The sequence below is a fragment of the Larimichthys crocea genome, chromosome III (genome assembly GCF_000972845.2).
Source record: "Larimichthys crocea isolate SSNF chromosome III, L_crocea_2.0, whole genome shotgun sequence".
In the NCBI taxonomy this organism is placed as follows: Eukaryota; Metazoa; Chordata; class Actinopteri; family Sciaenidae; genus Larimichthys; species Larimichthys crocea.
Genome location: NC_040013.1, coordinates 43,704,929 through 43,777,017, shown reverse-complemented (window position 1 = coordinate 43,777,017; position 72,089 = coordinate 43,704,929). Strand labels below are relative to the sequence as shown.

At 40.5% G+C, this 72,089-nt stretch overlaps 1 protein-coding gene and 1 long non-coding RNA gene across 2 annotated transcripts; one reads left to right on the top strand and one right to left on the bottom strand.

Annotated features, from left to right (window-relative positions):
• Positions 1-34,613: 34,613 nt before the first annotated feature.
• Positions 34,614-37,040, top strand: LOC113744483 (uncharacterized). Its single transcript, XR_003461571.1, has 3 exons — positions 34,614-34,715; positions 36,245-36,377; positions 36,666-37,040. It is a non-coding gene; the product is annotated as an uncharacterized LOC113744483 (long non-coding RNA).
• Positions 37,041-44,298: 7,258 nt separating this feature from the next.
• LOC104928967 (phenylalanine-specific permease-like) lies at positions 44,299-51,908 on the bottom strand. The gene is made up of 7 exons (XM_027275149.1): positions 51,796-51,908; positions 50,773-50,884; positions 50,511-50,596; positions 47,863-48,028; positions 47,321-47,457; positions 46,836-47,060; positions 44,299-44,745 (listed from the first exon to the last, which is right to left on the bottom strand). The coding sequence occupies exons 4-7, from the start codon at positions 47,865-47,867 to the stop codon at positions 44,519-44,521; spliced, it is 594 nt and encodes a 197-aa protein (XP_027130950.1). The 5' UTR covers positions 47,868-48,028; positions 50,511-50,596; positions 50,773-50,884; positions 51,796-51,908; the 3' UTR covers positions 44,299-44,518.
• Between the last annotated feature and the right edge of the window lie 20,181 nt (positions 51,909-72,089).

Genomic DNA, 72,089 nt, shown 5'->3' with positions numbered 1-72,089 from the left:
ATGGGCTGACAAATGAGCTATATTTTAATGTCAACGATGATCTGCTCCAGATGCTTTACATGACTAGTTTCTACTTTAATTAATGCTTAAAAATGTCCATATCGCAGCTAAAACAACATTATACTTGTGTTATGTTATAAACCATTAATTAACTGTTCAAACATTGATTATAAATGCTAAATTGGTGGATTAATAAAGCGTGTAAAGTTCGACCTAATTTATGGCATCTAACGTCTGACATAAACAAAACTGCAGGGACTATTTTACTACACACAAGCTCACTTTATACAGAAAATAGATCATAGGTGGCAATAAAATTAATTTAGTAAAATTCAACAGCAGCCAATAAAGACAGATTTATAAACATATCTTTCATCTTAGCAAGTTGAAAAAGGTGAGTAAAATGAGCGAAGGTGCTCCACTCCATCCGTACTTATTAGGCCCTCCATGAGAACATAATGAGCACACTGTAAACATTATGTAACACTCGATAATGCATGATGCTCCACATAATGCTTTAAGTAGAGTGTCACCTTTGTTCTCCATAGGAAGCGTGGTTAGTGGAGCTCAATTGTTGTGAACAACGTGCTGTTTCCCCCTGCAATGGAACAATACAGCTGTCAGCGCGGGCTGTAACAGCGCTGTGTGCGTAGTTCGACAGGAATTCAACACTGCCTGGGAGACCTTGGGCTTTCAAGAAAAGAGACAAACAAAGGCAGGAGTAAGGGTGTGTGTGTGTGTGTGTGTGTGTGTGTGTGTGTGTGTGGTGGGGGGGTGTGCAGTGTCCAATCCAATGATGAGGATCATTCATCCTTGATGCAACAGCAGAGACTAGTGGTGAAAGACTGCAATGTGCTCTGACTTTTCTCCTCTGTTTCCATTTTCCTTTCATTTCTCGTCATCTTTGTTTACCTTTTCCTGTGCTTCTCAATCACTCTCCTGTTGTTTCTTCTTCTTCTTCTTCTTCTTCTTCTTCTTCTTCTTCTTCTTCATTTTTTTTACCCCATCACCCTCCTCCCTTCTCTCATATTCACCTCCCAGACTTGACCTTTTCCTCTGTTTGCAAGATTATTACGGCTACAATTATTACAGATTACGCCAAGGGAAGAGGAGTGTGTGTGTGTGTGTGTGTGAACTTACACACACACACACACACACACACACACACACACACAAAGCAGCTTTTTATTAGATTTGTACAATAGCGCTTATTGACTTCTCATATCAGCTAAAGGGCAACACCCATGAAATAGGGGAATTATATTTCTGTTGTTTTTTTTTACTGTGTATGCATGTGGGAATTGTTTCCCCCTTTTTCAGCTGTGGTTGCTAATTTCATACTCTTTTATAGAAGCTGTTAGTTTTCCCACTTTGACCTCTGATGGGGCCAATTTTTAGAATATTAAACTTGAAACATTTACAAAACAACAGCATGTTTTGGAATAATAAAAAAAAAACCTCCTGATTCATCTCAAACATGCCTTCCCTCTGTATTTCTTTAGTCAGACTTCTCGACGCACTGAAAGAAAACAAAATAGGAAATGGTCGTATTTGACTGTGTGTTTCACAGCATGTTGATGAGCAGAAGCCAAAAAAGACGGGAGGTGGAGTGTTCAGCTGTGTGGAAGAATCTGAGCTTAATCAGAGTGGAGGGCAAGCAGATTAATTACACCACGACTTATACACACGCACACACACAACACCTAAAGTACACACACATGTTCACACACACACACACATGCACAGACACACACGTGAGCAGAAGTAGACACTGGTGGCCCTGGCTAATAAAGACGGCATGCTAATGAGCAAGTGTTAAGGAAGAGAGAGAAAAAAAAAAGAAAAGAAAACAGCCGTGGAGCAAATAATTCATAAAGTCATATTGATCTGTGAGTAGAGACGTTAAGCCTCCATTAAGGGCAACAAAAGGAAAGCATCATGCTTCATCAACAGGAGAAGCTAAAGGGAGAAATGTGAGATCTCAGACAGATTGTCATTAAGGACATGTCATGTGACATCCTCGCACATGCACACACTCGTCATGTTTGCACTCATGCACACATGATCACATTGACAGCAACACATACATACACACAAGTAGGATGTGTGCCGCGCTTACACTGTAACACAGAAGGAGAGGAGGGGAGAGAGTGAGTGAGGAAAAGACAATAATGAAAGATTAAGAGGAGGAGAAGGAGAACAAGAAGGGAGGGCTCGTCTAATAAATCAGGAAAAACATGCAGCTCCCGTTTGTTTGGTGATGGACTCAGGCTGAGCTTTTATGTGCTGCGATCCTGCAGCACGCCACGTGAATACTAAATTGTTACTGTTAAATAGCTCAACATGGTCACCATGACTGGAAGGAACTGAAGCAAGCGTAACTTGGTGTTCATGGATTCAGAGGGAAAGCGTTAGTGGAGTCACAAAGAAAGTTTTTTGATTTTGAGATTTCATTCATTTCTTAAGCTTGACTGTAAGAATAGCTCCCCTTTTTATTACACAGCTTTGCTGAACACCTCCTGATTGGTCAGATACAGTTCTTCTATGGTTTATTATTTTTGAAGAGCAGGCCACAGCAATGAATAAACAAGACCACTGCTATGAACACAGTTCTGCTCAAAGACTCTGCAGAAGAAATTATTCATGATTTATCAAGCAATAATCATTTTATAAAACCACTTCAAAATCAATATTTTGTGTCAAATTATTGATTTCTTTCATGACTTTAACTAGAATAATGTACAGTAAACAGGTCAATGTTTGTGAAATAACCTCCTTTAAGATGAGACCAGCACCACCCTGTCGAGGTATATTTTGCAATAATGATCAGCTCACTGTACATTATAATATAATAATGCCCAGTCATTTTTCACAGAAATTGATTTATTATGTTTGATCTAATCAGTGATATGTTACCTTATGTTCAGATGTCAGACATATCAGAGCTGTACTGTAAAATCAGTTCTCTTTCTCAGGAACACAGATTAAAAGCTACATTTCTCACATGTTCCTCTTAAAAATTCACACAGCACAGTGTCGTCAGTTTTCTTTCATAAAAATGTGCCATTATTTTCATGATGCACTGGATATTCACAAGCATGTATGTGCAGACAACCAAGTTCAATACAAGTGGCATTTATCTACTTGTCTGTGTATCTACTTGTCTGTGTACTTTGTGTGACTGTTTTTTACAGCCTGTAACTGATTTAGTTTTGTTTCATTTCAAATGTGTTAAGTGAAAATGTACTGATAAATCAACTGCACACTACCTGCCCAGCACTGAACAGCCAGACAGATAAAGTTTATTATTATAAAGTGATTAGCTAGTGAACACAGAGCCTGGTTGTTTTCTAAGGAAAGGTTGGAGACCAAACCAGAGCAAAAAAATCAAATAACTATTAGAATGACCACATGTCCACTAGACATGTATTTTATCTCTGTCTTCATGCATTAAAGATGGATGGCCTACACTGTCTGTGCATTGTTCAGAGAAGTCGGATGATGTGCCAATTCGACTGGAAAAAAGTTTGAACCTATTAAATGTGGGATGTAAGTAATGCCATCTAAAAGCCATTCTGTATATGAATACACACCTAATGCAGAAGGTTATAGTATTTACACAAGACTATTTCTCCACTGTCATACATGTATGCACACACAGACACACCTCAGGCTTTGGCCTATCATTGGTGCATCAGGATGATTGAGATTGGTCTGGCAGAGGTCCAAACCTTGTTTTGGGTTAAGCCCATGCTGAGAGAGGATAGCAGAGGCAGAGAGTGATATGCTTCACCCTGACTCTCATTAGGCAACTCAGAGAACACGTCAAACTGCAATTTGTTTCCCTTGCATCCAATAAACAGCTCATTCACTGGTCAATCAGTCACCACAGCGGCTAGTCAGATTAAACCCAGTGGAGGTTGACAGAAAGAAAAGAAAAGCAGAGGGGGAAGAGGTTCAGAGGAGAAACAGGGAGAGGACAGCTGAGACAAAGAAACAAAGACACTCATACTGTACATGTGAAATATTTGGGACTGTTTAGTGGATAAGTGATGAGAACAACACCTGCTGTAGTACATTATGCACTGTAGTGTTTCATATTAACACCATAGGACGTATTATGGTATCATGCTGTTTGTAATAACAGGACACAGCAACATCCGAAAGAGAAACCTTGAAAGTGAATAATATATTGATAAATTTGTCAGTATTTTGTACAAGACTAGAAAATTCAGCAGGATTAGATTTTGTATTAGAAGTAAAAACAGTAGGTGGTCTAGCTAAAAATCAATGTGAAGTGTAATATTTCCTGTATATTTAGTAAAGGCGTAATGGTGTAGTGATCTGCTATCAATACCACCAAAGGTTTTTATATTTTAGACACACGGTCAGTCATCAACCAATCCTTTCATTCAATTTTTCAAAAAAATAAAAATGTCAAGGACAATGAAATCCAAGATGGCGCAGTTCTACAAGGAAGCGTTGAGAGTGTCCTGTCTGAGATGTTTGGCATCCATCTTTCTTATTATTCTATAACTATAACTTCCAGAAAATTCATCGCTTGGAGTTCCCTGGAGTATTTTTCCTGCAGTAACCTAACAACTAGTCATGATGGGGATGGGTTTGACCAATGATAGCAGGCATTGACTGTCATTCACAGTAGCACTCTGAACCCAGTGTTATCATGGAACTATTTGTACAGAGTGGACACAATAGTATAGTTTCTATCAGAACACATTGGCATAAGCACAAACTTTTCAATATCGATTACAGTTCTTTCTGAAGGCATGCGTCACTTTTGGCATGTTTTCCTGACAAAATGTACTTTGAAGAACAGACAGACCTGTCAAAAATCTTGCACTGTGTGACTGACCCTCTGTTGCTGATCAATCATGTAGTGTGCAAACCAAGACCTGAAGTTTCACAAATTACTCAACGGAAAGTTGTGTAGTGTGACCAGTACGATGAAAGTCGTAGAAAACCTTGGTTGTTGTTGTCTGTTAGGTAGACCTCACTAGTAGCATTAGCCTCAGAATGTAGGCTACAGCTAATATAAAAAATGAAAATAAGCAACTAGAGCTAGAGGAACCTATGATGTCTTTAAATCATTTGGAAGTTTCATGTTTCTCAGTAAGTTACAGTGACATTGGACAAAGAATGTGTGCTGATCTGTTGAACTGAAGTTGGGTGTGTTTAACAGAGCCTGTCTTCCCAAGAATAAAAAAAGAATCAGTCATTTTATAAAGTATCCTGAAAGTCCTATAGCGACCATAGCAAAGCAACAAAACATATGGACATTATCACATCCCTTTAGACAAGATACAGCTGTTCATTTCCTGTTTTGAGCCAGTTATTGTTTTTGTAAAAGCAAAGGTCATTACTAAATCATATCCATGGCTTTCTGATTATCATCATGACAATATAGTAAAAGAAAATTCTTATTTGACCCAAAGCACAAGATGGTTTTGTGCCTAAACCTAATTAAATCATAAAACTGAGCTATTTTTCAGCAGTGATTGGTGGGCACAGACAACTGATGTGTCGCTCCAGAGGGCATTAACCACTGACACATTTGCTTGTTTCATTTGGTGACTTTGTGGTTCATTACCAGTTGTGAAGGCATCGCTGTAATTTTTCTTATTGCAGAACTGCAGGCCCACTGTAATGTTCCTTCAATGTGTCAGTCCAAACCTCCTAGAAATGACATTTGCCTGGATTCTTTTCAGTGAGAACATCCTTTGAAACACGACATCCATGTAACTGGATGACAGTTGTACAAAGTCGAAATTTTGCAACAGATGGATGTTCAGGACTGTAGAACACAGTTTTACTGGTAAACATGAAAATAGAGAGTATTTTTCTTGTCTTCAAGAAGGGGCAATCTGGGGCAACTGGACTTGGTTGTAGATCTGTGAAGACGTTTTGCTTCTCATCCAAGAAGCTTCTTCAGTAGGTGGTGTCTGAGGCATCTTCCTCTGCTGAGTGATAGTTTCTCTACTTTTACATAGATAGCCTCCTTCACTCCTCTTTCAAACCACCTGTCTTCCCTGTCTAAGATGCGAACATCATTGTCACTAAAAGAGTGTCCCTTGCCCTTAAGGTGCAAGAAAACTTCATAATCTAGTCCTGATGAGTTGGCCTTCCTGTGTTGAGCCATACACTTGTTGAGTGGCTGATTCGTTTCCCTGATATATAAATCTGTGCACTCCTCGCTGCACTGGACAGCATACACTAGATTGTTTTTCTGGGTGTAAGGTGTGCAGTGTACCAGTTGTATAAGTGTGTCACTGGGTTTGAAGAACACTGGGATTCTGTGCTTAATAAAGATCTTCCTGAGTTTTTCTGATCCGCCAGATACATAGGAAATGACAGCGTTGTTCCATCTATCCTTCATTTCAACAGTCTTGTCCTTCCTGGATCTCGTGGCCACTTTCCTAAAGGTTCACCTAGGTTTACCTAGCTTATGTTAGGTACTGGTGAGAATGGTCCTAGTGGGTGGTGAGAATCGCAGAGCAGGTACTGGTCTGTATGTGTAGATTTCCTGTAAACCCAAAATGTGGAGGCTCCTGTCTTCATTAATGTGTACGTTGTTTGCAACATCCTCTCGTGTGAACTTGATGTTTCTGTTCCTGAATCTTGTATAAGTAGAAACTAGGAAACTGAATGTCAAACACTTAACAAATGTGCTTCACTCATCATTACTGGAGAACTGTTTTTACTTTACAAATGAAATGTCTTTATGACAACAACAAAGCATTATTGACACTGACAACTGATTTTTTTTTTTTTTTGTTGTAGTTGTAGCTGATCATATGTGTTTCAGTGTATCAGTGTTTCAGTGCTGCCATTTTCACATTAAGTCTAATGGCCATTGAGCCAGCATGTATTTTCTACTGAACAACAACCATTCCTCCAAAATGTACAAAACCATGAGCACAAACCACAGACTTTATGTGCACCTCACTCATAATATGTCATTAACACAGGGCCTCAGGATGGCAGCATTTGTCCAACAAACACTCCGATCCAAAGACAGATATTTACTGACTGCTCCACACTATTCTACCAATATAGACTACTGGATACGCACTAGACTTTGTTTATGACATACCTTGTCATGGATCATTTATCTGACTGAATAACTAAGTATCGTGTTCTGGAAACCTGCATGTCTGAAGTATTGGCATTCATGCTGACATGAATTAATAAAATTACCAATACATTTCTCCTCCTGTTGCCACTGTTCACTTTCTGTCCTCATTACTGAAATAAACCACTTTGCCAGACATTAATACAAGTTATAGACACTTGTTTTGCTGCAACCAACACTTTCCCAGGCACACTTCTGTTTAAGTGTTAACAACACGTCAACTTATTCTTTAAAGAAATGACTTAACATCACACAAATATGAGAATAGGATAAACAGTGACTCTTTACTGAGGCTGCTTTTCAGTTATGGTGAGAAGAAGGTATTTTGAGTATGTGAACAGCAACACCAGTGCAGTATGGAGGTCACACGTATGTGTGTCTGGGCATTGGGGTGTTTATCAAGGTGTGTGTGTGTGTGTACAGGTGTGAAGGTACGCATTTCTGATTGTTTGTATGTTTGTATGTGCATAATTCTGTTGTACTGTGTGCGTGTGTGTGTGTGTGTGTGTGTGTGTGTGTGTGTGTGTGTGTGTGTGTGTGTGTGTGTGTGTGACGGCTGTTGTCCTTGTCAGAACACCTGGTGTCTCCTCCCCTCCTCTCTCTCCTCCTTCCTTTCTTCCGACACTTCATCAATTTACACACATGCACACACACACACACACACACACACACACACACACACTATAAAAAGATCCGATACACACTTGAAAAAACAGATACATCTAATTCTGCAACCAGATCAAACATATATGGTATACACACACATGCACAAAGACACACACATACACACACACGCTGCAGGGGACTTCCCTTGTAGTCATATTACTACTGTATAGATTCAGTACACTCCTATAAACCATAAATTATTGTACCCAAAATGAACACACGCTCACACACACAGCAAAAAGCTCCTCTTCTTTATTTTCTATTCTGGTGCCAACTTCTTTCATCCCCATTTCCCTGTTTTTCCACCTTCCGCCTTTCTCCTCCACTCCTGCATCCATCCTTCCATCTCTCTCCCTCCCTCTCTCATTACCTTAATTAGATCCAGCAGATGAACATCGTCTAGTCTGTTGGGGAGGAGGCTAGGCCTCGGTGATGCAATAAGGCTCATTTGCATCGGCAAAGTTAATTGCGGGAGCGAAGCAGGTGTATGGCAATAATGATCATCACACATGACACTCACCTGTGACCGGTGGCGTACGTGACACACACAGAGACACATAGGCACAGACACACATGTAGCCACGTGTTCAGCAACGTGCATATGGGGTTTTAAACATACACACATCAGGAAATAAGAGAAATCTCAACGCAGACATACACATTCACACACACGCACATATGCAATCATCTCTTGTCACCATGTTGTTTTATTTCCGAACTAATCCCCAAATTCCTTCTGGTAATATCTACTGGAAGAAGGCCACAGACATTCTTATTCCAATGACACCCGGTAGGCAAGTAAAATATCAGTAAAATATGAAGAGCACATTCACACGCTATGAAATACTGAATAAAAGTCTGGCATGCTGTGTGTGTGTGTGTGTGTGAGTGTGAGTATGTGTGTGTGTGTGTGTGTGTGTGTGTGTGTGTGGCTGCAGGGACACAAACAAGGTGCTGTTGGACAGAGATCAGAACTGTGGAAGAGACTGTATTTTAAAGAGTACTGTGGTGTTCTCCCAGAGAGCCGGGTGTGTGGCAGGTTAGCATGGATGAAGTTCTCATGAATCACAACCACAACCATTAACTGGAACTGGATGCAGGAAGTTCAGAGTCTAAACTGTCTCATTGGATGGTTGGTAAGCTTAATGATCATGCATCATTAATAGAATATGCAATTGGACAAAATGGAGGTACCAGTAATGTGTCATAATTTTACCAACAGCAATATAAAGATTTTGTTATTTTTTCAGACCATCCATCCGTCCGTCTATCCATCTGTTCTTCTTGATGAAGCCAACAGGCCATGCTGTTTATGTGTAATTGTGTAATTATGTGCAACTTTAATCCTTAATATCATTTGAACAGGTGAGTTCTTACCTACTTGCAATATACTTCTAAAAAGTGACTGGAGACAAATCTAATGACCTTCAGAGGAAAAGCAAGAAATATACACTAATCTGTTACACTGTTATTTATTTTACTGTGTGCTGTTCAGTGTAAACTCAGTCTGTTTTCTGGAAAATTGAAAACTTGCAGGACGCTGCAGGATCCACTGTCATAGATGTATATACTTGCCAGCTGTTAAGATTCTCCTGAGTTTTCCTTTTTTCAGAAGACCCCCATGTCCTCCTGACTCCACATTTCTGTAATGAAATAACTTCATAAATTCACCATAAAACAGTCTCTGACATTAACATAGATACAGATCTCTGGTTTAGGTTAGATTTGGTCCCCTGATTTAGGCTATAATGTTGGTAATTTGGCAAGTATGCTGACCAACCATACTTATTCACCATTGACTATTATTATTGACTTGGTCTTTCATCTATAAATGCTTTAAAATTATGAATTTGACTGCTGACCTCTATAAATCTAAGAGATTAGGTTTGATCACTGAGGTGAATAATGTCACAGAAGACCTGCTTATAAAATGAAATATATGCTACATATGATACAAAATGTCACTCCAAACTACTTCACTTTCACTACAAATACCTGCCAGAGAAAAAAAACATTCAAAGGTGTGTAAATATCTGGAAGTTTAAGTGAATGTCATTTATCTCAGAGAGGAAGTATGAATGGATGTAGAAAGTAATGAGTGCTGTTCTGGTTTTGTCCTCCATTTAAGAGGCTATAGGTACATATTGGTCTGTCCTGTTAATATCCAATGCTTCACTTAGAGCCAGCAATACCGACAAATTCAAGCTCATGTGTTTAACTTTGATTTGCAAATTAGCACAGCTGGCCAATACAAACAGCAATTTAAGAAGTCATTGTAGCGATTTTCCATCACCTTGTTTCATACATAAAAGTACCCAAAGTACCACACCACAGTGAAGCATCGATCTCATACACTTGCAAGGAAATTGATTTACTAGTTGGTAAAAGTGACCATATCCTAACTCCACTCTGCTTACATGAAAACATTTTGACCAGGAAACACATCACACTAGTAGTATACCATGTAACCACACTTAGATACACCACACTATAGATACACTGCTGGCTGCTCAACATCAAGACCTCCTGTCCAGAAAGTAAAAGAAAGAACGAAAGTAAACTTGATGGGTTTGTCATCTCCGTCTGACCTGAATAATTTACAGACCTTGAAGTGAGGATCACACATCTGTGTGCCAGGTTGAGGGCTTGGCGATGTGGCTCACACTTGTGTGTTGCCAGGTTTGGGTGGACAGGGTGGTGGTGATGGTGACGGTTGCACGTACGCCAACAGTGTAAGATGGATTTCTCTGTGCATATTTAACACTACTGGATTCAACACCGTTTCAAGCCATATTTAGATGCACTGAGGTGTGGCATCACACGCACTTAAGAAGCAGAGTTTATTATTCAACAGGAACACGGAGGAGAGAGAACATATGAGCTGTTATCTCCACTGATTATAGTATGTTCGAGGCCACGTCCACACTCGTGTGGTACATTAAAATTGATCGCTCTAACTGCGTTTTGAGAAGAGAGTTCTTGACTGAAAACAGCTTTTCATAAAACTCTTGTCAGTGTGGTTTTCAGGAAGGTTCATGTATGATTGTAAACTTTTACAGATAAGAGCTTCCAGGCAACAGCAATGCTCCAGAAAAAAGTCAACTTTATGTGGCCTCCAACACCCTGTAAGCACTTGTATTGTGTGCCAGAGTCCTTCAGCTTATGTGGTCAGACAACTGAGTGAGTATAAGTGTTTATGATGAAGAGTCTCAATGCGGCAGTCCAGAAACCTTGTCTAGTTTGTGCAGTCGTGTTACAGCAGAAAGCAAAAAGCAAAATCAACATAAATGTGTCAGGCAATACTAATATGCAAAATGAACGGTTACAGAGAACTTTACACTGCTGATGCCCTTGTTTGTCAAGGCGTCCATTCAATGTCAGATGATAACTGAAGAAAAGCGAAAAAGGAAAGCTATGCAGATGCTTTAAAATCTGCATAGCTTTTAATAAAATGATTTTATTAATTATCTTTGGAATTAATTGGAATTAATTGGAAGCAGCATTTGAAAGGAATCCACATTGCTGCAAAATGGTACTAGTTGATCCAGAGAAGACCACAACTGTATCTGTAAGTACTTAATCTTACAGTGTATGCACCGTATCTCACTGTGCTTCATTTCATGTTTAGAGGTTTTGTGTGTCAGATTAAGAGGGCTGAATTTACAGAATATGACAGCAATGTAATATAATATGCATAACTATGTTTTTATTAGTGTATAATTGAAAATAACCTTAGAATGAGCCTTTTATATTTTACATTTACGTTTACTCATTTAGCTGACACTTTTATTTAAAGCGACTTAAAGCGAAATAATCAAGGTACAGTGTGACAAGGACATGTTAGAGCAATAAGTACTACTCACAGAGAATCAAGGTCCAGTTGTAGAGGGGGATAGATGTAGCATGTCCAGTTGTAGGAGGGGAGGTGCTCTCTGAAGAGTTGGGTCTGCAAGGGATTTTTCAAGGTTTAGATTACCTTGAGACTACTTTGAAGTCAGCATTAGGGATTGTAATTTAATGCGAGCTATGACAGGTAGCCAGTGGAGCTTGATAAAACCAGGTTTCGACTGAAAACCAGAAGCACTGTCGTGTTCTAGATCATCTAAAAGGGTTTCGCTGTGCAGGCTGGGAGGCCCGACAGGATGTTACAGTAATCTAGCCTTCAGATGACCACAGCTTGTATCAGGAGTTGGGTAGTATGATGAGTCAGGTAAGGCCTGATTTTTGTGATGTTATGAAGTGCGAAGCGGCATGACCGGATAACCGGTTTACATCTTCTTTAGCGCAGGTCTACTTTTACAGAGTTCACCATGTTTGTACAGTATATCAGAATAGATAAACTTATCACACTAGGAAGGATGTAATCAGTAACTACTATTGTTGCCATAAAATACAACACACTGGTCCTTTAAATGTCCCATGAATTATCCAAAAAGTCTTATAGTTATACTATGTATATTGTATATTTGTATGTAATTGTCTAAATCCTTTGAAAGTAGTCATAAATCTAGTCAACATAAATCAAATCTGATGTCAAACTAAATTCTTACTTTTTACTAAACAGCTTTTTAAAAACGATTCTTTATTTATATTTGAATAGCTGTAGCACTCTTAGTAGTGTGCACTGAATGGGAGCTCCGCATTGATATAGCTTATTCCACACACTGCTGTTACAATGCAACAATGCATCACATCCAATAGAAGCCCAGACTTACTAACATGACATTTCCGTAGTAAGAGGACTTTGGTTGAAGCTCCTTCCATCAATGTTTGCAGTCTTTTATGACAGGAAAGATTATCTGCTCACACAAACATTTATTTCTAGTGTTAACCTTCAGTTACCCTTAAAGCATGAAAAAGATACACAACTGCATACCTGCAAAGTAAAGCAGCGGGCCCATGTTGTGTTGCAGTTGAGGCATTATGGAGGAGAAGCGAGGCAGAGCGGGGCTGTTTCAGCCAGTTGGTTTAAGTGTGAGAATTCGAGGATTGTCAAAGTGAAAATGTGATGATCACGCCAGATGGCGAGTTTTTCCACGTCACTTCAAAGAGGCAGGGACGACGCTTTGTAGGCATTCTGCCGACTGCGTCTCTTTTCATGTGCGGGTCAGAGAGGGTCAGCGATGCTCTGTCTGAGCCTCTTCATTAGACCCTTATTTCATTCATTATAGATTGTGGTTTTAATTGTCTCTGGGTGCTGTACACATATTGCATTTGTGGCGGAGTTGCGTTTTGCTTTGCGTCAACCAAATGGTGGGTTTTATTTGAAAAAGTCTTTGCACGACCAAGGACTTTTCTCACTAGTTGGCGTGGCATCTGGAGAGGTAAACAAACTGACAAAGCGTTCACTTTTTTCAGTGAGAACAATTGACAGCCTGCTGATCGTTACACTAACAGTCCAGTACGGCTGCGTTGGCATTCCTGTCAGATTCTGAACCTTCAGCAATGTCACACTTTCAAATTATTTGTAAAAAGACCACTGCGATACAGACTTACCACTTGTCTAGCATTGTTAGTTTGACAGTGTTGCTTCTGTTGCTGCCTCCTACAATGCACCACTGCATATGTGAAATACAGAGGAGTTGCTGTTGGATATTTATTTTTTTGTTTTTTTTATTTCTTTTTCTACATAAAAGTATAAAAAGAGAAGGAGATTGAAAATGAAGTCTCCTTCTCGCCTGACCCATCAGTCAAACAGAGGAAAATAATTTGCCTGAGAAGGACCACACAAACCACAAGTAAACAAGCTCTTCCTCCTTTTAATGCATTATTTATGGAAAACAGGACGGGAGGAGGAGGAGGGTGTGTGTGTGTGTGTGTGTGTGTGTGTGTGTGTGTGTGTGTGTGTGTGTGTGTGTGCGTGCAGCTGAGTTGAGTGTGCAGTATTGTCTATGATGTCCTTTGTGTTTTATTCATGACTCCTCAACATACTGTATCTCTACATACAAGACTCGCTCAGTGCTGCTGGTCAGTGTCTACTTGGTGAGTAGTCCAGGAGGAATCCAGTCCAGGTCTCCTCACTGTGAGTGTATCGATCAATGCAAATGGAAATATCAAACAGCATTATATTCATCATGTGAAGACTGAGATGAGATGAGACTGGACAATAGAAGTCCATCAGAAATCCCCTCTCATTTATCAGTCTACCTGTATTTTGTGACTGTTCCCTCAAATGTACGTATGTTTGCATACAGCGTACATTTGTGCAATGCAATAGGAGGAGTAAATGTTAATGTAATGTGAAGGCTGGTGAAGATGATTTATCTGTATTTTGTAAACTTATAACTGCATGCAAAATCATTACATATTATGGTGGACTTTGTAAAATGAAGTGGAAAAAAAAAAGAAAGTCAGATATTTAACAATCTGACTGTTTTTTCACCCAAATTCCTCATCAGGGTTATGGTGGGGCTGGAGCCTATCCCATTTGACTTTGGGCGAGATGCAGGGTACACCCTGGACATACATTATTATCATTATAATAAAGTTATGCAGAATTAACAATTTGATTGACTGGTGGGTGCCATTACAGGTGGCTTCATTTAGCCCACTTTAGGTCTGATGATCCATGTCTTTGCGATACTTAGACTAGCCGGGAGGTGGAAGTGTCAGGACAGCTAGCATGGCGATGCATACTTAAAGTTTCAAAACAGCACTATGAAAAATGTCATGCATGTCCTTTCTTTATTGTCATTGATCTGTAGATATGTGGAATACTGTCCTCAGCGCTGTATTTCTCCAAGCCTTTGCTGTTCTGTTCAGGGTTCTAACATCCTCCTCTAAACTGACCGAATGGACTACAGAGTGGAGAAATCCAATCCATTGTACAGTGAACATGGAAGAAAAAGGACCTCTGCCACAGAAAAGTGCAATGGAACAGTCGTTTAAGTCAGAATTCCTAGTCCGAAACGTGGCATACACAGTGAATAGAAAAGTTTTCATCAAATGTATACTATATATAATTATAACACGTTGCATTTCCATTGTCATTCAGTTGATTTGTCTGTGTGGGCATGCAATACTAGCCTACTCCTCCTGTCTCTTTAAAATTTAAAATGTGCCTTTGCCTTCATTCACCTTCCATACAAGATCAGTTTGCTGCAGGTGTCCATGTTCCCCAGATGCATTTAGATCAGAAGCTGGCAATACCAACTTGGAACTATCACTGATCACTGAGCATTATCATTGGGAACTTAGGGTTAGTCCAAAGCAGTCAAACATTTCCATGAGGGCTAGGCAGAGGTCTAAGAAAAAGCTAACATAGAAAAACTAGGCAAGTAGGCTGACTGGCAGGGAAAAAGAGAAAGAAGCAGCACAAAGTAACTGAATATGGACATGGATACTGTATTGTGGGGCTAATAAGGGGCATGTAGGGTCAGATGACTGGTCATGGCAGGGCTTTTTAAGGGCAACTGGTGGACAGATGTGGAATGACAAGAACTGACAGCTTCATGAAATTACAGGGACCGGAGAAAGAGATGGTGTTACTGTGACACTCCTAACTCTACACTGATTGTTAATGGAGTTCCATAGGGTGGGTCTACCTCTTTGACAGGCTCAGAAACTCCCTCAGTCATGGAACACCATGCCAGTTGTGACAATCAGCCAAAATTAGTTTGAAACTGTAAATGCAAACTTCCAGGTGTCACGTTTTTTTCCCAGTCGGACATTGGTCATCCCATTCCTGGACCATGGTTGTTACATTTCATCCCCATGTCCTCTCACTCTACAGCTGGATAAAGGGATCATCAGTGATGATCAAAAATAATAGCATATCTTTAAAGCACCAACGCAGATTAGCACACAAGGAGCAGGTGAGGAGACCAGAGTGACAAAGCACATGAAACAAATGACTTTTACACTTTTACTTTAATATTATCATCTTGTACTGTTTCCACTTCTGCATCTGAGAAGATTAAGTCCAACTCTCCTGGGTCAAAAATGTCACAACCTTTAGATAATGAGATTTGAGGACATACAGTGTGTCATTTGGAAAACTTTAATGTGCTTAAAGCATAACCTCAGAACAATGCTGGGTTCGACATCTGATGTTGTTATCTGTGTTTTGTTGCATGACCTGATATGTAGTCTGAACGCCTCCGGTTAAACCCGCTCAGGTTTAGCCATCTAATCCTCCCTGTGATGCCTGAGTCATTTGGTGGGAGATGGAGGAGGATGTGATTTTTTTTGGAGTTGCATATTGGTTTTGCTTCTGGGTAAAGTCACAGGGGTTCACAGGCTATGTGCTATGATTAGCAGTGTTGCATACTGAGAGGGGAAACAGCAGTAGCAGGCATTAGCTGTGTTTGTACAGCTGTTAAAGTAATGTTACCTCATTCCTCTGCTCCGGAGGCACGGCCTGCAAGCTGCAAGGATGATAACACATTGTCCTCCCTGGGCTCTCATCACTTCAGTCCTCCCACTGTCATGAATTTGAATTTTCTTGTTTGGCTTGCTTTGGCTGTGGCATTCTTCCTCAATCATTTGCTTAAGGACTACTTTTATCCCTCCAACCTTCCTCCTGCTTTTCATCATGCTATCAGCAGTGCTGGACCAGGGAATGACAAAAATGTCAGTCCTCTTGTATTAACAAGCAATGTGTAATGTGAAAGATGCTGCCTGAAGTGATGAACCCACAAAGAATTATTACCCAAGTTAACCTCAGCTCAACAGGTATTGGGCATTTTAGGCTCTTCTAGCTCATTATTTTGTTTTTATGGACTGCAATTTCAGGATGGCTTTGGCTGAGGTGTTGTTGAGCAGGCTGTCTAGTAATCAGAGGGTTCGATTCCTGGCTCCTCTAGTTGAAGTGTCCTTGGGCAAGATACTGAACCTGAAATTGCTCCTGATGGCTGTGCCATGTGTGTGTATGTAGTGAGCTTCATGTCATCATGAGCTCTTCAGACAGGAAGTGCTATATTGCTCCCAATGAGCCTCCGCCATCAGTGTGTGAATGTGACAAGTGTTGTAAAAGTGCTATATAAATACAAATCCATCCATTTACCACATATTGCTATCAACCAAGCCCAGCGACCTGCTACAGTAAGCAACAAACAGCAGACAGTCAGGGTTAGACTGTTCTCAGACTAGATGGTAAACATAGTGCACAGAGCATTTAGCAAGCTAATAAGCAAAGAATGCTTCCGGGAGACCAAGACAGTAGAGAAAATATTGGACATACATTGGTGGCCATCTCCACGCTACTGTTTACTGGGCTGCAAGATTTTAATAGAAACTTTTATTAGCTAACACATTGTTGTTAGTTGCAATTAATACCAAAGGTCATTTGCAAAGCTGTAATCCTTCTATAAAAAATCACCCCTGGGGCAGTCGGTAGCATAGTGGGTTAAGCGGCCGCCCCGTGTGTAGAGGCTTCAGTCCTCGCTGCAGCTGGCGCCGGTTTGAATCCCGCATCGGACGGCCATTTACTGTGTGTCACTCCCCCTCTCTTTGCTTCCTGTCTATCTTCAGCTGTATTATCATTAAAGGAGTAAAAAGGCCAAAAAAAATAATCTTTAAAAAATCACCCTCATTACAGTCATGAACGGGGAAATTAGCAATAGAGCCAAAACAGTTTTTTGTACCAGGCTTCACTCCACAGTCATGGAGTTTGCCGCTTAAGTAGAACTAATACTTGCAGACAACTTAAGCTAACTTGTGTCATAATTGGCTTACCGGGAGGAAGACAACAAATTATGAGATTCAGTAAGATATAGATTTAAATGAAGAAAGGTAATGAATTTTTTCCCCTTTGGTAACTGTAAAATTTGTGAAATTGAAATAGTAAATTACAGAGAAATTATTACAGCAATATATTGTTCAATACGAAGCCAGCTCTGATCCCCTCTATAATTTCCATTGCTCTTTGCATAGATTCCATTTTATAAGCGGATATACCTCACTTATTGGCTTTTTAACTAGTTTTCATCCTGATGTCTGTGACATAGAAGTTGGCTCTGAGCACGCTCTGACACCGTCTGTTTTAGCTAATTTGGCTCTGTACTGACGCACTAATGAGAGATTGGGACATCGACACCGGGTTCAGGGTGTGCAATGACTCATAGAGAAAAATGGCCCATCATGAGCGCCGTTACCGCTCTCATTCCACCTTTGAGCCAGAGAGTTAAGATTATCTCATTAAATGAATAACATTACAGTATTACCCTGTTCATGGGTATTATAAAATCTTATATTTCCCAAAGCTGATGAAATAAAAGACGCTCGCTATCAAATTTTGGTCCTCTCCAACTCATGTTGTAACCAAGAAGGTGACATGGTCAGCCAGGACGAACTGAGATGCACAGGGTAAAAAACAAAAGGCGGATGGAGTAAGGGGGTTGTGATAGAAACAGATCGCTGTGCTACTGCTAATTTCCTCGTGTTCTTCCCCGTTGATGGGGAGATAAACAGGAAGCGTTGTGGTAAATTCTGCCTGAAGAGTGTGATTGGTGACAGGCCTGACCTCTGTGCTCTTGCTATGTTTCCCCATAACTCACAATTAACGCTGACATTAGAGCATCCCGAGAGGCACGTCCGGCTTTATTTCCCTCCCCACCAGAAACCGGGCAGCGGCAGCAAGGGCCCCTGGACCCGAGCCCAGTTCTATGATTTAGCTCGAGAGAGAGAGGGAGAGAGAGTGATAGTGAGAGGAGAGGATGGAGGGAGGTGGTGGAGGAGATGAGGGGGTAGAGGGGTACCCTGAGCACACTTTGGGGGTTTAGGGCTGTTATGGATATGGCTGCGGTAATTACTCAGCGCTTGTTATTGCCCACACTGCCACACCTGCGCCCGGCAAAATGCCGCTACAGCGCCGGAAGGCGTTCGACAACATCTCAAGGATGGCATTAAGCTGGATTAGCCAGAGATATAAACACACATATATAAAGACAATCCTGAAGATTTTTTTTATTTAACTAGGTTGCTTGGTAATCACACAAACCTTAACAGGAGAGGGCTTTACTTTGTCATGCGTTGGTTTGGACAGACGAGTTGTGGCACAGTCCTTTTATTTGGGAAAATAAACGAGCACCTGTTCTTCGACGTGTCAAACTCAATCTCACGGCTCGTTAGCGGGGCCCCTGCCCAATAACCCAGCTTTAGAGCTGCTTTGGCTCCTAATTCCCATTTCTGGGCTGTCACACAGTGTCATCGCCACAGTCATTCATGTTTTTATTAATTTCACATTTCATCATTTATTTATTGCCTAGCAAGGCTGGCACACTAACACTAGGACCTCGGACAGGAGGTATGGAGAGGCTGACAGAAGACAACATTATTTCTCTGGGAAACCCGCTGACCACTGACAGTGAAGGCAGCAGTCTCTGTGGAGAGGCAGCCGAGGGTTTTTCACAGGATTTCTCATTTTAATAAGTAGCCTCCCATAACTGTGAGACCATTCCACCAGACACTGTCAGTGTCCTAGATCAGATTTTATTCCATGGTAATATAAAAATGTGATTTTAGCTTGACTGGTAGCATACTATGAATCTGAACACAAGCTGGAATTGTTACTGAAAAGAAAACTAAGCTGTTAAATCAAATGTTCAAAAAGTGTTTTTCATTTCAGCCAGTTGAGATAAATTTAACAATTTGGTATAATTTAATTCATAACTATTTGTATTCTTTTCCTTAATTCAGAACAGGTGATTGCCTTTAATAAGTGATCGTTAAAATTGGCAGAGTGATATGATGTATGACATGTTGTTGAGTGTTCAGTTGTCCTATTGTTGAGATGGACATTAAGTATACATGTTACATTGAAGAAACGGTCCCCATGAGTTGGCTTGAGCCACAGCCCATAACTAATTAAAGTCAGTTTATCGTTAACGCTAAGAGTAACCAGCATTATACTAATTTAGCTTGTTAGCATGCTAACCTTTTCTAATTAGAACAAATCAAAAAATACTAAAGATGATGGTTTGTCATTGAGTTTTTAGGTATTTAGTATTATATAAAGTATTGGCGAAAATTGACCTGATATACATGAATTCTCAACCATGAACAAATCATCATTACAAAATATTAAAGGCGCAGTGTGTAGGATTTAGTGGCATCTCATGGTGTAGCTGCTGATTGTAATCCTATCGCTTCACCCTCTCCTTCTTAGAATGGTGAAACTAGGTGGCTGGGAAATATGGAAAGCCTGTGAAAGGTCCTATCTGGAGCCAGTGTTAAGTTTGTCCACCAGTCAATGGGATTTTTTCTCAACCTGGCAACCTGCCTTCTTATTTATGACTTCTGAATCTGATCTGAAGTTATAAACCATTCATAAAACTCTATATTACATCTTGTAAACTCTTCATAAAGGTTTCCTTATGAGAAAGTTGGGTTTATTCTCTGGTATTGAAAGTTAACATGCAGAGAGATTATCCAGAGCACTGTCGCCAAACTCAGCCTACAATGTGCTCATATAATTCAAGCATACAGTATGTGTATGTAAGCATATGCTTATATAGTTTTGAATAAATGTGTTCCCAAGTGTCCTTCTCGGCCTGTGTGAAGGTTTATGTTGGATGTCTGAGTGTTAGAAGGAAAGCAGATGCCCTTTACTCCCTCCATGCTCCTCCCCTCCTCCTTCCTCCCACGTTCTACCTCCTACCCAGGTAACAGAGCTGTCACCCTGCTCTTAACCAGATCTGAAAGCATTAACACCCTCGCCCCGCATGCTTTCTCCCATGGGACCTGGGCCACGGACGACAGCAGTGTTGCCCTCTAACCGCCGTGGCCCCCACCATCGCTGGCACATGAGGATCAGTGCAGGCGGCTTGGGCTTGCAAGCGTTGGCAGCCGTGCCCAAAGTCACTCGGCAGGCCCTGGCATGGTGCCAGTCAGTTGAGCCAAGGCCAGAAATAAAAAAGACAGGCAGAGAGGAGGGGAGGGAACAAGGGACGATGAAGAGAGAGAAAAGAAGAGGAGAATTTTCTCTTTCATTTAGCCATCCAACTGTTTTCTCCCTCTTCTTCTAATTGACAGAATAAATGCACCTGCCATTGTGGGGCATCACAGAAATGAGCTCTGGCGCCAGTGGAGACACCAGCGAAGAGAACAAATCATGGGTCAGCTGCTCCAGTGCATCCCGTATTTCTTTCACTTCCATGCCTCTACGACTACAATGCTTTTTTACTCAACAGTGACTGGGACTAACATCTTAAATGCGGTTGTATTTTTGACCTCTGTAATCTGGATATCCGCTGGTCTGAAATGCCCTCAGAGGCTAAATCATCATCAGATGATTACGGGTTCCAAGATTAGCAAGGAAGAAACAAAAAACGAGGGCTATGTGACGTCATGGCCATGACTTTTTTGATATCCACCAGGAGTGTTTCAGAAGTGGAGCATTTGGCCCACAATACTTTCTTAACTTGCTCAGATTTAGTCGTTTTTGGCTACATGAATTAAAAATCGGTGGCTTTGTTGCATCACAGTATGGAATTTAGATGTAAAACTGGCTAGTACAAAAGACTGGGAGAAGAGGGCTGGTATGTACAGGAGTTAAGGAGGCGATGGGGATCAGCTAACTGGGATTGGCAGGAACTCAGTGAGGGCAGGTAGTCAGAAGGATTCTGAAATATCAGGACATATTAGTGACTGAAAAATCAGAACAAAAGTAGCTGCTATGACGTTAATTTCTTGTCTTCTGTTCCTAAAACTGAAGTGCACCTTCTGTAAAAGCAGGTGACTAACTGCTGTTCACGTGATGGTCTTGATGAAAAGCACTCAAACTGCCAACATTTTGCAACATACCAATGTACGCATAGCGACATTTTGCAAAATGACTTTTCATTTCGTCGCTCACGTTAGACTCCATTCTTACATGTTTACTTTTTAATACAGTGAGATTTTAGCTGCCGCCTGAGATGGATTTTCAGTGGAAGTGAAAGTGTATGTGCATGTGTGTGTGCATAAAGCATAGACACACACAGTGTGTCGCTCGGTGTGTATGTGCATGGTGAAAGTGTCTGTGTGTTTGTGATGTAGTCTGTGGGATAGAGGAGTGGGAGGGGGGAGGTGGACTGGACAGATTCCGACGCATAATTTAAATTTAATTGGACCGGGCCTGACTGGCTAGGGTCAAAATGAAGAGAAAATCAGTCACATTAATCAAGATAAAATTATCAGCTGATTAATCAGTGTTCTAATTATGGTGCCGGCGCTTCTCTTCTTTGTTCTGTTTTAATTACTCTGCTTCATTGTCTTTTCCATATGGCCAGCATGTCCCCCTCAAAATGCCCAGTGAGCACACAGACACGCAGACTCTGACACATACGCACTAACACATCAGCACTAACAGCAAAAATAATTAGTGCATGCTCAAATATGTGAATCAGTTTGTGAGGACTCGTCTTAAATCCAGAGTTCCCCATTTTCCACTTCTCTTCTGTCCTATATGAGCGCGAGTTTGTCATGGACTTTGCTTCCAACCAGAATCTCTGGCAAAGGAAATTAAAAAAATGAACATATTCCAACCTGAACCTTTACCACCTCCCAGTTTCTGTTACACATTAAAGTCATAAGTCCAGTGTTGAATCTTAAAACGTAGCTTTTATGAGTCTGCCAATGATATTAGATGTTTTTCCACTTTCTAAGTCACTTGCAGTATAAGATCTTAGTTTCAGTATAAGTTCTTTCATGTTGTCCTCATGGAGACAATCTACAGCAAACATTGCTGAATGCACCTGTAAGGAGAAGGCTATTTAAAGATACAAAGGAAGTATTGGCTGATAAATGCAAAATGAATAGCCTTGAGTACCTATTCTGAAGACAGATGCTGAAAAGAACTTTCATGCCAAGAAAAAAGATAGGACAACACATGCTGTGCCTTTCATGTGTATGTGTGTATAGATGCCAAAAAATACTTCTTTTTCACACTGTCCATCCAACTGTTGGAAAGGTTACAGCTAATATATAAACCTATAGGGTTTATAAAGTCTAATATATAAGATAGAATTTGGACCAAGAATCAAGAATGTGCATCAGCCTAGAGGAAATATGTACTTTGGTTCTTTTCTTCCCAACTTCCATATCTTGTGAAATATCGTTTGACAAAGGTAAATGGATGGAATCTGCATGTGTTGTTCCCACTATGAAACATGGAGCAGGTGGTGTTGTGGTATGGGGATGCTTTATTGTCAAAATTCTAGGCTCACCTAACCAGCATGGCTACCACAGCATTCTACAGTGACATGCTATCCCATCTGGTTTAAGCTTAGTAGGACCATCATTTTGTTTTTTACCAGGACAATGACCCCAAACACAACTCCAGACTATGGAAGGGCTGTTTAACCAAGAAGGAGAGTGATGGAGTGCTGCATCACATCACCTAGCCTACACAAAGCAGCCAACAAGGACATCTAGTATGCTGGTTGAGAATCTTCTGAACCAGCTTTATCAGGCCAATTTGAATTCCATTTTGTGAAGTCTGCTTGTCAGTTATTAGCATTAGCATACCAATTTGTTAGTAGAATATAATTTTAGGTGTAGTTCTGGAACAGCCATCACTTCTATTATTTAACATTTCTTCCGATATATGATTAGCCGTTAACTTATGAAGATGTTCATGCTTGGTACCAGTGTTATCATGTGATGCTAACTGCTAAATATCAGTGAGTGTGGACTGGGATGTAATATATTAGTGAATAAAACATGTTCTGTTGCCACAGGGGCTCCGCGTTAGGCAGGGCAAAGTGGTGATTAGCCGACCCATCAGAATCTGCACTGTAATTCCCATCACCACTTTCTCCATCTTTTCTGTTTCCCCCCCTTTTTTTTTATTTTCTACGTCTTTCCTCCCTTTAAAGTTCTTTGAATTCATTCAATCTTGTTTTTCTTCTCTTTTAAGCATCTCTCCTATAGCTGTTCTTTGGACGATGTCTCAGAATTTCTTTCATGTTGCTCTATAATCTTCATAGTGAGTGTTACACTGCCTACTCAGCATCAGGTTCAGTGCAGTCTTATGATATTTGATAACATTTGTTTGAAACTAAAAATAATACTGTGATACATGTGTACATATGTATTAATGGACAGAGGTCCATTTTTACCCACCAGTTTCTGCACGCGAAAACGACAGGATGACTGTTTTTCTTTTGCTTCATTTCACCATCTTCACTTTTCTCCCTCAGCTAAATACTTTTCATGCCGGCATTTAAATCATTCATTTCATTTCATTCATCAAATAAAATTGCCTTAAAGTGTTTAAGTAGTAAATCTGTGCAAACTTTTGGAGAACTTGACTTGTGAATTAGTGCCATTAAGTGATATTCAGCCGTCTTGACAGTGTTGACCTTTAAGATATAACGTCTTAACTCTGTTGCACCACCCACCTATGTCATTTACATTTTTTAAGTTATATTACTCAGAATATGAAATGCTCCACCAAAGAGACATGGTTTGCAGAGGGGAGTCGATGCAAATATGTCTTCTAAGTAAACTATATCACTCCACCCAACTGCTGTTCACTAAGAAGTTCCACAATGTGATAAAAAGTTTTACATGTCTGTCTTTACATATGTCAGTTTGGGACACTGCTAGTTTGAATGCCAGCCAGCTTGCAGAGATATTGTTACTGGAAGATTTTGGTGGTTGAAAACAATGTAGCAATAAATAAATTACCTTGAGCAATGGACGCTGGCGAGGCTGTTTGTTTTTGTTCTCAGACAATTGCACATCAGATATAACAAAAATCTGCTCTCCCAGTCACATAAGACTTAGATGTAAAGTCATTTACAGTTAAACATAAATCAGTAGCTCGTCAGCTACAGCAGATTGCTGCTAACAACTACTTCTGAGAAAAGTCCCTACTCTGGTCGCTACTGGTTTTTCCATGGACCCAGCTGTATGAAGTCACTGCTGATGGAGAAAGAGCGTTTCCTGCTGCTTCACAGTTAATGTATTCCACTGGTGAACCATGCTTTTATTGTGAAGAAGCTTTAGTGGACATTCATTAGCTCTGTTGTGGTTTGTGACTACAGGTCAACAGTTTAACTTTTCTGCCTTGTGCTGAGTAAAAACACAAGCTATGTTAAGTGTCGTAGTCAAACATGCATGACCCCACTGGCCTCCCTACACACACACACACATTACTATATACATTTATGGAGCCAGTACAATGGATTTATGTCCGCAAACGGGTTGAAACATTGCTGCTTGTGTTTTATTGAGTTGTCAGTTGAATCAGACCACTCACACTAACGCCGGCGACCAAACCTCTCTGAATATGTAATTAGCTGCAGCAGTACAAGTGTCTAATGAATATTCATGATCTTTTTAATTAGGTGGCTCTCTTCACAGCTAGCCGCCACAAAAAGTTACCTCCTCATCACACAGTGTGTGTGTGTGTGTGTGTGTGTGTGTGTGTGTGTGTGTGTGTGTGTGTGTGTGCGTGTGTGTGTGTGTGTGTGTGTGATTGGTGTGTGTGTGACAGCATTTCTCTCTCTCAGTTTATGTCTTCTCAGTCCAGTACAAGTGCTCATGTGGGGGAAGGGGATGGTAGAGGAAAAATGATGAAGAAGGGAAAATGTAACAGCAAGAAGTAAATCTATCTATCTATCTATCTATCTATCTATCTATCTATCTAGTCTATCACATAGACTGTGATAAAAGGCAACATCATCAACAATTACACTCACAAGAATGAGGTCAAAGTGTTAGGACTTGCATTCTTTTTATGATTCTGGTGAAAAGATGGATACTTTCATTTATGTCCATTCAATACACAATAAATCTACTGCCAGCAGCTGATTGGCTTAGCTTAGTATAAAGACTTGTTTGTGCCACATACAAGCTAAGCAGTTAACATGTTGTATCCTGTTTAATTCACACAGAACTGAAGCATAAAAAAACAACATGTTTCATATTTTCGGGGAGTTACACGCCTCAAATCTTCATCAATTTGAGATGACCAACAGAGACTGCAGGAAACTCTAGAAATATCAAACTATTGTATGGAGGTAAGCTCTGTTCGGCCTAGCTTAGCATAAAGAAAGGTGGGAGGAAACAGGTAACCTTTCTGTTCAGTTCAAACAGAACTAGGCCACTAACACCTAAAGCTACGAATGTCTACTGAATTTCATTAACATTATGTATCTCATTTGTTAAACTTGTGAGAATGAAGAAATAAGAAAGTATTTATTCATTCGTCCAGGACTTTGTTTTGTTTTTCAGCAGTTTGGAAAGGTTTTTAATCAAAGTCTCTCACCATGGTACCGGTTTGGTGGCAAGATGATGGGAAGTTGCACACAGTCACTCCACCCAGCTGTTGTTCACCAGGAAATAGTTCCACCATGTAACTCTATAAAAAGCGACAAAGTGACAGTTTTACAGTTTTTTCTGTCATTACAAATTTAATTGGGCCAGATTTTAAAACCAAGAAATGTAGATGTGCCAGACATTATCAGCAACCTGTTTAAAACCTTTCTTCTATTTCCAAAAAGTTTGGAAGCATTTGCCATCAAAGAATAAAGATGTGCAAAAATTGTGTGTTATCAGTTTTGTCAGAAAGGAGAACAGTTTTAATAGCGGATGTCATACTATTATATATATATATATATATATAGATATATATATAGATATATATATATATATATATACACTATATACTACATCCATGACGGCCAGCATGCATTCTTTCACAGTTTCTGAGTCAGTGAATGGATGTTTCCAGGAAACATGAAGCTCCTGTAGCTGTCTTAGCATGACCAGACTCTGCACTTTAGTGTCCTGTGGTCCTTCAGGAAAGTTTAGTGTTTCTCAAAGTGCCTCAGCAGAATATTATATTTTTTAACCTGTCACTGCACTCATTGCAAATTAGCTTCGGTTTGGCATTTGGAAACATTAAAATACTAAAGAACTAAAGTACTTGCCACTCCAGGCAGGGTTAGGCTGCTGGTTTTATTGTCAATTTTACATTTCAGGGTTGACAAAGAGAAATTTTCAATAGAACTCTTCCCTACTTGTGACTGGCAATAGGCAGATCTTTTGAAAGTTTGAAGCGCGGTCTGAACTCATGCGAGAAAACGTTGATTTGTGAAAGATATGATTGCTGGCATGATACATCTTCTAACATCCTTCCCAATCAGTACTGCATATGTGCTACTCTGAACAAAGATGGGAAGTTTACTTATTTTGCCATAACGGACTGTAAGTATGCTGGACAACTTGAGGTGCTTCTGGGCCAAATGTGATCTGTGGACCACCAATAGACCAGGTTTATGCCAAAAAAAGAAAAGCACCGTATATGTTAGTGAGCCTTGGGTATTGTGGTGAGGTGTTGGTAGGCATATTTCACTCTGGAGAAAGCCAGGCTGGTGTATACACCTGTTTCCTGTCATCAAGCTAACCTAAACATGTCCCATGTCCCATGTCCCTGTGCTAAATGCTCAGGCATGAGGCTGGGATCAGTCTTCGCATTTCACTCTTAGAAAGAATTACTCAAAGTTTTCACACGACCGTCTATTTGACTCAAATAACTCTGTAGCCAGCAATATTGTAGTTGAAGAGCTCTCGGGTGAAATATTTACGACACAATGCTTAAAGAGTTTTCATGGAATAAAAAAGGTCACACTGTATAAAATATCTATGCAACAGTTAAGGTTTGCTTATTTACTAAAGTGGCCAGTTGAGATCATGAACACCGAGTCCAGCAGACTGATGGTAGCGTCCTATTACTGTGGCCAAGCTATCATCACATTAAGCATCCCGTGATGGACATGTTTATGACTGTCACATGTAAGAAGTGCTATTAGATATTACCAACATTCAATCTCATAAGTGATCCATGGAGGCAGGAATGATATCAGCATAGTGTTTGGAAAAGTGACTTTTTATAGGCCAAGTTGGTGATGTTGAGTGACACTTCTGTCCACAAAGTAGTGCAGGTTTATTAAGAATTTGTTGTCCCTGCATGAAATGCAAGCAGCTAGATTTATTGAGCATTAAATTATTCTAATGTTTCTTCTAGCGTGACTTTTATATGAAAATCAGGTCCAGTGTTTCAGCGGCGCTGAGGCATTACTTTGAGCTTTTGTTAAGATTTGATCATTTTAGAACATCTGCTACTTTCTAGATTAAAGATGTTTTGTTGGTGGAGATTCGGTGCTCGGGCTCCGCTCATTTGAGGAACGTTAATTGTATATTGATCATCATAACAGGTGAATTATAATTTGATTGCTTCTTTGAATGGGCCAATTTTATTTTATTCTACAATCTTCAATGTGATTAGAAACAGCGAGGGTCCAATTTTAACAGGCTTCTTTTGGCTGGTCTGGCTGGATCAGGCAATTAGACATCACTGAGGTTCTACATTCAAGTAAAGTTTTGTCACTCCACCTGCACGAGGTGCATTTCTTGTTCACAGTCACACCGGTCTCTCTCTCTTTCATACATCTGGAATTAAAACATAGAAGGCACAAACATACACTGACTTGGCGCCTCACTAAAAGGCTCAGTGAGGTACCAGAGTTCCAGTCCAAACGCAGAACAAGAGAGATCTCTTCTGGATGTTTAATGTCATTACAAGCAGCTACAGTACAGGAGAAGGAAGAAGTGGAGCATAGAGAGGCTATAAAATGAGCTAATGAAAATGTCAATAAATGTCAGAGACTGTATCTTATCTATCTCTGAATTCAAGTCTTGATTTGTGGATATTCCTTCTTGATTTGCACTGACTACAATCAAATCAAATGTAAAGTTTAGGTATGATGTGCCAAGTGTTCTGCCTGACACCCATTATGATTAGGAAGAGAGCAGGAAAGACAAAGATGTGGCAATGACAGAAATTGACTGAGAAAGAACTAAAATTGACTGAAAAGATAATAGACATGGAGGATGGAGAAAGTAAAGTGTGTTTTTAGAGCAAAAACAAAAATGATATAATTATAATAAACAGTTGCATCAGTTGCAATGTGCATTAGCTAACTAGCTGCTTATTACATTATATATTATTAAATTGTGGTTGTCTGTTAAAATGAAATGAAATCTTCTATTATTATAATTATGGAGACACAGACTTTTGTCAACATTACGTGGTTGCCAGGCTGTCAACCAGGGTTTAACTTTTTTGTTGCTGCAAGTAAAAATATGCCAATTTTCAGTCACATGTTTTGAATAATTAAGACACCACAGGTATGTGTCAGCTGAATAATGAAAATGTGACATGGAAGAATGTTTAAAAGCTTTATTACAGTAAAAGGTCTTTGTCTGCCTGTTGTGCACACAATATCAGTATAATATCAGTAATGCAACAAACATTAAAAATGTATCCAATTAGAGTGCACATGTTGCTGTTTGCCATCCCTATTATATATATATATATATATATATCTATATGTATATATATATATACCCATATATATATATATTCAATGGTTGTTGCCACTGATGGCAACCAAAGGCCAAGAACTGGTTGCCAACTTGGCAACCTGTCGAGCCCTTACTGACAAGGACCTGGTTGCTATGCGAATAATGACTGGTTGTTGTCAGTCGTGTCAACAAAGTGTGACTTTGAACCAGGATTTCACTTTTTTGCCTCCTATCTCCTAACTGTCAGTGCTGGTTTCTTTTTAACCATGACCACAATGTCTCCCTGCATCCATCCCATCCATCCCTGAATCCAACCACACCTTAACCACCAGTGGCGGCAGGTCACAAGATGGGGTAACACTTTATTTAGATAGTTTGACGGATTTAACACTTCATCAGCTTATTAGATCGAATTCAACAACTGTTTCTGATGTCATCAGAAATTGTGATTCATATGAATCATTATCATCACTTTATTGCAGAGGTATGGACTCGAGTCACTTAGACTTCAGCCTTTTGAGCTGGAAAGACTTGAAATCCTCCAAAGTCATACAAAAAGTAGGCAGCATCATGCTTCATATTCCTGACAACAGATATCCTTTGAATCCATCTGACAAGAGCATCACAGGAAAGGTGTGTTAAGTAATGCAGAAAGATAACAGATGATACTTTGGATTAATACATACCCACAGAAAGGCAAACAGATGGCAACACACCAAACATCCAGCTCATACCTTTTTATTTGCGTCACGGGAATAACACACCATGGTACACACTCCTGATTATCTCGGATTTTATATCGTATAATGTTCCACGGGGGAGAAAGTGCAGTCCTCTGGTGAAGACGCTGTTAGTGGTGTTCGTTTGCATTATTAAAGGCTGCAAATCAATCAGCATGCTCCGGTCCGGTGTGCTGTCATTGTGCGGAGAATCACCCGCGGCACATTGCTAGAAGAGTCACCAAGAAACCTTTTGAACACATTAAAAAGTTTATAAAGCATCCATTATTTCTTCATTATTACTTCATAGCCAGGACTTGCTTTGTCCCACCTCCGGTCAATTGTAATGGCTTTAAAAGACACAGTGACAAACAAGGAAAAGATCTGTTTTTGTTATTGATCTTCTAGCCTTGCAAACTCAGACGCTGAAAAGAATCTAATCGCTTCTCACTATTTAATGGTGTTGATGGGCTTTTTCAGGTGTTTCAGATTTCCATAATGCTTTTATTTTGCAGTTGCAAGAAAAAAAACAGGATGCAAAAAATGTGAGAAGAAAGAGCATCTAGATCATGAACAAATATTTCTGCTTGGTTCCAGTAAAAAAAAAAAGGTTGGTGTATCATTTTAGAGGCTGTCGATAAAGGGGTGTAGTAAACGTACTTTTTGATGATGTTACCTGCTTTAATTTCTTCAATTTAACATAGATGGAGAATAGATGCAGAACTGGTGGAACACTGCAGTCCAACATTATGCTTGTGTCCCCTTCATCGGCCAAAAAAAGAAAAGAAAGAAAAGGTCAAAATCACTCAGACTCAGACTTTAACAAATTACGCTTGTATCCCATTATTTTGCATTAGTGATTCATGAACTGTGGCGGCGTTCATTGCCAATGCAGGTAGTGATGTGAGGCTCATATCACGGGTTGCTCTGTCTCATACGACAGCGTTAACATTTATTACTTAACTTAATCACATTTAAACTCTGAGTGTGTTTTAAATGGGCTACGTTTTATTTTTTTTACTCCACTAGGTTTTCCCACCATTAGTAGTACTTCAGTAAAGTCATTCTACTTCCACTGGAGTCAGATTACTGGCCCCCCTCCCTCCCCCGTCTTTCTGCTGTCTAATCATCTGGCCTCATTAGGCCCCGGCTCCTCCGTTAGGGGCCCGTGCCTTGGCACAAAATGGCCGCCCTCGGGCCCTCCCGCTGCCTGGCGAGGAGCTGCGAAACTGTGAAACTGCTTTGTGATGTCTCCACCGCCCCGGCACATCTATCCATCACCTCACCGTTTATCACACCCGTCTGGTGACAGGCCTATCCATCAGAGCCTAAAGTGTCGGGGCCTGCTGGAAAACTCAGCGGCTCCTGTGGTAAATAAAGAAGAAACACAGCAGGATCACAGAGACAGGAGGAGGGAGAGAGGAGATGGTGGGAGGGAGAAAGCGAGAGGGAAGGGAGGGAAGGGAAAAGGATAGAGCAAAAGGTATGGGAGTAAGAGAGAATTAATGGGGACACTGAAGGGAGGAGAGGTGGGAAAGGTGGACAAATTAGGGAGAACAGTGGAGAGAAGAGGATGAAGAGAAAGGTGAGAAAGAAATGAAAGATAAACTGAAGGAAGAAACAGGGAACAAGTACGGAGGAAGAGAGAAGAGGAAGGAAACTCTTACAACTACCCATGTTTATTTTTTCCTGCCAATCTGAGACAAAGAAATCTGAAAAGCCTCAAAAGATGGAGGTTGGGGTGGATGGGCGGACACCAGGAATCAGTCTGCATTGTCTCTCCTGCTGTAAAAACTCAAGGAAACAAGGAAAAAGTCTTTTTAAGTTTAATCGACATTGGAGCAGGCTGCTTGTTTCAACTCAGTTTAAGAGGTTATACTGCTCTGGTTCATCAAACTCAAAACGACTAGTTCATATCACTTTGTTTTCATTTTTATGTTGTAAACAAAGGTCAAGAACATAAGTACTTTATTGACAAATCTGAATCAAAGTGAACTGACTATGCCAAATCACTATTACTATTATTATTCACTGTTAGTAACTTTCAGCAGTGGAGCATCATTGTCAGCTTAGGTCTGTTTCACATTACGTTACTTCTTCATAAGTAAGCCGCCTAAATTACCATAATGTAAAAGACGTACTGTGGTACTGCTCATCTGCTACCCTCAAGCGCAGTATAATTTGGTACTATACAGAATGTAATCGATTATATGTGCATTCATTTGCCCCGGATGTTGCATCTCAGGCTGTCGTCCATTTTGATTGGTTCTCTGAAGGCAAATTGGTCCCTCTGGGTTGGGAAGGAGCTTAAAATATTTTGGGGTCCTGTGCACAAGTGAGGGTAAAATGGAGGTCAGTGATGTCAGTGACGTTGCTGTGAAGAGGGAACCGACCGGTAATGCGAAGCTTTCAATTTACCAGTCAGTCTGAGTTCCAACACTGACCAATGGTTATGAACTTTGGGGAGTAACCAAAATAGTAAGACTGTGGATTGACATGATCGAAATGACTGAAGATGATCCTCTGCAGGGTGGGCTTAGTCTTAAAGATAGGGTAAGGAGCTCAGAGCTCAAGGGCTCCTTTGCATCGAAAGGAGCCAGTTGAGGTGGTTTATTTTTTAGGAGACTCCAGGGTAGACCCTGGAGGGATTTTGTATCTTATCGTGTTTGGGAACACCTCATGACACACCAGGAGGATCTGGAAAATGTTCCTGAGCATAGGGATCTGGTCTACTTTGTTTGGCCAGCAAAGCAACTGGATAGATTCATATTTTAAAATGACTAGCAGTAATCATTCTGCTTACAAAACAACCCCAAGTAGCTATCTGCTGTCACCCATACTTGGCCGACAGATTTGGAAAAGTTTTGGGTTAGGGTTCTGCTTTGGGCTTTGTGAAGCAAACTGATAGCATCCTAAAGGTTGTTTTTCATACAGGTATAAGTGTGTGTATTATTGTGTGGCACAAATGCTATGAAGCCTTTAGCAGTACTCAACCCATCTTCAGATATGTTTCGATTATTGTGCAGAGTTTTTGCTGTTGGACTTTTCAGTCAACCCAGTAAAGGTGTCCTCCAAGGTCCAAGTAAATCCCCAGTGAAATTTGTGGAGTTTCCAGAGTAGCACAGATGGGCTGTGAGAGGCTTTCTGATCCTGACCCAAATCTAACACCCCTCAAGGTTGGTGTATGTGTGTGTGTGTGTGTGTGTGCCTTGATCAACAGATGTCTCAAGGAACTGTTCTTTACACTCTTCGTTCTTTAAACCATTTGAAAGCACACACTGGTTTTTTCCCTTTCTTTAGTCCAATCTCCATCCCGGTGTCCCCTCAGGGTCAGAGTTCACGACCTCCTGCTGACAGGACAGCAACACTGACCTTTACTGGCGATGGAAGCTGAAGTCCTACTGAAATGTCAACCTGAATGTCAAGGCATGACCTCAGGCCAGGGGTTAACACTTCACCCCCAAGCACTGGATTGTGGCTAAAAAAAGCTGCTTTTGACATTCGTCAGCCGTCGTCTGGAAGACATTCAGTCCATTTTCAGACAGTCAGTCGCCTGCTTTATCAGTGACCACTTTCTACTCGGTTAAAACTACAATATAGAACTCCACCCACCTCCACTGCTTATGTTAGAGCAGCTGCTCTTAATGGAACAGGTTGACATTTTGAAAAATATGCTTATTCGACTTTTTGCCTGAGAGTTAGATGACAGGGTGCCAGGTGGCTATTAGCTTAGCTTAGACTGGAAGCGGGGGGGAAACAGATATCCAGAGTTCCAGAAATAGTTCCAAAATATGCTCATTTTGTGATGTGACAAACTTGTGAAAGCACCAAGGGTTTATGGTGTCCTGTTGTATTTAGTGTTGCTTCTGTCGTAACCTTTAGAAGGTCCGTGTGCGGTGACATTTTGTGTCCTGTCGGACATTCTGAACAAAATAGCCAGTCACTTGTCACTTGGACAGAGTAAAACATTTACAGAAATAAATAATTGGAGAGTGACAATCTACTTTCAGTCATGTATGAGGAGGGGATACACCACTGAGTCAAAAATAGTATGATGTCATCGAGATCGAAAAGGTACAGTTCTTGCTAGAGTTGCACGATACCCACGGTATACACGGTACCCCGAGGTGCCAAATCATAACCGTCGCTACTATACTAGAAATTTTACACGACGGTACTACCGTGGATTACTATACTACCGGTGCCAGTCTCCGCTACATAGCGGCCGCCTCTGCTCTCCTCCCGGCTTCTCACTGCATGCTACTCCTTTGTAAACAAACCAACATGGAACCGCAACCGAACTACACAGCTGCTGAATGATTGGCTGTTTGCCTGTTACTGGTGACGTCCAGGGATATGATAGGCTGTTTCCACACGCTGGGTCCGCCCGTCTGTTAGCTGATTGGCTGTTCGTGTGTTTCTGCCGGCAAGAACGAACTCCGCGAAGACAGCTCCGCTTCGATAGAAACTCGCTTCAAAACAAACAACAAGCTAAAGTTCTGTCTCGCCCAGACACGAGACAACACACTCACCATGGCAGAAGCACCGGGCCCGAGCAGCGAGTCTGCCGTGGCGTCTTCGTCAGTGGCAACACAAATTTTGCTTAAAAAACAAACGTCGTTGTTTCAAACTAACTTGTACAAATACATTGCAGTTTATAAAAATAATAATAATAAAAAAAGGCAGCAGTATCGCGATAATACCTGGAACCGCGATACTTTGTCTGGTATAGTATCGTGGTTACTCATTTTAGTATCGTGACAACTCTAGTTCTTGCTCACAGGGAATCTGACATTTTGTGCAGAGTTGGTGGTGGCAAGAGTCAAAAAACAGGAACAGAGACGAGACTGGGCTGGAATATCCTTAGGCACAGGGGGATCAAGGTATACAAAATTGGTTGATGCAAAGATGCCAAAAGTTGGCCGTAACATTTGTTACCACGATGGAGACTGAATGGCAGACTTTATGAGGTTGGCGGCTTTTTGTACTGCGTGGGTTGATCAGATGATGAGGAACATGTAGTGATAGACAGAAACACAAAGGAAGGGAAGACAACATCCCCTCATTTGATTCCAGCTGTTCTGGTAAGGCAAAATATTAGATTTAAAAACCAACAACTACACAAAACGCAGTATCAACTCAGTATTAACTGTTAAAGTAAAAATCTATATATTGAATCTGCTGGTTAAGATGCATAGCTGCCTGAAGATGTTTGCTGTGCAAACCAGTCTATAACACTGAGAGAAAGAAAACAGAAATATTTCAAGAGGTGCTGGATTATTCACACGATATTATCATGCGTCTATCATTAATATGATATCAAGTGTACCAGCGTATTACAATTTCCTACCACTCTCTGTCCCCTTGTTCTCAGATGTTTCTCAATATAATAAAGAGTAACACTTCACCGTACAGTATACAAAATTGTGAGTAGTTAAGCAGTGTTTTTGTTTCCATTTCACAGTTCAAGTATTGACCAGCAGGCTTTGGTTGTAACAGTCTGTATAGTCTGTAATTCTCTCATATGCAGATATCTGTTTACAGCAGGGGTGTCCAAACTTTTTTAAAAATAGGGCCAGATTTGAAGTGTGAAGATGCCCGGGGGCCAATACTAACATTTAAAAAATGAAAAACAATAAAAGTTACATATAAATGTTCTGTAACAATTTCATATTCACTGTCACAAGTATAATTTTTTTTTAATTACAATGTTACCAAATTGAAGCCACTAGGCGTGAACAAATCTAGAAACCAGTTCTTCCTTTCTTTCACATCTGGAGTCAGATAACAAAGAATAAATTGTATGCAATACATTAAACTAGCATGAAGCTGATAGAAATCTTAATATCATGTTCATTCTACACATGACTTATTATGAGTAATGCAAAGTCTGTTAACATTTAAGTTTAAAACATATCACTCTTTAACAAAATCATTCAGAAAGTAATATTTTGTGTCACATCTACAGATATGTAACACCAGCAGTTATGTCCTTAGAGGTTCAAATGCTTCATTATGTCAACCAAAGAAGCCAAAGCTTAGGGCCACATGAAATCTGACGGCGGGCTGTGATTGGCCCCCGGGCCATACTTTGGACATCCCTGGTTTAAAGAGATTAGCAGATATGTCTCTTTCTCAATATTCTTGCGTAGTTGCAAGTTGTTAATCGGACTGCTGAGGAAGTTTTGGATTGCTAGATATCCGTCATTCATTTTCTTAACTGACACTGAAAGCCCAGATATGTTGGCCACAGAGGTACAATCATTGTCCATTGTCTCAGATGGGTTCTGAAGGTCCTGAATATGCCGACTCTGGGACTCTATACTAGAATAACGATGAGTTCCGAAAGAACAGACTGCAGGATAATACAGTGTTTCTTGTGTCTTCATTTGTTCTATTTTGTTCCTCCAAGACAGAAAACAGCTGCTCAAGGTTACCCTGAAGGTCCCCCACGTTCAGGTCCCTCTCTTTCCCCTGGCGAACGTTCCTCCTGAATAAAGGAGAAGACAGAGAGAAGCAAAGAGAGACAGGAGTAAAAGTCCTGAGTAAGCATCGCCTACTGAGAGAAGTTTTTCCCCACCATCAATCCTCTGTTGGTGTCTGGCTCCTTCGCCTCGTTAGCTAATTGAATAAATGAAAGATTGCTCTCTGCTCCTTGGGCATTGCGTGTCCCTTTAGCTTTGAGTTTTTCTTCCTGATGTTCCTTTCTGTCTTTTCTGTCATCCGCAGCTTATTTTCATGTGATATTCGCATAGAAATAACATTACAGTAATGACACCAGAGGTAATGTGTGTGTGTGTGTGTGTGTGTGTTTATGTGTGTTTATGTGTCAGGTCCTGGAGGGATGGGTGTTTCAAATGACACCTCCAGATGTGCTGATGAAGAGCGGGGAGAGGAAGAAAGGGGAGATGAGGGGCGAAGAGTAGCAAACATGAGGTTATGTTTTAGCAAAGAGAACGAATTAACGCAAGGAATGGGGAGGAAAGAGAGGAGAAAAGATGAGTAGAGGAGGGAGTGAGTGGAGAAGGGAGAGAGCGAAAGAGGAAAAGCAGAAGAAAAAAGAGAAAATTAGGCGACAAGACGGGAAAGGATAATGATAAGAGATGTTAAGAATAAAATTCTTCTTTTATTCGAATTCAAGCCCCCGGGTATCATTATTGAGTGTTCAGTGTGTTTTGAGTGTCTATGTGTGTGTGTGTGTGTGTGTGTGTGTGTGTGTGTGTTGCTTTAATAATGCAGAGAATGCTGCTGTCACCCGGCCCTGTGCTGCTGTCATTAAACGTTGACGTGCAGATGGTGGGAGCCTGTTAAAGCACTCTCACCTCAGTCCTCGACTCCATACTGTTTATGACCAGCCAACATAATGCACCATAATGCACTGCGCCTATTAGTTATAATCAACGTCCTCTCCTATAGAGTCTCTGCACTCTTACTTCACTGACTTCTGTCACTCTATTAGTCTTAGCTCTATTTGTGTTTGTTTTTTTTTAGATGAGCTACCGTTCAAAGAGTTTCCTTCCTGAGCTCTGAGAAATGAGCGCACCTTTAGGACACCTGACACCTTTGTTGTTGTCTAAGCATGTGTTACAGCTGCAGTGGAAGTCATTGTGGAGAAGTGGTACAGTATATCACCAAGTAAAATGCAGGAACAATAATAATAATACAGGTTGCGGGTGTTGGTCTTGAAATTCAAATGGTTGTGCAATGAATTTGGAATGCAAGGAAAAAGAATTTTGAAGGCCAGCGGTTAGGCACTTAATCACATGAGAAAGCACAAACAAGAAAGCACTCTACACATGCCAGATGAAGACCTGAATCCTGACATGGATCACCATCAAAATTCATACATGACAATAAAGTCTGTGGAGGTTCTCAGTCATGCAGGTCATCTTTCTTCAAGACTGGACTGGACCTTTGAGAAAGTGGCCACAAGATCCAGGAAGGACAACACTAGAGGTGATGAAGAAAAGAAAGATAGACATTAGGACATTATATACCATATATCTGGCTTATCTGAACTTCACTGGATCTTTAACAAGCATCAAATCCCAGAAACATTTAAAACCCAGCAACACACTTAGAAACTGGTACACCCTAAAGACTGTACACCTCACACCCAGAAAAGTAATCTGGTGTATGCTGTCCAGTGCAGGGAGGAGTGCACTTATACGGGGAAACCAAACAGCCACTCAACAAATGCACACTGCATACTGTACCTTAATCTGCAACATTTTGTAGACTAATGCTGGTGTGAACAAGTTTTCCGTATCGTCATCAGTAGGCAGGTTGCAGTGGATAATTTTAATTTAAACGATTATCCTTATCGGGGTTGCGGGGGGGCTGAAGCCAATCCCAGCTGACTTTGAGCCTGATGTCGGCAATCTGGACACATAGAGACAAACAACCATTTCCGATCACTTGCATCTTAAATCTTAGAGATACTGATTAACATCTTTGCACTGTTGAAGGAGCCAGAGGACCCAGAAAACCCACACAGACACAAGGAGAACATGCACAGCTCCACACAGAGGGGTTCCAGCCCCATCTACAAACCCCCAACCACAGTGGATAACAACTAAAAACACCTTTGCCCCCTGGCTATATATTATAGATTTTCATACAACACTGTTTAATCAAAAGATAAATGACTATTTGTATGACCGTGTGTGTGTCCAGTCTGCACAGGGTGACATACAGGTGAGGTATATGTGCTGATAAAGTGAATACTAACTCACCATGACACTCCTTCAAGTCACACTGTGTGTGCTCGTGTAATTCACAAAGGTGTGAGTGCACTCTCACTTGCATGATATTGCAATGCCCCCTGCAGGAGAAAGATGAGTACCTCCTCCTGCTCTCCTTAACAACACTGCTTAGATTTTTACCACAGATCCGCTGCATGCAGGCACATGTGTTGAAAAGGAAGAAGACATTTCATTTTTGACATTCAGTATAGACCAGTAAAGCTAAAAAACACAAGTCATAACCATTCATTTGTATCCAGTTATATGCTTACCAAATTATTACAAGAATAATAAGTCATCCTAGTTATAATAACTGACTTTTAAACCTCTGTTATTTTCATTAGGCTCTGTGATGCCGACATCACCCTGATGAGTGATCAGACTTGGTCCATTCCTCCTGTAATACCGCTCCCGTAATTTGCAGCCTCCGAGGAGACATCTTAACCCTTGAAGAGACTTATTAAGACGGATGAGACATAATTTGCTTCAAGGCTTTTACCTTGAGGAAAGAAAAATATATTTTCAAAATAATCCAGTTTCTGCCTCTAAGTGGTGTGAATGAAATGTAAGACCTTTGATTTGCTTAACACGCGGGCCTCCTGCTTTCAAATGATGTACTTGAAGGTACAGAGCGCCTTAATGGTTTTTCAGGAAATGCCACTTTTGTGTCGGAGTGCTGCGAAATCTGTGTGCGTGCGTATGTCTTGTTAAAGGATAACCTTCTCTCCTCGCCTCCCCTCTCCTGTGCATTAGAGGGGGGGTGAGTGTGTGCAGCATATAGGCAGTGCCTGTGTGTCGGGGGAACATGTGGAGTGTGTGTGACCGTGCTCTGATAGCGTGTCAGAGTGAATTAGCCTCCGTGTGGCGTCCGCCTGGCACACACCACCGCCTGCCCTCTGCCCACCACCCCGCATATGTGCCCAAGATTAGAATTAATAACCAGTGCTGCCAATCATGCTTTAATCACAATAACTCTGCATTTAGGGGGCGCGGGGAGGTCACAGTCATCTGGGCCTCAGGATGGCCAATCTGGAGCAGCTAATAAGGCGGGTTTGTACGAGTGTGTGTGTGTCTGTGTGTCCCTGATGGACTCATTTTCAGTGCTGTTGGTGGCAGCTGCTCAGGTGAGCCACAGAGACTGACAGGAGGAGTACAGGATGAAAAAAAAAGTGCAGGACAGCACAGCAACTGCTAGGAAAGACATACGAGATACTCTAGGTTAGTGTGTGTACTTTGTGTGTGTTTGTGTGAATCCTTGGTGAAGGGAAGTCAACGTGCACCATAAATAATGAGTGTAACAGTTGTGTTTGGGCCAGATGTGTCGAGATGCCAGTATAGATCAGCTCATCTCTGAGTTCAGAATATCACTAATCTTTGAAAACAAGTCAGTAATAATATCTCCATGTTATGTTTCTTTATTTAATGTTTTAAAACCTAATCTCCTAATTATACGTCATACTCCAAAGTAGCTTTCATGTTAAGATAAGAGAAAAATTTTACATTTTGTGTCTCAAACACTTATACATCAAGCATACATGAGCGTACAACGTGTAACTAAAGGTGCTGGTTACTATGTGATAAATTATTATTAGGCTTATTATTAGGCAATAAGAAAGCAGTTTCTGTTTTTCTGAGAGTCCACACAATAACAATTAAATGAAATAAAAGCTGCTTCACATCATCAAATTTAAATATTTTTAATGTTCTATTGTTTATTTAGACCCCAAATTCAGTTGCACGTAATGTATTTAGCATCTTTGGAAACCCCTCAAGAATTTAAGATATTCAGATTTGAACTTGGCCATACATGAACAATATATGCACTCATTAGAAAAGCAGTGTGTGTGAAGAGCTTGAACTAAATCAAGTGGACAAAAGATTTGAAATTTGCCAAACCAAAATTAGCACTAGCAGTGACTAAACTACTAAAATATCTAAAAATATAACAACTATTACAAGGCCTGCAACAATACTTGATAGAGATATTCATGGTCCCCGGTGGATGAATCCTACTGACCTTTGTGATTCCAAGTTTTCTTCTAGCGCCACCAGTAGGTCATTTTTTATCCAACAGGTTGATATTTACATGTCATCCTGCATCTCAACATCTACTAGATGGAATGGAACTAAATTTTGTACACTGGACACTGATGGTTCCCAGAGGATTACTTCAGAAATCTCCAGACTTTTTTTTTCTGTAGCACCATCACCATGCTAGATTGTCAGATTATCTAATCTATTATAATCTGTACTTTATGTTTATCGCTAATTAGCAACATACTAACACACTAAACAAAAAAAAATGCACATGGTAAATATCATATCAGCTTACCATTTGTACTGTATTGTAAGCCTGTTAGCCTGGTATCATTCACATTGTGAGTACACCCTCAGTGAGCAGCTAGCTTCACTGTAGACTCTTATTATTGCCGCTAGATGTATTACAGTACTATTTTGTTTGCCTTCTTCTTCACAGTGGCAATAATCTTTACCATTTCGACAAACTTTTTCACAGCCACACAAATCCCCCTTCCCCCCGTCTTCCCTCTGTTGTTCTTTCTTTCTCCAGTAGCACTAAGGTGTGGCCATATTGCAGCAGTCACGTTCCACTGCTTCTTTAATACGCAGACACATCCTCTAATTGCAATCAAAACAACAAAACAACATATGTCAGGCCCTCAGAGACTGGCAGCAGCGTGTCCAGCAGGCTCCACAAATGATGAGTGATGCTTGACAAATGAACACTAGATTGGCTACATAAATTAGCCTCTTTGTATAGTCACCCTGTAACAACTGCAGCCTGGCAATCACAACATCAATCAGAGCTGTGATTGAGGGAGAGCACAGGGGGAAAAAAGAAGGGTGATGGTGTAGATGGTTAAGACAAAAGGGTAGATGGAGAATAGTATATATTAAGAGAACTAGGCAATGAGTGGATGAGAAATGTAGCACAGGAAGAGTGGAGTGACAGAAAGCAGGTAGAACACAGTTCTAAGCAGTCAACATGATAAAAGATTGAGTCCTGAAGCAGCAGAGCTTCATCTAGTTATGAAGATTAGAGGTTTAACTATATAAATGTCTAATGGCAAAGACTGCACAGAACTTAAAGGGCGAATTCACTCAAATTCCAAAATTTCTATTCAAGTGGCATTGGAGAATTTTTGGTGGTCTCAACTACACCATTTGTTACTTGTATTAGTGATTAGTGCTGTTCATTGTTATGTTATATGTAAATTCTAAAGTTAACACAGTAATGATAGACAATCATGTTATTTCACTTACTCTTATTGCCATTTTCATTACACAGTTATGGTTAGTATGGTTAGTTAGTGATGGAGTTCATAAAACTTCTTTTGTCTGTTAGTATCTTACCTGTCAAATGAAACCATTGTGTGAGAAAGGGGCACCCCCAGTGCTGAGCATATTATGTACTCTATAACATCATCAATTCTGTCAGGGGTGATACCATGTTAGAGCTTCACGATAGAGGGGGATAATAATAAATATTTGTTTCATATTTTGTGAAGGTCCCCCAAGAATCACTACCTTAACGTCCTGGTGAGGTTTGCATATCTGAGTGATCCTAGGAGCTGTGTTGTCTGGGGCAATAGCCCCTGGTTGGGTCTTCCAAGGCAAATTGGTTCCAGTGGAGGGATCAAATTAAATGTAATTCACAAAGACCCCCATGAAGATAATCAAAGCAAATTGCAGGACCTCGCCCGGAATAGGGAGACCGTGGTACCCTCCTTGAGCCAGAACGAGAACCAGGAGGGGAGTGGAGAGCTGCTGACCTGGACTGGGGATATTGTTTGGTGGGGGAAGGAACACTTTGAGGAACTCCTGAACCCAACCTACATGTCCTCTGTGGAAGAGGCAGAGCCTGAAGACTCAGGGGAAGCCTCAGCCCCTGGCAGGGGTCACCAAGTCAGTTAGAAAGCTCTTTAGCGGAAAGGCGTGAGGAGTGGATGAGATTTGCCCTGAGATGCTGAAGGCTTTGGACATTGTTGGGCTACCTTGGCTGACATACCTTTTCAATGTTGTAAAGGACAGGTACAGTACCTGTAGAGTGGCAAACCAGGCTGGTGGTCCCCATTTTCAACAAAGGAGACTGAAGGGTGTACTCCAACCAGCGGCATATCACACTGCTCAGCCTCCCTGGGAAAGTTTATTTCAGGGTGCTGGAAATGAAAAAGGCTCCAAATGATTGTTGACTCCTAGTTTTAGGAGGAGCCATGCAGATTCTGTCCTGGCTGTGGAAGAACGGATAAGCTCTCTACCCTTGCAAGGGTGCTGAGAGGTCATGAGGATTTGACCAATTAGTGCTTTGTGTGGCTTACGGCCATGGTTTCTGGGTACTCCTGTGGGGAGTACTGAGGGAGTATGGGGTACCAGGGCCATTGGTACAAGCGATCCAGTCCTTGTATAACCAAAGTGAGAGTTGTATCTGTATTCTTGGCACAAAGTTAGTGGGTGTTGGACTTGGCCAGGGCTGCCTCTTGTCTCTGATCCTGTTTGCAGCCACGTGTGAAGCAGCCGGGATGAAGTTGAGCACCTCCAACTCTTAGGCTATGGTTCTCTGCCGGAAAACAGTGGAATCCTTCCACCAGGAGCGAGTTGCTGCCCCAAGTTTCAATACATCTGGGTCTTGTTCACTCGTGTAGGAAAATGGAGCATGAGATGGACTAACAGTTTGATGCAACATCTGCAGTACTGTGGACATTGTACCGGACCGTCTTGATTTAGTGACAGAAAGAATAAGATCATGGATACAAGTGGACCAAATGAGCATCCTCAGCCTTAGAGAGAGTAAGGAGCTTTGGGGGGGTCTTGTGTAGAGCCACTGCTCATTTGTGTCAAAAGGACTTAATTTGTCTGGTGGGCTAAATGCTCTGCAACGCTCTGGGTGGGGTTTTAAGTCACACAAAGGACAGGCCAAAACAGCATTGTGGCTGCATGGCCTGACAGAGATGTACCCGCTGGGATTTTGGGGTAACCCTTGGTACTCAAACAAGCCATCTCTAACAGCACTACGTGTCAATCAAAGCAGCCTGGTAACTGTAACTTAATATAATTTGAACAGGTGAGTTAAAAAAAAAATAATTCAACCTTAGTACAGTTGTCATGAACAGTGAAATTAGCTATAGAGACTAAAACCGTTTTTTTGGACCAAACCACCATTCGAAGAATTGCAGTTTTTGGCACTTCTGTATTGGCTTCATTTCCCAGGTGTGGAGGTTGGCGCTTGGTAAGAAAAGTCAGTTGCTTTGGGGAATTGGTTATTGCTACAATGTTACTTTCAAAAAGTGTAATGGCAACAGCTGTTTTTCCAGAATTATTCAATTTCTCTCAAAAGCCTACACATGGTACTTTTACCAGAGGGACTTCAACAAAAATTGTTTCCAATATGTTCTATGGATTAGGCGATGGGACATGTGACAAGAAATGCTACTGCATTTTTTTAAACATAAGTTTTAAATGCTTTTAGCAGCACCCACAAAATTTAAACTGTTTACCTCAGGATATACTGGGGCAGAAATTCTTTAGGACACTTGCGCTGATGAATGGGTGGACTTTTTATCTATACACTGGAGCTTGATGTGCTTTATGTGGAATTACTGGAATGAATGGATCGGATAATTCTCAACAGCTTTTCTGCTGAACCCAAACTTTGATACTCCTGCCTTTGATGAAAAATATGAGACACTGCAATAATTATCCACTTAACATTTATTTTTTATTGATTTAAATTCCATAATACAGATAATTATTTATCATCACTGTCAAATACTGACAAAAACAATCATATAATAAAATAATATTCAAGATTACATAGTCTTGAATGCCTGATCAAGCTATTAATGGATAAAATCACAAACAAGAGGTTTAGAACTTAGCATGGCAACATGTATATAATATATTTTCAGGTACAAGACATACCACTGTTAGCATACTGTATCAAAGCCATTGTTAGCGTAAAAACATGTGCCAAAGAAGACATCAGACAGGAAGTCAATCCAAAAAAAGGACTTCAGGGTATCTCCTTGATCATCTTGAACATATTCTGTGAACGCCTTAATCCACAACAATGTAACGACGAGGCTTGAAGAGCAGGCCATCTCTTGCCATGGCAAAGAGCACTCGTGGCATTGGAAACATAACTCCCAGGAGACTGTTGGAGAAGAACGATGCCCAATGAGAGAAGGGAAAGCTTGCTTACACCAAACAGGTTAGACATTCTCACGACATATGCAAAAAAATTCTGTTAAGCAATCAACAGACTTGACACAAAAACATAAAATTATGACCGGAGAATACACATTTTGCATGAAAAACTGGTTGTTATAAGTTTGTTTGTGGGAAATGTAGGGATCAATGTTTTTGATTCTGTTTTCCAATCTGACTACCAATCACTCCACTAAACCACTAAAGTACTGCCCTTTTAACATTGACCATTTTATGTCATACCTATTTTCAGTAATTATTAGGGCTGTCGATCGATTAAAAAAAATTAACTAATTAATCGCAAAAAATTCTGTAATTAATCGCGATTAATCGCGATTAATCTATGAATAAATGTATCAATAAATTAAAGGCATTTTTCTGAGACTGAAACTTATAATGAATATTTATTTATGTAAAATGATCAAATTAATGTAGAATAAACACAGAGAAAGTATATTTAAATTTATTCATTTTATTGGATTAGGGTGCACATATGCACAGTGCAAATAGAAAAAAGCCAGAATGAGGAAATATACTGACGAGTGCCACACTCCTGTAGTGTAGACTGGCGAGGTCCCGTGGAGGTAATTTCAGCAGGTTGTTTTGCTTTGAGGTGATATGTTAAAGTCATGTTACTTCTGTGGAATTTAAATTCGGCTTTGCAAACTGTGCAAATTGCCTTGTTTTTGACAAGCCGTCAGGCAACTTTTTAAAATGAAATGTTCCCCCTAAAAGTCCGTCCTTATCCATCTTTCCGCCATAGACTCTCCTTTAGTTAGGATAGATCATAGACATATATACAGACACCGCATTGAGCAGGTTGGTCCGTTGCTGCGATACGTTAACCTGTCCGCCATATTGGATGTGGCAGATCTGCCCGTAAACTAATACAAGCAGGGCCGGTTTTAGCTGTGGGCAATGTGGGCGACCGCCCAGGGCGCAGTCTCCGTGAGGGCTTTAAGTTAATGCCTCTTATACACCCATTCACACACACATACTAATATATCTGGGAAACAAAGATCTACTTTGCCACATCCAAAATGGCGGCCGCCACCGGAAGTAAACAAAACCGCGTTAATTGCGTTAATTTTTTTTAACGCGTTAATTCTTTAAAATTAATCGACAAAATTAACGCGTTAATTTTGACAGCACTAGTAATTATCCATATAAGAGCCATCATCGCTTACATAGTTAGTTAAACATAATTGCTTCAAAATCCATTTCACAGTCATGACTGACAACTTGGTGGAAGCTTAATTGAATCACCAGACATCCACCATGCCACTTGACCTTTCCCACCTGTTCAAACGTTTGGAAAATGTTACACTAAAACCATCCTCTACTCTGGGCTGCAGCATTCCAGTCTCCACATCCACCTGCTTCATATCATCAGGTGTACCATCACTCAGCTATGTATTACCAACCTTGATCACAACGTGAAAAAATACCCCAGTGGCTCCTCGTTTTATCTGAACACTGCACATGGAAATACAGAAGGCAATCAAGTTGACTTGGGGTCTGGGCGATGCCCGAAGCAGATGAACAGCTGACTAGCAGGCCCAACCCAGCTGGCCCCAGCAACCCCACGCTGCCATGGAAGATGCCCAGAGCTGCCTGTTGATATCCCATATTTGGTGTTTTCCTATTTCATTCTTTTTTGATTATTTACCTAGTCAAGACTTTCATGTGTCTTTTCTCCATCAGTTATAAACACACCCCTGCACAAGGAACCTGAGCTTTAACTGGCATGCAACTTATTGCAATATATACTTTTATCTTTTTTGCTTCTGATTTTTTCTTGTTGTGTTTCCTTTCACTAAATGAAGACATGGTATGCAATGCTTGTATACTTCTCCCCAATCTCATTCTCTCTCTACCTGTTTATGTACTATCATAAACATGGCATGGTGATTTGAGGCTATTTGCATAACTGGGACTGGAACTTTCTCAGCCATTTGATACAGTAGCCAACTCTAAACCCAACTAAACTAAACTAAGCTTTAAGGACTACGGTCCTGAAGGACTACAGACCTGTACCTTGTTCAGAGTGCAATGAGGAATCCCAGAGCCACAGCATATTTTGCAGGCTCCCAGCCAACATATTCAAAGGCCACAGGTACAGAGGGCTGTGGGTTTCGAGCAGGTAGTAGGGCATCAGAAGTGTCAGAGCAGCAGACACGCCAAAGTAGGCCAAGAAGCAGATGAACAGGGACACAACAATCCCTAGAGGTATAGCTTTCTGTGGGTTCTGCACCTCCTCCCCTGAAAGAGCAGGTTCATTAGCTGTTCCTCCTTATTCCAGTTCTTGCCACCTGAAAGCAAGACTACTGCAGACATCAAATGTTTGTACCAAAACATTTCAAAATGTATTACCAAGCAATGATTTATGTCCTTTTTTAAAACATAGTACACATTAAAGCAGTTTTTAGTGTCTGTTGGTCTAAGACGTAATTCCTCTGTTGCACTCAATTCAATAAAATGTGTTAAAAAAAAAAAATCATACTTAACCTAGTCAGTAGTACCTGTTGTGGCAATGCAGTTAAATCCAACAAAGGCATAGAAACAGGTTGCTGCTCCTGCTAATGTACCTTCAAAGCCAAAGGGAAAGAAGCCACCAACACCAAAGTCAGTGGTTTCATTCTGTGTCAATGTAAAGTTCCTGTGCAAAGAAAAGAAAATATTTAACGATGTCAATGTTGCTTTTTTTTGGGGGGGGGGGGTAATTCATAAAATACATTTGTCAGAGGAATGCATTTCTACCCCCCCAAAAAAAGTGTATTGAAGTAGAGGGCAGTTATGTGATTGCACTAGAGTTGGCGGCCTCCCCCTCAAACAAACTCAGGTCAACTGCACACCCTTAATGACCTGTGTCAGAAAAAGAAGAAAAGGACTTAAGACGCTCTCTGGTCCAAATCAATGCTTGAGTTGAGTCTTTTGATAAACTGAGCAGACCTGAGAAAATATAATGGATGTAGTTGCCAAAATATTTTTTTTTAAATTTAGGGGAGCTGACCCTTCAGAATATAATATAAATCCTGATTGTGTGTAAAAGGAGAAATCTTACTCCATGTGATAAGTTGCGTTCAGGATAGCCTCCTGAGTGATGTACCAGTTGTTGAGGTCTCCTTTTATAAAACCAGCGATGATGATAAAAACTAGTATAGCTATATTCACTGCAGTAAAAACTGTATTTAGGACTGATGACTCCTTCACACCATACCCAAGAATCCCTGAAATGAAATAAAAGATGTTAATAAAATTAGGATATTACTGGGGTGCAGATGTCTTAACTCATACAGATAGTGTGTCTGTCCTGTTCTTTGTATGTCTCGCATACCTCCCTTAGTTGGCCTCTGATTTACTGAGGCTGGTAGGGAGAGACAATTATAAATTAGTGGTATAAGGACAGGAGAGACGGGCCAGGGGAGTACCATGTGGATGTAAAATATATTATAGTGCTCATTACTGAGTAGTAAACCAACCAAAGGAATGTTATGATGTTATCTGTATCAGTGGGGAGGTGTCAGAGACAGCCCATTTTTGAACAATGTATAAGAACCTATTGTTAGAGCTCCTCAGGGAGCCTTTTCTCTGTAACCCCTTTTGTGTGTTGCACTGTTAAACACTCCTTCTTGTACAAGAATAATAAATTCAACTTAAACTTTGATACTTTGAATCCAGTTATTCTTAAAAAATCTCGTAACAAAAGAAAGACTATGTAAAACTATAACCTAATATCAGCTTGCAGAATATTCGGCATCTTCTATAAGTCACCCTGGAGGAGGAGGTGGAGGACAGAATGCTGGCAAACTGCTGGCAATCATGGACAGTCCCTCTCACCCCTTCCACAAAACACTGAACAAGCTAAAGAGCAGCTTCAGCAGCAGACTCATTCAACCCCGCTGCTCTAAGGAACGATACAGGAAATCATTCCTCCCAACTGCAATCAGACTTTATAACTTATCTGCCTTTGTCAGAGCCACATCACAGTGCTGGACTAAATCTTCCTGTCATCTTTTGCACTCTGTACCGCAACACTCCACTCCAAATACTGGAACATTTACTTCATATCATATGTGATATCTGTTAACCATATTGATATTATATATCATATTTATACTAATATTCTTGTCTTTTTACACATTCTATTCACATATTTATATTCATAGTATATTATTTATAGTATGTATATCTTATATCATCATCAGTATTATTATTATATACTGTTATTTACAATAACATCCATCCATCCTTGTGAAATTACAGATATTACCAGCGAGCGGCATAATCAGCCCAGCAGCAAAGAAGTCTGGGTATGGAGCCAAGCTAGATGAGTCCATTGGTGTATGTTCTCTCAGAGTTTTAGCAATAATGTTGTCTATAAGGTCATCAAAGGTCCCAGTCCAGGCTGAGAAGAACAAACGTATACTTTACATTAGATTAGGCTGTCACATTTTACAAATTTATGATCACAAGAAAATGAGCCCAATTTAACCGTACAAGTGTACAACATAACTCTCAAACCATTTATCTAAAACAAAATAACCTTCCAACACAGACTTCTTTAGGATTAAACCGATCAAGTGCTGTGGTTATGTCATGAGTGCAATAGTAGAAATGGGAAAGTTTCGAGGTTAAGGAATTGGGTGTCAATAATGCGGCTTTTGGAGAAAAAAAATGTAAAAATATTGATTACTTTGAAGTTTGTGCCTGCACATTCTACAGTTATTGAACCAGAAGAGGAAGAGGTTAAAAGGTGGTTGGATAGTGCCACAAATTTCCATTAAAACGTCTGTGGGTTTCTACAGTACATGAGAGACAAGGCATAACTGTTGCAGGTCGTGTTGGGGAACATTGTACTCTGGATTGTCTCTACTGGTACCCAAGGGATGAAGATCCTCCTGTGCTGTTCAGTTGTGTACAGTATATCCAAGATCCTGCCCATTAACCCTTTGTGACGTAGCAAAGTGTTCTGCAAGATCACCCTGGAGTAGATTCAACTTCAGTTTCATCGTGGTCATCAACATTTGATCCTTTATGTGCATTGAAAAAGTTTGCTTTATGGAAGTGCTGCAGATATTTAACTTGATCAAAGATGACACTGAGATGAGGTGTAGTGTATATGACACACTACACCAAGCTGCTATGGTTTGTAGAAGTGCTTATTCAAATAATACTAATCATAGCATATAAAGTCAGTGGTCCCAAATATTACAGGGTATTTGTAATAAGATAATGATAAGTAAGATGTATTAACATGAGACCACTAAAAATATTCACTCATATTTTATGTTGGCTTAAAAGCTAGGAAAAGCTGTCCAATAGACTGGAGCCAAAACCTCACAGTCTTGGCACCTTCTTCATTTTGCATGTGTATCCCATTCACAGTCTACAAATCAAGCACACCTTTACTGTTTTACTTACCAATGACGTAGGACAGCAGCAGGTTCCAGCCAGTCACAAATGCCTTCTCCTACCGTCACATACTGTAGCTATAAAGGTAAGCTGAGCCTGTCTCTGGGACCCTCGCTCCAAACTCAGCATAACACAATTCTGCAAAGGCCGAAGCCACTGCTGCAACCAGGAAAGAGACGCTGGGCCCGGCTACTTCCCTGGCCACCTCTCCTGCCAGCACGTACACACTAGCTCCAAGTGTGCTGCCAACACCCAGGTCTAAGGTGGTCAGACATCGGCAGAAGTTGGACTCCTCACCTTCTGGCTCCAGTGGCTTCTTACGGGTCAGGGTCCGAATGAACTGCAACACTTTGGTACAAGTGATTTTGTAATCATCAGCGCTCCTAGAAAAAAAGAATGTATCAACAAAAGTAATTAATCAACAAAGACAATGAAAAGTGTTGATGGTAAATAGTAAAAAAGAAACACTGATGGGTAAGTAACATCAGATCAGTCTCAATAATAATTAATGCACATGAGTATTCAGGTATGTATTTAGGATGGTGAAAGAATGACCCACCGTACTCCTCTGAGTGAATTACTCTGATATTTCCACCCTGACCAGTCAAACTCCTGATGCCTAGAAACAGGTGTGGCCTCAGGTTGCTTCTTGCAGAAGTCTGCCACTATATCTGCAGTTAGAGTTAAGTAATACTGAGATTAGATTCAACATGGAGTCTGATAGCTGCCCTCCACAGGTAAGGCAAAATTCATGTAAACATGTTTGTGTGATGAATGCATACCAAGTTAGTGACAGTGTTAGTTTAACACTAGAGTTAGCTAACAAGTTAGCCATATAATGCTGATAGGAACACAGATCATTTAGCTAACTAATGCATTCATAACTCAAACATATTTAAATCATGCAGAACAGAAGAGATACCATTTACCTGTGCAGAGCTGCTACTTCACACTGGACAGCTGTGTGATTCACTGTTTGTGGTCTAATTCATAATTATAGACTGTGCAGATGTAATGCTATGTTATTATATCACACATCCTTCAATCTAAGCTGACTGCTGAAACAGAAGAAGCCATCTGACTGGCTTCAGATTATTTCCTGTTGTTCTGCGAATCAAGTCACAGTCTCAATAAAACACCCGTCATGCTGCGAGGTCCGCGAATGACAGTTTGTAAATGTAGCGTCCACAGTCTGTATATAAATGTAACATCCAAATGTGTTTTTTGATTAATGGAGTTGTACTAGTTATTTCAAAGAAGAAAGTATTTGTGTGCATCACAAATACACTTGTAAACCTGATTTTATACATTTTACCTTATATACAACAAATATGTTTATGTCCATTGAAACGTATATGGAGAGAGTCATTTGTACTTTAATCCTGAAATACATTTATGAAACGTTCTTTGTCTGATCTGACTCCCTAACATACACCTTTACCTGGCCTTACCTGGGTAAACCTGGCTAAAATAATCTAAATAATATCTAGTCTTGATGAACAACTCAGTATGAAAATCATAAGAAGATCCAAAAGGCCTCTGCATACTGTTGACATGTGATGCTGATGTAAAGAAACGTTACCTGCCAGCCATTTCCAAGCTGGTGTGTTCAGACTGCTGTCAACAGCGAGAAAACAAAGACCAGCTCGTGTCCACTGCTGTTGTAGCTGGTGGTGCTGGTGTGGAGAACAAACAGCCAGCAGACTGCATCAGCCCAATGCACCTACACACCTGAAATCCATTGAGGTGATCAGTGCACTGAGGTGGAGGCGTCCGGACTGACATGTCTGCTTCTTCTACATATCAGTGTTTCACAGGCAGTGCATGAGGAAATCTGTTGCCATTTCGATTTGCATTATAGACTAAATGACAGAAATAACAATAAAACAAACAGAACTTGAGCATTGTGCAATAAGTTTTGTAGTTTAATACTAACTAATAAAAAAGTGTGTTTTAAATTCATTTGAATTTGAATTTGGTTAACATCCAGCCATTATCTGTAACTGCAGGGTCATGGTAGGGCTGGAGACTATCACAGCTGACTTTGGCTAGAGGCGGGGTACACCTTGGACCAGTCGCCAGTTTGTCACGTCACAGGGCACATAGAGACAAACGACCATTCACACTCACACTGACGGACAATTTAGAGTCACCAGTTAACCAGCATGTCTTAGGACTGTGGGAGGAAGCTAGAGTACCCGAACTCACGCAGACATGGAGAACATGCAAACTCCACACAGAAGAGGGGGAGAATTCTTCTTAAAAATAAATGAACATTACTGACCAGGAAGTAAGACTACACAGCATTGTACAATATGTTTGTGTTGATTTGTTCTGTACATGTGACATCCATTGTACGTCTGTCCGTCCTGGGAGAGGGATCCCTCCTCTGTGGCTCTTCCTGAGGTTTCTTCCACATTTTTTCCCTGTTAAAGGGTTTTTGTGGGCAAGTTTTTCCTCACTGGAACCGAGGGTCTAAGGACAGAGGGTGTCACTCCCTGTACAGATTGTAAAGCCCTCAGAGGAAAATGTACTTTGTGACTTTGGGCTATACAAATAAAATTTGATTTGATTTGATTTGATTTGATTTGATTTGATTTGATTTGATTTGATTTGATTTGACAGTGTTTTCATAGATTTTTGCTTCACAAACAATCATTCAGCAGTAGCAGTAATACTTGTTAAACATGAGCAAACCTAAAGCAGTTTTATTTTGAGTTGCCACTGTATCAATCTCATAAATCTCATCTTATAAAAAGTACATTAACTTGATATAAAAGATCAGCAGCCGCCCATCCAAATCTGTCCTCACTCCACACAGACTGGCCTGTCCCGTCTTTTCCCTGCAGGTGTCACTGTTCCATACATTTTAATCCAAATTTAAACTATGGACTTTTCAAATAAGAAGGAAAGAATAGACAAACATGTTATTTATTGTTAGAATAATGGTTTGTTATATTTTGATCTCGCTCTTGAATCAGCCTCTTCTGACATGTTATTTTCATGTGGTGTAATGTTGGTGTGTCAGGTTTTGTGAGATAACGTTACTGCAAGTAAGGAATGGACAGATGAATCTGGCTCACAGCGCAACCTAAACATTTACATTGTAGTGCATCCTCACTTTTTATCTAGTATTATGTGCATGTTCAATAGCTAACAGGCCAAGCTACATACAGTAAATATTGGAAATTACTCTCAATACAAACAATGCAGTCTGATACAACAAGACACTTCAGTAAATAATATATTATCAGTGAATATATGCATTTGTATAAACTAAGTACATTTACTTAAGTTACTGTACTTAAGTACAACTTTGAGGCTCTTCTGGTTTACTTGAATATTTTGATTTGCTGCTATTTTCTACTAACTTTCTCTAAATATTTTTACTTCACCACAATTATCTGACAGCTTCACTGACTACATACTTTACAACAGAATGTGTAAAGAGCTTATAAAACATTGTGCTTTGTTCTAAATTAAGATACCCAATAGTTTCTACAAGTACAGATGAGACAAGATTGATCAATTAGTTGACTGATGGAAATCTGCAACTATTTCAGTTTCAAAATCATTTCATGGTTACAGCTTCAGAAATGTGAAAACCAGCTGAGTTTAACAATTTGAATGTCTTTGTAATAATTGTAAACTTTGAACTGTTGGTGGGACTGAGCACTGCTCATTAGTTTCAGTCTTATGAAATTATTCAAAAGCACCTACAATGGTATCAGTATTCTGTTTTTTAACGGATGGACTTGTTCTTTTAATTTTACATCCTGTGTATCGCCAAATATGTCTCATTGTCAGAAACAGGAAGTGTTTTTTCTTGTGTGCCAAACCCTGCTGATGTCCTTGATATCGTTTTCCCTGCCTGCTGTGGGGAAACCCAGGGAATCATCCTCTCATCATCCAACACAAGGCCAGATGATGTTTGTGAATAATTCTGATGAAATCAAGTTGTATCATAAGCTCTATATTCATGTTAATGTTTTGGTTCATTCATTTTAATTAACTGTAGTCGTCAGTCGTATGAAGAGTTGTTCTGGTAGTTTCTGCTTTTCGTATACAAATAAGTTTCTTGTACACAGACATGCAAGAAGTAAATAGACACCTTTAATTTGAATTTGAATGAAGGTGTCTATTTATTTCCTGCATGTCTGTGTACATTAGGCCATCACACAGCTACAGTCACCTATAAATGCTTTGGGTCGTCCTTTATCGTTTGCATTGTCTCTCATCTTGTCTCTCTTCACATTTGTATGTTTAATGTTTTTGTTTCTTCTCTCTGTGTGAATGGTGTGCCTGAGTTTGGCCTGCTGTGGTGCATGTGCAGTTTGTGTAAAGACTGGAGAAATCAGGTGAATAGGCTCAACTCAAGACACAACAAAAATTAGTCTTTACTTGCCAAAAAAAAAAAAAAAAAAACAGGTTTGGTACACAAAACATCAGTCCAGAAGTAAGCAAACATATCCATTCAGGGAGGAAGCAAAAGGCAAAGTCAGGAAACACTAAAAGTAGCGCTGGAACTCGTGATGTGAAGAAAAAAGATGAACTGGCAAAGAGACGGAGGAACACACAGACTAAATATACTGTATACAAGGGAGGGGTGGATGAGGGAAGCAGACAGTGCTGCACCACTACAAAAAGTACAACAGAAAAAAAAAAGAATAACATGAAACAAATCGTTTTATTTTGTCACACAGCATGTATCACATGTCTGTCTGTCCTGGAGAACAGATGTCCCCTCTGTTCTTTTTCCTGGCAAGGGTAGAAATACTTGATTTGTACTGATACATTTATGAATATCCACAAAGAAACTCCACACGCAACAGATGTGAGCAAATCAAACAAGAGTCCCGACTTCTAACGAACGCCACGTCCTTTTATTGTCAGAAAATAGGCAACGTTATTTTCTGGTGAGTGACCAAATCGTTGAGAACATTTCTTGGTGGATTCATGTGAGTGTCCTTCAGGCAGCAATTTCTTTAGCATTATAAATTATGACGGAAGAAACTTTTAACTTGTAATACTTACTTAATATCACAAGATGGCAGCAGGAGCATTAAGAATAAACACACTGCTGTGACTGCAGACCTCTCTCTCTCTTCTCTTGTCTCAGTCGATGACATAATCCCTCCAATGAAAAGGAGGGAATTCTGTTTGAAATCAAGTAAGATCCAGGAGACATGGAAACCAATCTGTGTCCTCACACTTATGATTATGATCCTAATGTATTCATTTACTTGACTCTAATTCCACATTTCACTCTTTGGCTCCTTTATGTCATCAATTAATCCTCCATTCATTTTGTCAAAGATTGTGGAGAATTCAATTATGACTTTTTCTGCCCTCCTTTGTTTCCTACTGTAGCGTGTGTGAAGAATGCCCTCTCTTTGCACCAGCTATTAATTATTCAGCCTGCTAAATTAATATTCACACTGTGACTATAAAATCAGCTACAAATAAATACAATCACTCTCAACAGCACCTCTCTCCCACATTGCTGTGTATAAACGTGTGTGTGTGCGTGTGTTAGCAGTAGTAGTGATCGTGATAGTGTGGGTGGCAGGATGCCAGTAATGTGTGTGTGTGTGTGTGTGTGTGTGTGTGTGTGTGTGTGTGTGTGTGTGTGTGTGTGTGTGTGTGTGTGTGTGTGTGTGTGTGTTTGAGCATGTCTGGGTGGCTGTAAAGTTGTTTTCTACACTATCTATCCTCTCTAATGGAGTGGTAATTGTTCACAGTGCATTGAAGCAATGTCTTAACCTCACCTTGGCAGGAGGGGTGGGGTGGGGGGTGGGTGGGGGTGGGTAGTAGGGTGGGGCTGCTGGAATCAATGCCTTTGTCATTGCCTTCGCCGAGCTGTATCACACCTGTGTGTGTGTGTGTGTGTGTGTACGTGTGTGTGTGTGTGTACACGCATGCTTGCGTGCAGTGACACATCAGAAGTTGAGGCTGGTCTCCATGGAAACCCCCTTCCCAGAAACAACCTCCTGTTTGGCAAAAGGCTGAGGGGCGAGTAGTCGGTCCTCAGTGAGGATGCTGGAATAAAAGAGTATCCGTGAAGCATCAGTCACTTAGCCCCCAGGCTGGGGGGTAACACGGCTCGCTTCACTCGATGGGTAGGTTGACTGGATGTTGTGACCTTTTCTTAAAGGTTAGCCAAGCAGTTTCAATCACTTCTGGAGTGATTCATACGATGCAGTCTGATTGGTTGCATGTTGCAACACTGATTACAGCTTCACTGATCGTCAATAGAAAGCACTTAAGCTGAACTGATTTTTAAAGCAGCATGTTGATCAGATTCCACACCAGCAGGCACACGTTTCCTCTTTAACACAATATTTAATGATAGAAATGCCAATACTGCACTATACACTTCTATACTTTTGTTACTACTTTATTGGAGATACTGGCTTCTTGGTGTTGAATGATTAAATGCTTCTGAGTTGTTAAACTGTGGAAAACTGTAGTTTTAATTCAGACTCCCTGATGTAGTTAAAAAAAACTTTAGGTTCAGAGATGTGAACTTCCAGTAATCTGTGTGTGTCTTGAATTCTGATCATTTGGGGAGCTGAAACTGATTCAGAAACAAGTGAAATGATCTTAATTACCTGTCTGTTCCAGAGACTGCAAGTGTTTGTTATGAGACAAGAAGGAAAGAGCCACATGGAGCGAGGTTGTAAATCACTTACAACTTAGAGAAAGCAGAGCAGTTCAGCAGCAGATCGGCCACTAATCAGAAGGCAAGACACTAAACCCCAAAGTGCTCCCAATGGTCAGATCAGCACCTTGCACATTGTACCCCTCTGCCATCACTGTGTGAATGTGTGTGTATTGACGAATGAGAGGCAAAGTGTGAACTGCTTTTGATTAAAAATTTTATCATAAATGCAGCTATGTCAGTCCACCTCCTTACCATGGCCAAGGTGCCCTTGAGTATGGCACCATACCCCCTTAATCTAAAAACACTTGAAATCTTATAAATGTGAATCATATTGTGAAAGTGGAATTTCAGCAGCTAGCAAGAGATCTGCGAGCGGGCAGCTTACTGCCCACGTGTAGCTAGATCACTCAGTCTTTAGCAGTTCCTGGATGGGTTTTGGTCAACATGCACTTCAGAAAGAAAGCATGAATGAACTAGATGATGATAAGGTTTTTTGTTAAAGAAGCTCAGGAAGTGTAGTTTTGGTGACTTGCAGGTGAAAGTGATATGTGTTGGTGTACGTGATTATGTCAGATGTCTTTGCAGTAACAGTTACAGCTACTGTATAGGAAAGTAAATACCAGTTTAGATGTAAAAGGTGTACTACAAAGCAAGTATGACATAGCCAGGCTGACACAAAGAATTGTCTTTGCTGGTTCAGTCAGATAAAATAGGTATAACAATGATGGTCTATTACTGGTCTAGTAATCGGAGTTGCTCTTCCAGTCCAGTCAAAAGGCAGTGTCCTTGGGCAAGATACTGAACCCCAAATTGCTCCTGATGGCTGTGCTGTCAATATGAGTGCCTTGGATATGAAGTGCTATATCTCTCCAGTGCCATCAGTGTATATATATGTGTGTAAATGTGTCCTTCTCCTGTTCACGTACCATAATATCTACAGTGTACCATGTATGCTATAGGGTGGCTGTGGCTCAGGAGGTAGAGTGGGTCGTCCACTCATCAGATGATCAGCAGTTTGATCTCCAGCTCCTCCAGTCTGCATGTCTAAGTGTCCTTGGGCAAGATACTGAACCCCAAATTGCTCCCGAAGGCTGTGCCATCAGTGTATGAATGTGTACGAATGGTTAGCTCCTCAAACTGATGAGCAGTTGGCACCTTGCATGGCAGCCAATGCCATCAGTATATGACTATGGATGAATGAGATATGTAGTGTAAAAGCGCTTTGACTACAAAGGCACCATATAAGTACAGTCCATTTATCATTTATCAGAATAAAAATCTGTTTTATTGCCAAGTAGGTTTTCACAGACAAGGTATTTGTCTTTTGGTGTACAACAATTAACATATTATCTGAGATCAAACACCAGGACCAAAGTGATTAGATATGCCTTAATCACTAACAATCAACTGCAACATTACCAAGCACGCCTCTAACACTCCAGGGAGCTAATAGATATGACGCCTCCTCGTTTCTAATTAAGACAGCTCTTTCACTTCCCTTATGTCTACTACATCACACTGTCAAAGGCCATTCACTGCCTAATCCTGCACCCTGAGTAATGGCTGAAAAGGTGACGGGTGTTAAAATGTCGAGGCATTCATTTTGCCATTGCGTTGCAGCCAGTGCAGCACATTAAAAACTCATTTCTGAAATGTGACATTTGTGGGGTGGGATGAGGGGGGGGTCGCACTGAGAGGACGAGATATGTTTCACTGTTATTAACACAATCAACACGGGCCAATTATCAGCCCCATCTTCATTTGAAGAGAGAGAGGCAAAGAAGAAGACTGGAAGACAAAGAAAGGCAGTGAGAGATTAGAGAATCGCTGGAACAAAATAAAGCCACAGGGAACAGATGATTATTTCTCTTGTATTATTTTTCTGAGTGCTGCTACTCATTTATTTTGATTGCATTTTTTTATTGCATTAATAAAAAAAACATGACTGAAATAACTCCAATAAACATAATGCTACCAACTCAGTGTAGTTCATGGATTATCGCAAACACACCAAATCCAATGTATTTTAATTCAAATTAAAAACAAAGTCATTGGCTGTCCACTCTTTTCTATCAGCAAGCTTACTATTAAAAAACACAAAGAACATACAGTATGCATAATCCATCTTCATCCACTCATGACAACAACAACAAAAAAAGCATAATTATGGAGCAAAGAGAATGGTGTATCCTTTAAAAACATCCATACGTTTACGTTTACATTTACTTGACAAGGACCCTAAATTATGTGGCTTTTGATCATTTGTTAAGTAGCCTAGTGAAATTTGAATGACATGGGACATAACAATACAATTTTACCATTTTAAGCATATTTAGGCATTTAGAAAAAACTCCAAAAGCCCCAAGGAATCAGGTTAGTCATTCAGAACAAGGCTTTTTATTTCACACTGTGTCCGAATGGTCAGTTATATGCATTATTTCTATGTAAAGGTGACACACTAAACCTGTTTAATAAGTTCATACAGCACCATGATCCACATGTATACACATATAGGTAGATTTATGCATGTATCTGCAGTAAGTTTCTACCATAGCTTTTGACATTCTCTATCTACCTGTACCTGCTCTGCGGTGGCCCTGTCTGTATCTGTCCTCACGTGAATATGAGTAGAGCATACCGTGAGGTGGGATTGTTTACTTCATAGATGCACTGTTGGGTTTGTTCACAGTACTTTATCACTTTATCAAAAGTTGCCGACAGGTCCGGCCAGAGAACTGATACATGTATCTGGGCATCCCTTCTCGCTGACCTCAGGGTTTCTTCTACTGAGTGCAGTGTAGTTTCAGCGGAATGACTATTTGAGAGTGGAGGTCTGAGACTTGAGTGAAAGCCTATCATGAATAGGAATAGAAAAATAGAATAGAATATTCTGCTGTAGTCTATAACTTGAAATGGATTTAAGGTTGATGTTTTTTTACCAATCTTAGCCTGGGTTTGGTTATACACTGTGTATCAAAGGCGCATTTATTATGGTTGCAGGCATGATTGTGAGTGAGATGGCTTGAAAAAATATGGAGCAAATAGGTGACAAGAGGTGGGACGACTGTACAGCAGTTTGGACACCTCTTCCTCAGTGTGAGGGAAAAATCCAGCAAGTATTGCAGTATTGGTGGTAGATGCATTGTGTTTGGGCGGTTTGTGAATTGGCCACTGATGTCCGTTACCTTGTTAGTAAAGAAGGATGCAAAGTCAGCAGGTTTTGCAGGAGTTAATCTGGAGGCAAAGAATGATGTCTGGTCTTAGCAGAGGTCTGCAGAATCTCTGCACATACCCTATTTTCTCTCAGCATAGAAAATCATTGCATAGCTCGAGCAGGTTTAATGGACAGAGGACAGAAATTGTCCAGACAAGAGCTTAGTGAGGGGTGAAGTGTATCTGTAGCATCATTTACCATGAGTAGAATGCACCAGCGGTGGAAGTGACTAATGTGGAGCAGTGATCAGGCACAATGTTGCAGAGATTGTGTCCGCAGAGACTATTGACGTGATATCGGGGTAATTGAGAGGTTGTCTGTCCTGCAGCTCGTTGTCAGCTGTTTGCCAGCTTTGTGAGTAGGGGTGCCTGTTTGACATCAAATTGTCTCAGGAGAGAGAGGAAATTGACTGATTGTGTCAACGAGGATGTGCATATCGCCCAGTATTATGCGTGCGTGCATCATGTTCAGGGATGAAAGACCAGAGCGTGTTCAGCTCATCAATGAAGTTGTCTTTGTTAACTGTAAAGGACGTTAAATGTGATTTTTACTGGACCTTTCAATGAAATGTAATGTAAATGTGTGGAATCGTTGCATGTAGGGAATAATTAGCTAAGTTTACATTTGTTTTCTGAGCAGAATGGTGGAAAATGCAGCGGGAGACATCTAGGTTTCAGTGACAGCTTTCAACACCATCTGAGATGGATGTACAATATTACATTGGTTACCTTTTTGTATGTGTGTGAGGTTTCGGGTTTCTTTAAATGAAAAAAGCCGGCAAGCACACAGTACAGGGAAAGTGATCTGTGAGATGGCCTCATGGTGACCTTACTTGATGGACTCGCGGCCATCTGTGAGAGGTCATCAGCACATTGACATTATGCTGCCTGTCTAATGGTCCTGTAGATTTATGATGGGATAGCCTGATGCCCTTTAGGCTGAGACCCACCACCGCCTTCAAATGTAGATTTGATTTAATTTAATAAAAAAATAAAATACAAAATGAAAATCAGCTTTAATCAAAGGTTTTATGTTGTTGTAATCTTTGAGGAAAACACTTTCTTCGTTTATATCACTCTTTGAGTATTTGACCCTCAGCAGCAACTTTTCTGCATCACTGTACTGATAATCATGTTGCTTTGCTCTCACTGCATTCTTCCTGCAAATAGACCAGCAGACAAGTGCTCCGCAAGTTTGCGGTGGCAGCGAGTTCAGCAGGGCGCTCCAGACGTCCTTCTCCCTAGCAACACATTCCAGCTCCTCCTGGGGGATCCCAAAGCATACCCAGGCCAGATGGGCTATGCTCTTCCTCCAGTGGGTTCTGAGTCTGCATTAGGATCTCCTACCAGTTGTACATACCCAGAACACCTCCAAAGGAAGGCGCCCAGGGATCCATCCTAATCAGATGCCTGAACCACCTCAGCTGGCTCCTTTTGGCACGAAGGAGTAGTGGCTCTACTCTGAGCTTCCTCTGGATTAAAGTTTATTCATGAATTTACCAGCCACTTTAAGCCTGTATTGTTGTGGAGAAATTGCTGAAGTCAAAGGTCAATGGTGAGGTCAGGAGGGAAGAAAGTGTTCAGGAGCCTCTGATGTCTCGGCCAGCTATCTATTATGTCTAGGAAGGCAGCAATAGGTCTCTTCGACCCTGGCCACCACAGTGTTGAGATAGACTGGCACCTACTGTTCTCAACCAAAGCCAAACAACTAATACTGCCGAGGACCTCAAGGCCTACACGTGACCTTGTGTTACCTAAGGATAGAAAATTCCATAACATGTATGAAGGGTAAAGATAGCATCCATCACAAATATCAGTGGGTTAGTTAGTTGACTGTGGTAATACGGTATCTCTAATCACAGGTTGACACATAGTAGTACTCCTGTCTTTGATGCCAACAACAGACTGTTATTATTAATGAATTAATCAAGTAGCGTCATCAAAACTAAGCCAAGCTTAAATTAAAATGTTTACCTGATACATCCAGTCTTGCACATGGCTTATTCTACCAGGTCACTGTCAGTCTGTCATCCACTGTGGTCAGCACCCAATATTAGCACAGCAAGTGCAAAAAAGACAATTCAAATCTAGCAACAGTTGGGCATGTGCATGAGAACAGTTTCACATTATTCTGCCTGCTTGTTATGCCTCCTGTCAGATTGTCCATGTATCCATGCATAAAGAATGGACGCTGTTTGCGTGATGTCACCCATATGTTTCCAAAGCGCCATTTTGAAGCCCAAAATCTGTGATGCTGGCTGCCGCCATGTTGGCAAAGATGTGGATCATCAGCAGACCTGAGGCTGGCCGAATGACGCCTGGGTGCTCAAACAAGTCATCTGTAATGGCACTGACCTGTCAATCAAAGCTGCGGAGTTGTCACGAAAGGGGAAATTAGCTGTAGATACCAAAACCAGTTAATTGGAGAACCAGGAGATTGACTCATTTTGTAGCCAACCTCAAGTGGTCCGAGGAGGAACTAACTTTAGGATTACACACGTCCATTAGTCATGGCGGTGTTATTAGTCTGGAAATACTCCAGTGTGATATGGATTAAAAGCATGGAAATGATTTCATAATAATAATAAAACATTTCATTCATTGTTGTGTGTGAGTGTGTGTGTGTGTGTGTGTGTGAGCAGGTGTGTAGCTGACCACCTGTGCTATGTGCCTGATGACATCATGTCACCGCAGGGACTGTTTGCTGCCAAGCGTTACGTTGGCCTTGCCCTGAAACACGCATGCGAGCTAGAATACACAACATGTAACATGTGATACTGAGCCTCTTGCATGCCATGTGTGTATATAAAGCACATGGTGTCACAGCATTCAACCAAATGCTCTGATTGCTTTGGGACTGAATCCAGCGGCAGACCACAATGTTGACCAACACACACACATACACACAAAGACATGCTGTTAGTAGAAAACAGGCTTTGGTGCGATTGTACCAGATGGACCAGTAAACATACGTCGAGGTCAGTGAAAGCCCCAGACAGAATGTAAACTCGGCTAAACCAGTATTATCAGAGGCTTGTTTAGAGACAATTCCTGCTGGTTCACTGTCATTTTTTATATTATGGCAGTGTTGTGGATAATTTGGGCTTCAGTAACAGAATGTCCTAGTTTTTACGTGAGTGCATTTGCCAAGCACAGAATCGGATGAATAGATGGTTGTTATCAGAAACATTTGAATTGAAAAACCCATTTGATTGAAAGATTGACATGCAGTGGCCACACTCTGAAAGAATACAGTAATATTGATACCACTCATGGTTCTGTATTAAGTGTGATGTGAGGGTTCGATGTGTGGTTAGGTGGTTGGAAACAGCAGGATGGAGATGGATAACTTCTTAAGCAGCACTTTACCCCATTCCACACTTCATAACAACTTAGCTTCTTTGTTTGTGACTGAACTAACCAATCAGAAGCTAGGACTGAGGTAAGCGTGAGGTAATCAGAGAGGCAGATTCAACAGAATATCCTAACTGTCTTCAAGATGCAATTGTAAATACTTAAATATTTAAATAATAAATATGCAACATTAATATGTAAATAGTTAACTGTGTATAACCATTGTAAATGCATTTTTAGTAAATTAACTCAAATATACAGTCTATTAATTTCTGCCTTACAACTGTCAAATATGAATTAAGTTCACTGGAGTCTCGATGTGGTTAGCCTAGCTTAGCATAAATAATTGAAGCAAGGGGTTAACAGCTAGCCTGGCATAGTTTATGGTTTTAGAGGGAGTTATGGGATAGGTTATCAACCCTGTCCCATCAAGGGCTTCGTATCTCACTCTTGAAAAAAAAAGAAGCCAATTATAGTACATACAATATATATATATATACACTACCAGTCAAAAGTTTGGACACACCTTCTCATTTAATGTTTTTTCTTTATTTTCATGACTATTTACATTGCATATTCTCACTGCAGACATCTAAGCTATGAATGAACACATGGAATTATGTAGTGAACAAAAAAATGTGAAATTACTCAAAACATGTTTTATATTTTAGATTACTCGAAATGGCCACCCTTTGCTATGATTACTGCTTGGCACACTCTTGGCATTCTCACGATGAGCCCGATGATGTAGTCACCTCAAATGGTCTTCACTTCATAGGTATGCCTTGTCAGGGTTAATTTGTGGAATATCTTGCCTTCTTAATGGGGTTGGGACCATCTTTTGAATGGCGCCTGGGTGCTCAACCTGTGATGGCACCCACCTCTTAAATATGCGTAACTTTAAGCCTTAATATCATTTGAACATGTGAGTTGTATATAAATTCACCCTCAGTACAGTTGTCATGAACGGGGAAATTAGCTACAAAGACAAAAACTGTTTTTTGTACCTGGCTGTAAACATGTTTATTTCTGCTGTGAAGTTGGACATTTGAACATGGGGACTCAGTATGGTAGCAGTGTAGTTAAAGTTATGTAATTTATCAATATCTATACTATTACCCATAATTCTATGGTCTGCTTACTGTCTGGTCCCACTTTTAACTAGGCTATTACGTGGCAATGACAGTGAATGAGGTTAAAAATATACAACTAAATCTGGGTCATAACAGTCATTTTAGGGATAGATCCAAAAATGCTTGTGTTCCACTACCCGTGTGCACCTTCAGACGTCCATATCATTTATTGTGCTTACAAAGACACACTCACTTGCCCTGTTTGGTTCAAAGTTATGGGCTTGTCTCACTGTGATATAAATAAATAACATAAAGAAGCTGAGAGTGCAGAGAAGATGACAAAAAAATATGTGAACTTTCTCAGGATTTCTATTCTTTTCTTGTCTGTCTGTGTTCCTTTTATGTGTGTCTCCCCCAAATGCCTAAATGTTTGTTGTGCAAACTGTCAAACAAAATCTCTGTGTCATCCTCATCTCGAGTTTATAATGGTTTTTCAAAAATTCAGTTCATGCCACAAATTTTCTAGCTCATTACTTTTTAATGTCGACCTCTGGCCCGAGCATCATTGGCCCTGCTGCGTAAAACACAATTTAGATGAGAATAACTACCTCCCTGAACAGAGATTTAGGATGATCTATGACAGAATATTGCAGAAATGGAAAATGATATAAAAGAGAGCCTTTTACATCTCCTCCTCTTCCAATTAATAGTGAATCCACCATGTTAAACCACCATGTTTCTACAGTAGCCCACAACAGACAAACCAAACATTGGCTCCACATGAGCATACAACAAACTGACAACAAACTGAGCATCTTTTCCAGAGATAATAAAAAATTTGCAAGAGTCATGCATTTATTTAAGGAGAAGGCAGCCCGCTGAGGGTTTGGCGGTGGCTCTGGATCTCTCAGGATTATGGAGAGATTCCCCCCAGGACCATGGTCATGTCAGCTAAAGCATTACATACACACAGCAGAAGGAGGTTGATAGGATAGTGATGGTCTAAAACAGTGTTCCTCAAACTTTTTACACCTTGTACTACCTCAGAAAATGTTCGTCTCTCCAAGAACCACGAACCTGACAGCAAGGCTGGCCACTGTTTAGCTACAGACAGTTCATAAGGGGCTTTTATTATTGACTGTGTTTTGTATTTTTACCTCCTCTTACTGGCATTAGCTCAGAATTAATTATATGTATGCACACTACATGCTGCATGACTGTGACTATATCACTGAATATCACAGGAAATGCAAAACTTATTTTAAATTACATTCCTGCATTAAGGTAGTACTGTATGAATTAATTCATTCATGTATTTCATCAAAACAATATATATTACAGAGATTTACACCAAGTACCACCAAATGGAGCTTGCGTACCACCAGTGGTACTTGTACCACAGTTTGAGAACCAGTGGTCTAAAAGATTGCTGATGACTGACCTTCACTGTGTGTGAAGGAGTCACCGTGTGCTTCCTCACATGGGATTTGGAGCTTCACATGTCAGTGAACAGGAGGCAGAAGCACCACCCTAGCTGTGTGTCTTTACTCACAGAGCTTCATTAAAACACCAGCTACCATAGTCAGCAAACTTGTCTTCCAAGAAAAATGGGCACGATGAAGAAGCCGGTAGTCCTCTGAACTACTTTCTTTTTCAGCTTCATAGGACGATGCTATTGATAACTGACAGAGCACAAGGACAAGCACACTGCAGGATGAGGAGAGTCTTCTATTACCGATGTTATAGATGGGATCAAGATGACGCTACACTTAAGAGAACTCCTGTTTGGTTGATTGTAGTAAATTGTCCCCTTTCCTGCAGGACATAGAGATATTCTTAGAGAGAAGGTTAAATATAGTTTTCAGCTGCTCAGACATCTTTAAAAGTCTAAGGCATCGGTGGTCAATTCTGATTTTAGGATAGAGAAAATTTCCTCATGTTCAGGTCTACAGCATCATCATGTTTAAGTTGCATTATAATTTACTTTACTGTATCTTCCGCACTATAAGGCGCACCTAAAAGCCTTTAATTTTCTCAAAACCCGACAGTGCGCCTTATAATCCAATGCCCTTATATATGGATCAATATTGGTTAATCATGGCTACCGTAGTCAGGGGGCGTCGCCGAAGTAACCATAGACATATATACGTAGACGCCGCATTGAGCGCTGAATCGTATGTTGACGTCGCTGCCATTTTGGATGTGGGTGAAAAAAAAGGGTGCAACCCTTTTCCTTGTATTAGTTTACGGGCAGATCTGCCACATCCAATATGGCAGACGTGTTAACGTATCGCAGCAACGGACCAACCTGCTCAATGAGGCGTCTATGTATATATGTCTATGGAAGTAACAGCGGTAAGAACGGTAAAGAGGAATTCCAGTCCAACACCATTTGTGTCACGAAAATACTACGTCACTGAAATTACCTCGGGAAAAATAATAAAACAGCTGTTTATTCATTTTGGGAGTGAAAAGAGTTGTCAGAACGCTGGTTTGTATTCTATTAATAAAGGTTAACTGACTTATCTGACTGTTTTGTTGACATTCCCTTTAGCACAGCTGCGTCTACTGGATGCATAATGCAACCCCAGCCACTACTGTAGCTTCTATTCTATGCGCCTTATAATGCGGTGCGCCCTATACAGTGGTCCCTCGTTTATCGCGGGAGATACATTCTAAAAATAACCTGCAATAAACAAAATCTGCAAAGTAAGTTTTACAATTATTATACATGTTTTAAGGCCGTAAAACCCCTAACCACACACTTTTATACACTTTTCTCAGACAGGCATTAACATTTTCTCACATTTCTTATTTCTTATTCATATTATTTAAACACTCTCAAAGTTCAAACTTTCGCAGATTTAACAAAAATAAGTACAATACTGTATTAGTAAAAGGAAACCGTATTTCACACTTCCTCTTTGTCCTGGTGCCGCTCCGCTGTAACGGCTTTTTCCTCCTTGGTGCAGGTGTTTTTTTCCGAGTGCAGAACATACAACGTATTTTGTACAGTACTCCCTTAGCCAATCAGGACGCCGAACACAATGCGCGTTCATACTGTACAGTACACTGTAAAAAAAGCATGCAAAATTACACACACAAAAAATCCGCGAAACAGCGAGACCGCGAAAGGTGAACCGCGTTGTCCCGTGAGGGACAACTGTATATGAAAACAGTTTTAAAATAGGCCATTCATTGAAGGTGCGCCAAGCAGCATTTTCATTGTATCAACATCTGCACTGTGTGAAGTCAACGACTCAAATCAAACAAAAAAAGCTATAATTCAACATCATAGTAACAATATTAATTTTCAGTGACACTCTGGACTCTGCCCGCCCTGCCTTACCCTGCCTATGATTGGCTGACATTCTTGCCCTCACCTCCTCATGAGACAGAGAATGGGTCTGGCTATTAGTGACCTGTGGTCTAAAGTTTGTTGATTGCAAAGATACAGTATATATATTAGTCCACACATAATAGAGAAACAACCAAGCATTACATCATTATGACGTTCCTGTTACCACAGAGCAATCATCTAACACTCAAGTCAAATCTGCAGATTTGCTTTATGAAGGGAGACAGAAGGGACTGGTTTAGAGCAAGAAGAGGGTGTTAAGATGATTTTCCACTATACAGCTGAAGAACTGTAAGGAAGATGCATCAGGAATCAAGTCAATTACATCAGGCCATGACCTGCAGGTATGGGGTCAGTAGTTTGCCTTTTAGACCCCTACGAGAGTCCAGACTTTCTGAGTTTACCTCTGTTTGATCAAACATGCACAGAATGAAATAAAATTAAAGCACAGTATTTTTGTAAAGAAATTCCAGAGACCAAAGTCTTTGCATTAGTGCGTTTGTTACTACCCTGTCTGTGACATCAGTTGCGTCCAGTCCTGAATATTTAAGAACAGGTGAGAAAATGTTTAATTTTTCATCTAACATCACTCAAACAGGAGGGAATTTGTTGTGGACTATTTTCAGCAGTGGATTAGTCCACATTTGGTGCTCTAGGGAGTGTTTGGAGCAGCAGGGTAGTGTGTGTGGGATTGAGTCCAAATAAACAAGACTGTGTGTGTGTGTGTGTGTGTGTGTGTGTGTGTGTGTGTATTCATAGTAATGAAGGAACAGTGTAGCTCAGTGTATTTTTAATAGATTTCTGGACAACAATAGAGCTCTATGGCACAGGGGAAGAAGATATATCAGGCTTACAGGATACACACACAATACTTGTTAATAGGATACATTTATTGTTGGTTTCATGGGTTTTGTTGACAAGAATAAAAAAAGAACATTGCCAGCCTCCATCTAACTAAGTACACATGGAATTTCTCTAGGAACAAACACAAAGCATAGAAATAACAGCAGAGGTTTCATGGTCAAGGTGTGTTAGCATTAAAGATCCAGTGTGTAGGATTTTGTGGCATCTAGCAGTAGCGTCCTCTCCGTACCTTCTCCTTTCAAGCATTATGGAGAAACTACACGAAACACAAGAATGTGGAAGGCCCTATGTGGAGCTGACTGGCCTACTGTAGTAACATGATGGTTCAACATGGGGGACTCCATGGAAGAGGACTCATAGCCTCTGTATGTATGAAATGCTCATTTTAGGTAAAGGCTGTTATTTTTAGGTGATTATATGTGATAGGACCAGTTTTTAATGGACTCGTGCATGCTTTTAACTTTGTTTTATTGTGTGTCTTTTTTGGGTTTTGCATTTAGAGTGGACTTTTTTTTATTGACCCTGAATGCACCGCACACTAATTGTTGGACAATTGGCATCAGATGTGTGATAGCACATATGTTACAAAAGGAAGGAGACGTACAAACAAAGGCGGACGGAGGATTGTGCAGGCCCTGAGAGCCAGGGCCCGGTTGGGGCCCGAGTAGGCACCAGAGCCAGCACCGAGTCGGGACCAGAGCCAGCACCAGAGCTAGAGCCAGAGATGGCTCCTGCAATGGCATTCCACGCCGCATCTTTTTGGATGTGTGGTGTCATCAATGATAGGTTGATTTTGGACCTCCAGAATCAACTTCTCCTCATCCATGGTGTCGACGGGGTGAAAAGACGCCTGAAAACCCCTCACCTGTTGACTTCAGGTCGGCCCCGCCCATTATGACGTGTTCTTGTAATGAAACTTGATCCGCGGGATTATTTTCAAAATAAAATACTCCGTGTTCACAGCGGATAGAGTTTCATTACAAGAACACATAATGGGTGGGGCCGACCTGAAGTCAACAGGTGAGGGGTTTTCAGGCGTAATCGTTTATGACACCTCACATCCTTTTTATAAGGCGTGGAATGCCATTGCAGGAGTCAAAGAGACTACAGCCGGCAATATTGCGCGATTATGCGTGAATTCGCGAGATCTCGTGCGTTCTCGCTATGCTCTGTGGCCGGTGGAGACGCACCTGAGCGCATCACAAACGGATGATGTGTGAGTTGGTGGAAGGCGGAGTATGCAGCCGTTTTGGAGCGGAGCCGTTCCGCATGCAGTGTATTTTAGGGGTAAGACAAGGGATTTTAATGTATTTGTTGACACTGCCATCAAGGATTTGAAACATTGATGGCTCTACATAACAAAAGAACAATGAATAATCAGACACACAGTCTTGAGTTCATATGACTGGCATGCTTCAGCTGTGCCAGAGCAAGCTGCAGTCCCTTTATTTGTAATTCGTGGCACCTGTGTGTAACTCCTCCCATTTTAGCAATCAGGCCAAATCAATCAATGTAAGAAGAAACAAAACTCAACAGTATTTTATGTAAACAAATGATGGATTCTTTGTAAATCATACCCTGAACTCTGCTCTGCTAGCCCTGATTTTTAAATGAAACTGTGTTTTATCTTAGAGTCCTAGGCTCTTTTTAACCTAGGTGGCATTATTGGCAACATTTTAACTCAAGTTATTTATTTGTAGTTTTAGATTAAGATAACTAACCACTTGTGTCACATATACATTAATTAAAATATGGTTATGAATACTATATTCTATTTCCACCACATTCTGTAAATAGTCCCATAAATCTTACACACTGGACCTTTAAGAAGTAGAACAATTGTCAGGGCAGAGTAATGAGTGGGCATGAACGGACACAAATTTGTCCTTGGCAGTGTTAGTTGAGGTAAGCATCCACAAAACCTAAAAATGTTGAAACTGGAGTGAAAATTGTATCCTAAAGGTTCATGACACAAAAAAAAGAAAAGAAAAACTGAAGGGAAGTAACCGGAAAATTAACTTCCTGAGTTGAGTTTTGAGATCCATCGGCGTCTGGAGCTGTCACATAAACACACATCCAAACAAATAAAGAAATGGCTGCTGCACATTGCCATTGAGCCACAGTATAGCTGGTACATTCATTGGCTGTCAAATAAACACGGACACTGCGCTGGTCAAATCTGAGGCAAAAAAATTCTCTTTGACTTCAATCAGAAGACACCTTCAGATAACACACTATGAAGCGAGTAAATGTAGTTTACTTTAGCCTCAAATGTTGAATCTAGAAAAACAAAATTGACTCCATTTTTTTCATTGTATCATCCATCAGCACTTCTTCAGTGTTTTGCCATTTAAGTAAGTTTTTTTTGGTTTGTTTTCTTACTTGTAGATTATCTGCTCCATTTTTCTGGGGCACCCAGCTGGGTCTATCTCGTCACATTTTGCTACACCGATTTATCTCTCTTTTTTTGACACCCTAAACACTAGTTTCCTGCCTGACACCAGCTGCTTTTACAGTGAGCCCATATTGCCCATGTTGAGGGCAAATTCTCGGCAGTGCGGCACATCACACATCACACAACACCAGGAACCTGGTTCATCACACAGTGGCAGCAGTTGTCTGCCCTGTACCATGAGGCTTTGTGTCATTTTGTATGACGTGCACACGAGGAAAATAAGCTCCATGATCGTTCTGTGATTCCTGTCTGACAGACCGTGCTCTAGCACTTCATAAATACAGCAGCCACCAAAGCATGTTATCTACAGAGGGCCATTCTGCACCAATATGCTCACACACACATACACGCAGATCTGCCTCCATAACACAATGGTTAGAAACAGATTATTTTCCACGTAGAAAATATGTACACACAAGTATGCATACTTGTATTTGAGTGAATCCAAATCTAGAAGCCACTGCTTGTATCCACAGACATCGACTCAGCAACATATTGAGGAAAGAAACAGTAGTTTAATAGTTTATTATTATTGTTGTTGTTGATGTTCAATAATTTATACAGCAGTGATCATTCAAAGTAGAGATATACCCTATTGGTGGGTTCCAGAGTGCTGCTCGGATGATGTGTTTTTCTTCTGAGCATGAACTATGACAAAAGTACTTCTCATTATATTTAACATCTATCCAAATGTTCCAGAGCATTTGAATATCACATTATTCCAAACACGTCTATTTACGTTGGGTAGGGTTCATCTCCACAACACGTAGATCATGAGTGTGTCAATGCACGGACACATTCAAACAAACAAACAAAAAATGACATCATCTAACAGCTGCCACATTTCTACACACATACAGAGAATACACAAAAAGATAAACTCACCAGAGAGAAG

What these genes read in the sequence shown, in the direction of transcription:
- LOC104928967 (XM_027275149.1), bottom strand. An exon ending in TAACTGCATTGCCACAACAG is followed by an intron (nt 47,061 to 47,320) that starts GTACTACTGACT and finishes CTGCTCTTTCAG; the next exon opens with GGGAGGAGGTGCAGAACCCA. An exon ending in CTCATTGCACTCTGAACAAG is followed by an intron (nt 44,746 to 46,835) that starts GTACAGGTCTGT and finishes CTTCTCCAACAG; the next exon opens with TCTCCTGGGAGTTATGTTTC.